Source organism: Coregonus clupeaformis, chromosome 12 (genome assembly GCF_020615455.1).
Source record: "Coregonus clupeaformis isolate EN_2021a chromosome 12, ASM2061545v1, whole genome shotgun sequence".
Classification (NCBI taxonomy): domain Eukaryota; kingdom Metazoa; phylum Chordata; class Actinopteri; order Salmoniformes; family Salmonidae; genus Coregonus; species Coregonus clupeaformis.
Window position 1 is genome coordinate 2,014,461 of NC_059203.1, and position 72,089 is coordinate 2,086,549.

General features: G+C 43.7%; 1 long non-coding RNA gene across 1 annotated transcript; it reads left to right on the top strand.

The window, feature by feature from the left end:
* The first annotated feature begins 21,409 nt into the window (after nt 1–21,409).
* On the top strand, nt 21,410–30,232 carry LOC121578606. Its single transcript, XR_006002789.2, has 3 exons — nt 21,410–21,715; nt 29,138–29,534; nt 29,772–30,232. It is a non-coding gene; the product is annotated as an uncharacterized LOC121578606 (long non-coding RNA).
* The last annotated feature ends 41,857 nt before the right edge of the window (nt 30,233–72,089 follow it).

Consider the following 72,089-nt stretch of genomic DNA (forward strand, 5'->3'; position numbering starts at 1 on the left):
GTTCTGGGCTGATCCCTCACCTTCCTCATGATCATTAATGCCCCACGAGGTGAGATCTTGCATGGAGCCCCAGACCGAGGGTGATTGACCGTCATCTTGAACTTCTTCCATTTTCTAATAATTGCGGCAACAGTTGTTGCCTTCTCATCAAGCTGCTTGCCTATTGTACTGTAGCCCATCCCAGCCTTGTGCAGGTCTACAATTTTATCCCCGATGTCCTTACACAGCTCTCTGGTCTTGGCCATTGTGGAGAGGTTGGAGTCTGTTTGATTGAGTGTGTGGACAGGTGTCTTTTATACAGGTAACGAGTTCAAACAGGTGCAGTTAATACAGGTAATGAGTGGAGAACAGGAGAGCTTCTTAAAGAAAAACTAACAGGTCTGTGAGAGCCGGAATTCTTACTGGTTGGTAGGTGATCAAATACTTCTGTCATGCAATAAAATGCAAATTAATTACTTAAAACTCATACAATGTGATTTTCTGGATTTTTGTTTTAGATTCCGTCTCTCACAGTTGAAGTGTACCCATGATAAAAATTACAGACCTCTACATGCTTTGTAAGTAGGAAAACCTGCAAAATCGGCAGTGTATCAAATACTTGTTCTCCCCACTACATATATACACACATACATACATATATATATATATACAGTGAGGGAAAAAAGTATTTGATCCCCTGCTGATTTTGTACGTTTGCCCACTGAAAAAGAATAGATCAGTCTATAATTTTAATGGTAGGTTTATTTGAACAGTGAGTGACAGAATAACAACAACAAAAAATCCAGAAAAACGCATGTCAAAAATGTTATAAATTGATTTGCATTTTAATGAGGGAAATAAGTTTTTGACCCCCTCTCATTCAGAAGGATTTCTGGCTCCCAGGTGTCTATTATACAGGTAACGAGCTGAGATTAGGAGCACACTCTTAAAGGGAGTGCTCCTAATCTCAGTTTGTTACCTGTATAGAATGGGCTACAAGACCATCGCCAAGCAGCTTGGTGAGAAGGTGACAACAATTGGTGCGATTATTCGCAATTGGAAGAAACACAAAATAACTGTCAATCTCCCTCGGCCTGGGGCTCCATGCAAGATCTCACCTCGTAGAGTTGCAATGATTATGAGAACGGTGAGGAATCAGCCCAGAACTACACGGGGGGATATTGTCAATGATCTCAAGGAAGCTGGGACCATAGTCACCAAGAAAACAATTGGTAACACACTACGCCGTGAAGGACTGAAATCCTGCAGCGTCCGCAAGGTCCCCCTGCTCAAGAAAGCACATATACAGGGCCGTCTGAAGTTTGCCAATGAATATCTGAATGATTCAGAGGAAAACTAGGTGAAAGTGTTGTGGTCAGATGAGACCAAAATTGAATCAAATTTTATTGGTCACATGCGCCGAATACAACAGGTGCAGACATTACAGTGAAATGCTTACTTACAGCCCTTAACCAACAGTGCATTTATTTTTAACAAAAAAATAAAAAATAAAACAACAACAAAAAAAGAGCAGAAGTAAAATAAAATAACAGTGGGGAGGCTATATATACAGGGGGGTACCGGTGCAGAGTCAATGTGCGGGGGCACCGGCTAGTTGAGGTAGTTGAAGTAATATGTACATGTGGGTAGAGTTAAAGTGACTATGCATAAATAATTAACAGAGTAGCAGCAGCGTAAAAAGGATGGGGTGGGGGGGCAGTGCAAATAGTCCGGGTAGCCATGATTAGCTGTTCAGGAGTCTTATGGCTTGGGGGTAGAAGCTGTTAAGAAGTCTTTTGGACCTAGACTTGGCACTCCGGTTCCGCTTGCCGTGCGGTAGCAGAGAAAACAGTCTATGACTAGGGTGGCTGGAGTCTTTGACAATTTTGAGGGCCTTCCTCTGACACCGCCTGGTATAGAGGTCCTGGATGGCAGGAAGCTTGGCCCCAGTGATGTACTGGGCCGTACGCACTACCCTCTGTAGTGCCTTGCGGTCGGAGGCCAAGCAGTTGCCATACCAGGCGATGATGCAACCAGTCAGGATGCTCTCGATGGTGCAGCTGTAGAATTTTTTGAGGATCTGAGGACCCATGCCAAATCTTTTCAGTCTCCTGAGGGGGAATAGGCTTTGTCGTGCCCTCTTCACGACTGTCTTGGTGTGTTTGGACCATGATAGTTCGTTGGTGATGTGGACACCAAGGAACTTGAAGCTCTCAACCTGTTCCACTACAGCCCTGTCGATGAGAATGGGGGCGTGCTCAGTCCTCTTTTTTTTCCTGTAGTCCACAATCATCTCCTTTGTCTTGGTCACGTTGAGGGAGAGGTTGTTGTCCTGGCACCACACGGCCAGGTCTCTGACCTCCTCCCTATAGGCTGTCTCATCGTTGTCGGTGATCAGGCCTACCACTGTTGTGTCGTCGGCAAACTTAATGATGGTGTTGGAGTCGTGCCTGGCCATGCAGTCATGGGTGAACAGAGAGTACAGGAGGGGACTGAGCACGCACCCCTGAGGGGCCCCCGTGTTGAGGATCAGTGTGGCAGATGTGTTGTTAGTCCAGGATCCAGTTGCAGAGGGAGGTGTTTAGTCCCAGGATCCTTAGCTTAGTGATGAGCTTAGAGGGCACTATGGTGTTGAATGCTGAGCTGTAGTCAATGAATAGCATTCTCACGTAGGTGTTCCTCTTGTCCAGGTGGGAAAGGGCAGTGTGGAGTGCAATAGAGATTGCATCTGTTGGGCGGTATGCAAATTGGAGTGGGTCTAGGGTTTCTGGGATAATGCTGTTGATGTGAGCCATGACCAGCCTTTCAAAGCACTTCATGGCTACAGACGTCAGTGCTACAGGTCGGTAGTCATTTAGGCAGGTTATCTTAGAGTCCTTGGGCACGGGGACTATGGTGGTCTGCTTGAAACATGTTGGTATTACAGACTCAGTCAGGGACATGTTGAAAATGTCAGTGAAGACACTTGCCAGTTGGTCAGCACATGCTCGGAGTACACGTCCTGGTAATCTGTCTGGCCCTGCGGCCTTGTGAATGTTGACCTGCTTAAAAGTCTTACTCACATCGGCTACGGAGAGCGTGATCACATAGTCATCCGGAACAGCTGGTGCTCTCATGCATGCTTCAGTGTTGCTTGCCTCGGCGAGCATAGAAGTGGTTTAGCTCGTCTGGTAGGCTTGTGTCACTGGGCAGCTCGCGGCTGTGCTTCCCTTTGTAGTCTGTAATAGTTTTCAAGCCCTGCCACATCCGACGAGCGTCAGAGCCAGTGTAGTACGATTCAATCTTAGTCCTGTATTGACTCTTTGCCTGTTTGATGGTTCGTCGGAGGGCATAGCGGGATTTCTTATAAGCGTCCGGGTTAGAGTCCCGTTCCTTGAAAGCGGCAGCTCTACCCTTTAGCTCAGTGCGGATGTTTCCTGTAATCCATGGCTTCTGGTTGGGGTATGTACGTACGGTCACTGTGGGGGACGACATCATCGATGCACTTATTGATGAAGCCAGTGACTGATGTGGTGTACTCCTCAATGCTGTCTGAAGAATCCCGGAACATGTTCCAGTCTGTGCTAGCAAAACAGTCCTGTAGATTAGCATCTGCGTCATCTGACCACTTTTTTATTAACCGAGTCACTGGTGCTTCCTGCTTTAGTTTTTGCTTATAAGCAGGAATCAGGAGGATAGTGTTATGGTCAGATTTGCCAAATGGAGGGCGAGGGAGAGCTTTGTATGCGTCTCTGTGTGTGGAGTAAAGGTGGTCTAGAGTTTTTTTTCCTCTGGTTGCACATTTAACATGCTGGTAGAAATGAGGTAGAACGGATTTTAGTTTCCCTGCATTAAAGTCCCCGGCCACTAGGAGCGCTGCATCTGGATGAGTGTTTTCCTGTTGATTTATGGCCTTGTACAACTCATTCAGTGCAATCTTACTGCCAGCATTGGTTTGTGGTGGTAAATAGACAGCTATGAAAAATATAGATGAAAACTCTCTTGGTAAATAGTGTGGTCTACAGCTTATCATAAGATACTCTACCTCAGGCGAGCAAAACCTCGAGACTTCCTTAGTATTTGATTTTGTGCACCAGCTGTTGTTTACAAATATACACAGACCGCCGCCCCTTGTCTTACCGGAGTCAGCCGTCCTATCCTGCCGATTTAGCGTATAGCCCACTAGCTGTATGTTATCCATGTCGTCGTTCAGCCACGACTCGGTGAAACATAAGATATTACAGTTTTTAATGTCCCGTTGGTAGGATAACCGTAATCTTAGGTCATCCAATTTGTTATCCAATGATTGAAGATTGGCTAATAGGATTGATGGAAGAGGCAGTTTACTCGCTCGCCGTCGGATCCTTACAAGGCACCCCGATCTACGTCCACGATATCTCCGTCTCTTCCTCACGCGAATGACGGGGATTTGGGCCTTGTCGGGTGTCTGTATGATATCCTTCGCGGCCGCCTCGTTGAAGAAAAAATCTTCGTACAATACGAGGTGAGTAATCGCTGTCCTGATATCCAGAAGCTCTTTTTGGTTATAAGAGACAATGGCAGAAACAATATGTACAAAATAAATTACAAATAACGCGGAAAAACACACATAATAGTACAAATGGTTAGAGGGCTGTAAAACGGCAGCCATCAACTCAACTCGCCGTGTTTGGAGGAGGAGGAATGCTGCCTATGACCCCAAGAACACCATCCCCACCGTCAAACATGGAGGTGGAAACATTATGCTTTGGGGGTGTTTTTCTGCTAAGGGGACAGGACAACTTCACCACATCAAAGGGACGATGGACGGGGCCATGTTCCGTCAAATCTTGGGTGAGAACCTCCTTCCCTCAGCCAGGGCATTGAAAATGGGTCGTGGATGGGTATTCCAGCATGACAATGACCCAAAACACACGGCCAAGGCAACAAAGGAGTGGATCAACAAGAAGCACATTAAGGTCCTGGAGTGGCCTAGCCAGTCTCCAGACCTTAGTCCCATAGAAAATCTGTGGAGGGAGCTGAAGGTTCGAGTTGCCAAACGTCAGCCTCAAACCTTAATGACTTGGAGAAGATCTGCAAAGAGGAGTGGAACAAAATCCCTCCTGAGATGTTTGCAAACCTGGTGGCCAACTACAAGAAACATCTGACCTCTGTGATTGCCAACAAGGGTTTTGCCATCAAGTACTAAGTCATGTTTTGCTGAGGGGTCAAATACTTATTTCCCTCATTAAAATGCAAATCAATTTATAACATTTTTGACATGCGTTTTTCTGGATTTTGTTGTTGTTATTCTTTCTCTCACTGTTCAAATAAACCTACCATTAAAAGTATAGACTGATCATGTCTTTGTCAGTGGGCAAATGTACAAAATCAGCAGGGGATCAAATACTTTTTTCCCTCACTGTATATACAGTGGGGGAAAAAAGTATTTAGTCAGCCACCAATTGTGCAAGTTCTCCCACTTAAAAAGATGAGAGAGGCCTGTAATTTTCATCATTAGTACACGTCAACTATGAGAGACAAATTGAGAGAAAAAAATTCAGAAAATCACATTGTAGGATTTTTAATGAATTTATTTGCAAATTATGGTGGAAAATAAGTATTTGGTCACCTACAAGCAAGCAAGATTTCTGGCTCTCACAGACCTGTAACTTCTTCTTTAAGAGGCTCCTCTGTCCTCCACTCGTTACCTGTATTAATGGCACCTGTTTGAACTTGTTATCAGTATAGAAGACACCTGTCCACAACCTCAAACAGTCACACTCCAAACTCCACTATGGCCAAGCCCAAAGAGCTGTCAAAGGACACCAGAAACAAAATTGTAGACCTGCACCAGGCTGGGAAGACTGAATCTGCAATAGGTAAGCAGCTTGGTTTGAAGAAATCAACTGTGGGAGCAATTATTAGGAAATGGAAGACATACAAGACCACTGATAATCTCCCTCGATCTGGGGCTCCATGCAAGATCTCACCCCGTGGGGTCAAAATGATCACAAGAACGGTGAGCAAAAATCCCAGAACCACACGGGGGACCTAGTGAATGACCTGCAGAGAGCTGGGACCAAAGTAACAAAGCCTACCATCAGTAACACACTACGCCGCCAGGGACTCAAATCCTGCAGTGCCAGACGTGTCCCCCTGCTTAAGCCAGTACATGTCCAGGCCCGTCTGAAGTTTGCTAGAGTGCATTTGGATGATCCAGAAGAGGATTGGGAGAATGTCATATGGTCAGATGAAACCAAAATATAACTTTTTGGTAAAAACTCAACTCGTCGTGTTTGGAGGACAAAGAATGCTGAGTTGCATCCAAAGAACACTCATACCTACTGTGAAGCATGGGGGTGGAAACATCATGCTTTGGGGCTGTTTTTCTGCAAAGGGACCAGGACGACTGATCCGTGTAAAGGAAAGAATGAATGGGGCCATGTATCGTGAGATTTTGAGTGAAAACCTCCTTCCATCAGCAAGGGCATTGAAGATGAAACGTGGCTGGGTCTTTCAGCATAACAATGATCCCAAACACACCGCCCGGGCAACGAAGGAGTGGCTTCGTAAGAAGCATTTCAAGGTCCTGGAGTGGCCTAGCCAGTCTCCAGATCTCAACCCCATATAAAATCTTTGGAGGGAGTTGAAAGTCCGTGTTGCCCAGCGACAGCCCCAAAACATCACTGCTCTAGAGGAGATCTGGATGGAGGAATGGGCCAAAATACCAGCAACAGTGTGTGAAAACCTTGTGAAGACTTACAGAAAACGTTTGACTTGTGTCATTGCAAACAAAGGGTATATAACAAAGTATTGAGAAACTTTTGTTATTGACCAAATACTCATTTTCCACCATAATTTGCAAATAAATTCATTGCCTTTAAATTGTTTAATTTGGGTCAAACGTTTCGGGTAGCCCTCCACAAGCTTCCCACAATAAGTTGGTTGAATTTTGGCCCATTCCTTCTGACAGAGCTGTTGTAACTGAGTCAGGTTTGTAGGCCTCCTTGCTCGCACACGCTTTTTCAGTTCTGCCCACAAACGCTCTATAGGATTGAGGTCAGGGCTTTGTGATGGCCACTCCAATACCTTCACCTTGTTGTCCTTAAGCCATTTTGCCACAAATTTGGAAGGATGCTTGGGGTCATTGTCCATTTGGAAGACCCATTTGCGACCAAGCTTTAACTTCCTGACTGATGTCTTGAGATATTGCTTCAATATATCCACATAATATTCCTTCCTCATGATGCTATCTATTTTGTGAAGTGCACCAGTCCCTCCTGCAGCAAAGCACCCCCACAGCATGATGCTGCCACCCCCGTGCTTCACGGTTGGGATGGTGTTCTTCGGCTTGCAAGCCACCCCCTTTTTCCTCCAAACAAAATAATGGTTATCATGGCCAAACAGTACTATTTTTGTTTCATCAGACCAGAGGACATTTCTCCAAAAAGTACGATCTTTGTCCCCATTTGCAGTTGCAAACCGTAGTCTGGCTTTTTTATGGCAGTTTTGGAGCAGTGGCTTATTCCTTGCTGAGCGGCCTTTCAGGTTTTGTCGATATAGGACTTGTTTTACTGTGGATATAGATAATTTTCCTCCAGCATCTTCACAAGGTCCTTTGCTGTTGTTCTGGGATTGATTTGCACTTTTCACACCAAAGTACGTTCATCTCTAGGAGACAGAACGCATCTCCTTCCTGAGCGGTATGACGGCTGCGTGGTCCCATGGTGTTTATACTTGCATACTATTGTTTGTACAGATGAACGTGTTACCTTCAGGCTTTTGGAAATTGCTCCCAAGAATGAACCAGACTTGTGGAGGTCTAAAAACATTTTTCTGAGGTCTTGGCTGATTTATTTTGATTTTCCATGATGTCAAGCAAAGAGGCACTGAGTTTGAAGGTAGGCCTTGAAATACATCCACAGGTACACCTCCAATTGACTCAAAAGATGTCAATTAGCCTATCAGAACATTCTAAAGCCATGACATCCTTTTCTGGAATTTTCCAAGCTGTTTAAAGGCACAGTCAACTTAGTGTATGTAAACTTCTGACCCACTGGAATTGTGATACAGTGAATTATAAGTGTAATTATTGTCTGTATAAGAATTGTTTGAAAAATTACTTGTGTCATGCACAAAGTAGATGTCCTAACCGACTTGCCAAAACTATAGTTTGTTAACAAGAAATTTGTGGAGTGGTTGAAAAACAAGTTTTAATGACTCCAACCTAAGTGTATGTAAACTTCTGACTTCAACTGTATCTCCCTGGCATATTACATCATTTATGCAGCAGCATTCAATAAATTTTTGGATTCACCTTGTTGTGCTGTGCTCACTTGAACAGGAAGGTGGCACGGCAGTCCTTCGTGGGCAACATTTGTAATCAAACTTTGTGATCAAAGTCTTGCATTCTCTAGATTTATGGTGCTTTCAAGACAACTGGGAACTCGGAAAAAAACAATGTTGAATCATGACGTCAGTGATTTTCAGGTCGGAGTTCTAGAAAGAGGCCCGAGTTCCCGACTTGGAATTCCGAGTTGGATGACCATTCAAATCGTATTTTCCCAGTCGGAGCTAATTTTTTTTCTTCAGATTTCCCAGTTCTCTTGAACTCACTGAAATCTGAGATTTCCCAGTTCCGAGTTTCTAGTTGTTTTGAATGCCGCATAAATCATACTGGATTGACAGCATGGCCAATGTTGAATGTTTCTCCTTTTAAAAACTCCACTGGTTTCTTTGCAAAGCTTGCAGTTAGCCACTGATTCCTTCCAAACCACTCATTGTTGAATTTGTAATTTCCAACTTCTGTGTAATATTCATGTGCAATGGCCGATGAGCACCGATACCTTTTATCTGTAATTTCTCTTCATTTGACAATGATTGAAAAGGATTTACCAGTAGATTGTCAACTTGATTCATGATGATGACTGCTAGCTAAGATTTTGAAAGTATGATGTTGACATGATCAGTCCAATCAAAGCTACTGTAGATATTACGTGATTTGACATCGTTTTATCTGTGGCCAATGACCTTGAGCCTTCTTAGATGGGCACTTCTAATGTAACTCCATGGCAGCACCCAAGGGACTTGAATTTTTGAGCTCTCCCCGTACATTTTGCGGTAACGTAGTGTCCCAATGAGTGACAGAACACTGAGCCAATCACGGCGCAACTAGAGAACATTACCAACCCCTACGATCTGTATTTTCCGCTGGCTGCCCCACCACCACAGCAAACACTGAGCTAGGCTGAAACACCTGCATTTTGGAGCTGCCTTACTCAAGAAAGCACAAAAAGATACCATGTTTGCAATTTTACATTGTTTGCAAACTGATATGTGACACGTATTAATGCCAAAATAACATGCAAAACAGGCAACAACATAATATATGTATATATTTATATATAGTTCTATTTTATTAATTTTTTTGCCCTGAATGACGGGTCGCCACTGGCCTCGACACAATTCTGTCTCAGAGGTCTGCGGACAATTCCTTCGACCTCATGGCTAGGTTTTTGCTCTGACATGCACTGTCAACTGTGGGACCTTATAAAGACAGGTGTGTGCCTTTCCAAATCATGTCCAATCAATTGAATTTACCAACGGTGGACTCCAATCAAGTTGTAGGATAATGTCAAGGATGATCAATGGAAACAGGATGCACCGGAGCTCAATTTCGTTTCTCATAGCAAAGGGTCTGAAAAAGTTTGTAAATAAGGTATTTCTGTTTTTAATTTTAAATTTATTTGGAAAAAAATCTACAAACCTGTTTTCGCTTCGTCATTATTGTGTGTAGATATTTAATCATTATTATTTTAATTTGAGAATAAGCATGTAATGTAACAAAATGTGGAAAAGTGAAGGGGTCTGAATACTTTCCGAATGCACTGTATGTATATAAAAAAGTAGCTAGACATCAGTCAGAGTGCATTCTGCTGATAGAATGCCCGTTTGTGAATTGTCATCCGAGTGGAGAAGAGCAACTGAAGCACAACATTAGTCAGATGCCGAGCAGAAATTACAGCAGAGCAGGCAGGCCTGTTGCCCTAGCGACTCCAGACTCCACACAGACAAAGTGTGTACACGCTTCAGAGCAAGTACTGTTCTTCCTTTAGACAAGCATATGTCAAAACTTTTTTAATTTGTCAATGTCTCTTGTTCACATTCGCTTGTAAATGTCCAAGCTCCTACCTATTTAAAGTGAGGGAAAAAAGTATTTGATCCCCTGCTGATTTTGTACGTTTGCCCACTGACAAATAAATGATCAGTCTATAATTTTAATGGTAGGTTTATTTGAACAGTGAGAGACAGAATAACAACAAATAAATCCAGAAAAACGCATGTCAAAAATGTTATAAATTGATTTGCATTTTAATGAGGGAAATAAGTATTTGACCCCCACTCAATCAGAAAGATTTCTGGCTCCCAGGTGTCTTTTATACAGGTAACGAGCTGAGATTAGGAGCACACTCTTAAAGGGAGTGCTCCTAATCTCAGCTTGTTACCTGTATAAAAGACACCTGTCCACAGAGGCAATCAATCAATCAGATTCCAAACTCTCCACCATGGCCAAGACCAAAGAGCTCTCCAAGGATGTCAGGGACAAGATTGTAGACCTACACAAGGCTGGAATGGGCTACAAGACCATCGTCAAGCAGCTTGGTGAGAAGGTGACAACAGTTGGTGGGATTATTCACAAATGGAAGAAACACAAAAGAACTGTCAATCTCCCTCGGCCTGGGGCTCCATGCAAGATCTCACCTTGTGGAGTTGCAATGATCATGAGAACGGTGAGGAATCAGCCCAGAACTACACGGGAAGATCTTGTCAATGATCTCAAGGCAGCTGGGACCATAGTCACCAAGAAAACAATTGGTAACACACTACGCCGTGAAGGACTGAAATCCTGCAGCGCCCGCAAGGTCCCCCTGCTCAAGAAAGCACATATACAGGGCCGTCTGAAGTTTGCCAATGAACATCTGAATGATTCAGAGGAGAACTGGGTGAAAGTGTTGTGGTCAGATGAGACCAAAATCGAGCTCTTTGCATCAACTCAACTCGCCATGTTTGGAGGAGGAGGAATGCTGCCTATGACCCCAAGAACACCATCCCCACCGTCAAACATGGAGGTGGAAACATTATGCTTTGGGGGTGTTTTTCTGCTAAGGGGCAGGACAACTTCACCGCATCAAAGGGACGATGGACAGGGCCATGTACTGTCAAATCTTGGGTGAGAACCTCAGCCAGGGCATTGAAAATGGGTCGTGGATGGGTATTCCAGCATGACAATGACCCAAAACACACGGCCAAGGCAACAAAGGAGTGGCTCAAGAAGAAGCACATTAAGGTCCTGGAGTGGCCTAGCCAGTCTCCAGACCTTAATCCCATAGAAAATCTGTGGAGGGAGCTGAAGGTTCGAATTGCCAAACGTCAGGCTTGAAACCTTAATGACTTGGAGAAGATCTGCAAAGAAGAGTGGGACAAAATCCCTCCTGAGATTTGTGCAAACCTGGTGGCCAACTAAAAGAAACGTCTGACCTCTGTGATTGCCAACAAGGGTTTTGCCCCTTGTACTAAGTAATGTTTTGCAGAGGGGACAAATACTTATTTCCCTCCATCGTCCCTTTGATGCGGGGAAGTTGTCCTGTCCCCTTAGCAGAAAAACACCCCCAAGGCAAAATGTTTCCACCTCCATGTTTGACGGTGGGGATGGTGTTCTTGGAGTCATAGGCAGCATTCCTCCTCTTCCAAACACGGCGAGTTGAGTTGATGCCACAGAGCTCCATTTTAGTCTCATCTGACCACAACACTTTCACCCAGTTCTCCTCTGAATCATTCAGATGTTCATTGGCAAACTTCAGACGGGCATGTATATGTGCTTTCTTGAGCAGGGGGACCTTGCGGGCGCTGCAGGATTTCAGTCCTTCACGGCGTAGTGTGTTACCAATTGTTTTCTTGGTGACTATGGTCCCAGCTGGCTTGAGATCATTGACAAGATCCTCCCGTGTAGTTCTGGGCTGATTCCTCACCGTTCTCATGATCATTGCAACTCCACGAGGTGATATCATGCATGGAGCCCCAGTGTCACGATTTAACTAGATATGAACCCAAATGCAGACAACTACACTGAGCCAGAGAAGGTTTAACAGGTTTATTTACAAAAGTTCAATTTGTCCAGGTTTCCAATAATAGGGGAAGAGCAAGTCCAGGTTAACAGGGAGGGTAACAGATCCAGGTTCAGAGCAGGAGTGGTACCGTAACGTCCTAGTGTCCGTGGTGAGTCCAAAAGGAAGGTCCGGTAGTGGTAAGCAGGATGGTGGTGGCAGGAGTGAAGCGGAGGCAGGAGTCAGGTTCCAATAATCTGTGGCACAGGAGAAAAGTAACTAGAACAGGCCAAAAACACAAAGGGCGAAAACAAGCAGGTTGAGTCAACAGCGAAACTAACATGGTAGTCTTGACTATGATCTGACGATGAGTGGCAAGTTTGACCGGGTCTTAAAGGCTGAGGTGATTATGGTGAATGAGCTACAGCTGGAACCCTGACTCCCGCACACCAGACTTCACTCCTGCAATCAAGGACAGACAGAGGGGAGGGAGAGAGCTACCTAGCAGCAGTAGGCCTAACAGTACCCCCCCCCCCCCTCTACGGACGCCACCTGGCGGCCGACAGGGTTTATCGGGATGTAACCTATGAAATTCATGGACCAGAGCAGGATCCACAATGAAGCTCCTGGGCACCCAGGAACGTTCTTTAGGACCATAACCCTCCCAATCCACCAGGTACTGGAAACCACGACCCCGGCGGCGAACATCCAGAAGTCGCCGGACAGTGTAGACAGGACCCCCACCCACGATCCTGGGCGGAGGAGGGGGACGAGAGGGCGGGCACAGAGGGCTAACAGACACAGGCTTAATCTGTGAAACATGAAAAGTGGAATGAACCCGTAGGGAGGCAGGAAGCTGTAGCTTAACAGAGCAGGGGTTAACAATAGACAGTATCTTGAACGGTCCTATAAAATGCGGCGCCATCTTCTTAGACTCCACTTTCAATGGAAGATCACGTGACTTAAGCCATACCTCTTGACCAGGAGAGTAACCGGGAGCCTGGGACCGGTGACGTTTGGCTTGCCTCTGCATGTATGATGAAGCTCGGGACAGAGCTACCCTGGCCTTCCTCCAGACCTTGAAGCAGCGGCGCATGTGGGACTGCACCGAGGGTACCGCCAGTTCCCTCTCTTGAGAAGGGAACAGGGGAGGTTGATAACCCAGAGCACACAGAAAGGGAGACAAACCAGAGGAAGCGTTAGTCAAGGTGTTATGAGCATATTCCACCCAGGGGAGCATGGAGCTCCATGAACCAGGGTTAGACCCTGTGACACAGCGGAGAGCGGTCTCCATCTCCTGGTTCGCTCTCTCGGCTTGCCCGTTGGTCTGGGGATGATATCCCGAGGACAGGCTGGATGTGATGCCCAAAGCTTTACAGAACGCCTTCCATACCTGGGAGACAAACTGGGGACCCCTGTCAGAGACAATATCAGAGGGTAAACCATGAGAGCGGAATACATGTTCAACCAAAATATCAGCCGTCTCTCTGGCCGTGGGCAGTTTAGGTAGAGCCAAAAAATGAGCGAACTTAGAAAAACGATCAATCACAGTAAAAATGACAGTCTTTCCGGACGAGGGGGGAAGTCCAGTGACAAAATCCATGGCAATGTGCGACCAGGGCCGGCTGGGTATTGGCAGAGGTCGTAGATGACCAGCGCTGGCCTGGGTGGAGTTTTTACTTCGTGCACATACCGTACAAGCAGCAATGAAGGCTCGAGTGTCCGCCTCCATCCTGGGCAACCAGAACTTCCGTCGCACAAAGTCAAGGGTCCGCGTAACTCCAGGGTGACAGGTAAGGGGAGACGAGTGAGCCCACTGAAGTACCTGGGAGCGAACAGCCTCAGGGACAAACAACCGGTTAGGAGGACCCCTCCCAGGGTCAGCTTGATGATGTTGAGCCTGTCTAACAATCCCCTCGATGTCACATGTGATGGCCGCAATATTGCAGGTAGGAGGCAAGATGGGTTCAGGGTTACTACCAGTATCAACAGCCGAATGAACACGAGACAGGGCGTCAGGGCTTGACGTTGCGTGACCCAGGACGGTAAGACAGAGAAAAAATTGAATCTCCCAAAAAATAGTGCCCACCTGGCTTGACGGGGGTTGAGCTGCTTCGCTGACTGGATGTATGCCAGATTCTTATGATCCGTCCAAACGATGAAGGGTTGTTCCGCCCCCTCCAACCAATGGCGCCACTCCTCGAGAGCCAGCTTAACGGCGAGCAGTTCACGATTGCCAACATCATAATTCCTCTCTGCCTGAGAAAGTTTCCTTGAAAGAAAAGCACAGGGACGCAGTTTGTTATCTTCAGGAGAACGTTGTGACAACACCGCACCTATCCCAGTGTCGGATGCATCCACCTCGACGACAAACTGGCGGTCGGGGTCCGGCTGCATCAGAATGGGAGCCGAGGCGAAGCGATGTTTCAGTTCTTCGAACGCTGATTCGGCCCCTTCATTCCAAGCGAACGGTCGTGAGATGGAGGTGAGAGCGGTGAGTGGCGCCGCAATGCGGCTGTAGTCCTTGATGAACCTCCTGTAGAAGTTCGCAAACCCCAGGAATCGTTGAAGTTGTTTTGCGGGTGGAGGGGCTGGCCAGTCCGTGACAGCAGAGATCTTAGCTGGGTCCATCCGCAACTCCCCCTGAGCTATTATGTAACCCAAAAAAGAGGTCTCAGACACATGAAACTCACATTTCTCCATCTTCACAAATAGCTTGTTCTCCAACAACCTTTGCAACACCTGGCGCACATGCAGTTCATGTTCCTGGGAGGACTCAGAGAAAATCAGGATATCATCCAGATAGACAAAAACAAAACGATTCAACATGTCCCGAAGGACATCGTTCACTAGTGCCTGAAAAACAGCAGGGGCATTAGACAACCCAAAAGGCATGACCAGATACTCAAAATGTCCCAAGGGGTGTGTTGAAGGCAGTCTTCCATTCATCACCTTTACGAATGCGCACCAGGTGATACGCATTTCGTAGATCCAGTTTGGTAAAGATAGTTGCACCATGTAGGAGGGGAAAAGCAGAATTAATTAAAGGCAGAGAATATTTGTTCTTAATGGTGATGTTGTTAAGTCCACGGAAATCAATACAGGGTCTGAGGGTCTTATCCTTCTTTCCAACAAAAAAGAATCCTGCTCCTACAGGTGACGAGGAAGGACGAATAATACCTGCCGCCAAGGAGTCCCGAATGTAGTTCTCCATAGCCTCCGTCTCCGGGCGGGAGAGATTGTACAGGCGACTGCTGGGGGAGAGGGGCTCCTGGCTGGAGGTCAATGGCGCAGTCGTAAGGCCAGTGAGGAGGAAGAGAAGTAGCTCTGTGTTTGCAGAAAACGGATGCCAGGTCATGATACACGTCAGGGACAGCAGAGAGATCCATGGACTCCAGTGGAGGTTGAGGCACAGTGCTGGCAGGGGTCTGAGCAGAACACAAACAATTCACATGACAAAATGTGCTCCATGAAACAATTATACCTGTCACCCAATCAATGTGTGGATTGTGTCTTATGAGCCAGGGGATACCAAGGACCAGGGGAGTCTGAGGGCAGTCAATGATGTGAAACGGAATGTTCTCCTGATGATTACCCGACACTCTGAGACAAACAGGCACAGTCTGATGAGTAATACGGGTCAACAATTGTCCATTTAGACCCTTAGCCTGCAGCGGATGGTCCATAGGTACAGTCTCTAAATCCATTTGTTGAGCCAACTCTCGATCCAAAAAGCTTTCATCGGCACCAGAGTCAACCAGCGCAATAACAGGGAAAACCTGGGACTGCCACTGGAGGGATGCCTGGAGCAGAATGCGGGGAGAAGAGGAAGAATCCGCTGCTCGGCTCACCAAAACTTCTCCCATTAATGATGAGCCGGCCCTTTTCCCGGACGAACTGGGCAGGAAGGAACGAAATGACCAGCTTCTCCACAATACAGGCAGACCCGAGCCTGAATACGACGTGCCCGCTCCTCTGAGGACAACCGGGCACGACCCACCTCCATGGCTTCGGATTCAGTGCTCCTAGTATCGACTCGGGAAGACTCGGCCCTCTCCTTAGGGAAGAGGCGGGGAGGAGTTGGTTGATGACAGACAGGTTGCTTGGAACTACCACTCCTCTCCCGGCGGCGCTCCCGAATCCGATTATCCAACCTGATGTCGAGTGAAATAAGATTATCCAGCGTAGGCGATTCATCATATGACACCAATTCATCCTTCAAGGTCTCAGCCAAAGCATTAATGAACACTCCTTGTAATGCCTCGTCATTCCAACCACTCACTGCCGCTAAAGTTCGAAACTCCACTGCCATCTCCGCCACACTGCGAGACCCCTGCCGAAGAGACAACAAACGTTTAGCAGCCTCCTTGCCCCGTGCACGGGGTGGTCGAAAACCTTCCTCATCTCAGTGGTGAAGGCAACGTAAAGCGTTGCAAATGTCCGACTGGCTCTCCCAGACCGCGGATCCCCAGGAACGAGCGGAACCGCTAGTAGAGTTGATAAGGTAGGCAATACGGGCTCTTTCGGAGGCGTAGGTGAGGGGCTGTTGTTCAAACACCAACGAGCACTGAGTCAAAAAATCACCACAGGTTCCCATGTTCCCGTCATAGCGCTCTGGAGCAGGAACAAAAGGCTCTCTGATCTGGGCTGGAGGGGCAAGAAAAACAGGCGGAGCAGGAGAAGGAGCAGTTTGTATGCCATGCACGAGGGGTGCATTATTAACTTGAGTAGTAAGGGCAGACACTTGATCGGTGAGTAATTGAACCTGATTAAGCAGCACCTGACTGTTCTCAGAAATATTCTTAAACAAGGTATCATGTTGGCCAAGTAAAATGCCCTGATTGGCTATGGCAGTCCGAATCGGAGTGCCCTCTGGGGTGGTATCCGAGCTACTGTCTGCTGGGTTCATGTTGGTCAGATCATACTGTCACGATTTAACTAGATATGAACCCAAATGCAGACAACTACACCGAGCCAGAGAAGGTTTAACAGGTTTATTTACAAAAGTTCAATTTGTCCAGGTTTCCAATAATAGGGGAAGAGCAAGTCCAGGTTAACAGGGAGGGTAACAGATCCAGGTTCAGAGTAGGAGTGGTACCGTAACGTCCTAGTGTCCGTGGTGAGTCCAAAAGGAAGGTCCGGTAGTGGTAAGCAGGATGGTGGTGGCAGGAGTGAAGCGGAGGCAGGAGTCAGGTTCCAATAATCTGTGGCACAGGAGAAAAGTAACTAGAACAGGCCAAAAACACAAAGGGCGAAAACAAGCAGGTTGAGTCAACAGCGAAACTAACATGGTAGTCTTGACTATGATCTGACGATGAGTGGCAAGTTTGACCGGGTCTTAAAGGCTGAGGTGATTATGGTGAATGAGCTGCAGCTGGAACCCTGACTCCCGCACACCAGACTTCACTCCTGCAATCAAGGACAGACAGAGGGGAGGGAGAGAGCAGAGAGAGAGCTACCTAGCAGCAGTAGGCCTAACACCCAGGCCGAGGGAGATTGACAGTTCTTTTGTGTTTCTTCCATTTGCTAATAATCGCACCAACTGTTGTCACCTTCTCACCAAGCTGCTTGGCGATGGTCTTGTAGCCCAATCCAGCCTTGTGTAGGTCTACAATCTTGTCCCTGACATCCTTGGAGAGCTCTTTGGTCTTGGCCATGGTGGAGAGTTTGGAATCTGATTGATTGATTGCTTCTGTGGACAGGTGTCTTTTATACAGGTAACAAACTGAGATTAGGAGCACTCCCTTTAAGAGTGTGCTCCTAATCTCAGCTCGTTACCTGTATAAATGACACCTGGGAGCCAGAAATCTTTCTGATTGAGAGGGGGTCAAATACTTATTTCACTCATTAAAATGCAAATCAATTTATAACATTTTTGACATGCGCTTTTCTGGATTTTTTTGTTGTTATTCTGTCTCTCACTGTTCAAATAAACCTACCATTAAAATTATAGACTGATCATGTCTTTGTCAGTGGGCAAACGTACAAAATCAGCAGGGGATCAAATACTTTTTTCCCTCACTGTACATGTATTATGAACTGAAATGTAAGAATAATATTTCCAGATATTCCTTTACTGGCACCCAAATGGTTCACAGCTAGAGCTTGGCAGGACAGAATGGTTGTCAGTTAGAACAAGGTTCTCAGTAATACTGTAACTACGCTCTGATAGAGGAGAGAAAGTCTGTTTACTGTTTCTTTTCCTGAAGAATGTTACGTTTCATTTCTTGATTTTATTTTGAATTGAATCGGACCAATGACTGTGGAGCTCATGGGCGGGAACAGACAGCTGACTCGACTCGTCCAATGAAGAGGAGCAGAAACAGAGACACACTCAGACATTGGATCAACCCAATCCCGCATCAGCTCCTCCCCCCACACACACCCCACCACCCCACCACCCCCCTTCTTGCCTCAACACGTTATGAAGTCAGATGCTGTAGAGAGAAGCTACACAACATTTATCCTGACTGATAAGCAACAGTTTGATATTCTTCCTGACTGGAAAAACATAAAGACTTAATAAACTGTATTGATCTTCATTCAGTTCCTTCCAGTCGCTAGATTAACATTAAGACTTGATGTTCAGTGATCTGTAGAAGAGAAGCTTCACTGTGTTTCTACAGCCTGAGAAGCTACTGAAGAACATCTAACTGTTATATTATAACAGCAGGAGACTCGTCACAGGTACGTCTTCAATTTGAGGGACTATACTACTGATTTACTGTTTCTACTGTGTTCTATTGTATTCTAGTAGAATCACAGATGTCTATGCTGTCTATCCACAGCAACTGCTCCCCGGCCCCATAGTATGGCAGCCCCCTGCTCCAACCTCTGTTTGTGCATGTGTGTCTGTCGGATGGGTTGAGATAAACGGAAGTCGTATTTCCGTTGGACGTTGTGTACAATTGGACAATAAAGGGGGGGAGAAGGAGGGGGGAAGAGAATGGGGGGGGAGAAGGAGCGGAAGAGGAAAGGGGGGGAGAAGGAGGGGAAGAGGAGGGGAAGAGGACGGGGGGGAGAAGGAGGGGGGAAGAGGAGGGGGGAGAGAAGGAGGGGAGAAGGAGGGGGGGAAGAGGAGGGGGGGAGAAGGAGCGGAAGAGGTGGAGCTTTCCCACCCGGTCCTGATATGCATAAAACATTTTGTTTAATATAGAGACCTGTTCCAAACAGACCCGAGGACAACTAGACCCGTTCCTATAGACATGGGTGGATCCAGACCCAGTCTGATCCGAGTGAGGGAAGAAAGCAGAAAAGTCATTTTTAAGCTACTTAATTAACCAGAGCTGATAAAGCTGGAATTAAAATGGATTTTGGGGGGGTTTGTATCATTTGATTTACACAACATGCCTACCACTTTGAAGATGCAAAATATTTTTTGGGGTGAAACAAACAAGAAATAAGACAAAAAAAACAGAACTTGAGCGTACTTTGTAGAGCCACCTTTTGCAGCAATTACAGCTGCAAGTCTCTTGGGGAATGTCTCTATAATCTTGGCACATCTAGCCACTGGGATTTCTGCCCATTCTTCAAGGCAAAACTGCTTCAGCTCCTTCAAGTTGGATGGGTTCCGCTGGTGTACAGCAATCTTTAAGTCACACCACTGATTCTCAATTGGATTGAGGTCTGGGCTTTGACTAGGTCATTCCAAGACATTTAAATGTTTCCCCTTAAACGTGGTCCTCTGTAGCTCAGCTGGTAGAGCACGGCGCTTGTAACGCCAAGGTAGTGGGTTCGATCCCCGGGACCACCCATACACAAAAAATGTATGCACGCATGACTGTAAGTCGCTTTGGATAAAAACGTCTGCTAAATGGCATATTATTATATTATATTATTAAACCACTTGTGTGTTGTGTGTTGCTTTAGCAGTATGCTTAGGGTCATTGTCCTGCTGGAAGGTGAACCTCCGTCCCAGTCTCAAATTTCTGGAAGACTGAAACAGGTTTCCCTGAAGAATTTCCCTGTATTTAGCAGTATACATAATTCCTTCAATTCTGACCAGTTTCCCAGTCCCTGCCAATGAAAAACATCCCCACAGCATGATGCTGCCACCACCATGCTTCACTGTGGGGATGGTGTTCTCGGGGTGATGAGAGGTGTTGGGTTTGCACCAGACGTAGCATTTTCCTTGATGGCCAAAAAGCTCAATTTTAGTCTCATCTGACCAGAGTACCTTCTTCCATATGTTTGGGGAGTCTCTCACATGCCTTTTGGCGAACACCAAACGTGTTTGCTTATTTTTTTCTTTAAGCAATGGCTTTTTTCTGGCCCCTCTTCTGTAAAGCCCAGCTCTGTGGAGTGTACGGCTTAAAGTGGTCCTATGGACAGATACTCCAATCTCCGCTGTGGAGCTTTGCAGCTCCTTCAGGGTTATCTTTGGTCTCTTTGTTGCCTCTCTGATTAATGCCCTCCTTGGCTGGTCCGTGAGTTTTGGTGGGCGACCTTCTCTTGGCAGGTTTGTTGTGGTGCCATATTCTTTCCATTTTTTATAATGGATTTAATGGTGCTCCGTGGGATTTTCAAAGTTTCTGTTTGTTTTTTATAACCCAACCCTGATCTGTACTTCTCCACAACTTTGTCCCTGACCTGTTTGGAGAGCTCCTTGGTCTTCATGGTGCCGCTTGCTTGGTGGGGCCCCTTGCTTAGTGGTGTTGCAGACTCTGGGGCCTTTCAGAACAGGTGTATATATACTGAGATCATGTGACAGATCATGTGACACTTAGATTGCACACAAGTGGACTTTATCCAACTAATTATGTGACTTCTGAAGATAATTAGTTGCACCAGATCTTATTTAGGGGCTTCATAGCAAAGGGGGTGAATACATATGCACACACCACTTTTCAATTATTTTTTTTTTAGAATTTTTTGAAACAAGTTATTTTTTTCATTTCACTTCACCAATTTGGACACTTTTGTGTATGTCCATTACATGAAATCGAAATAAAAATCCATTTAAATTACAGGTTGTAATGCAACAAAATAGGAAAAACTCCAAGGGGGATGAATACTTTTGCAAGGCACTGTATGTGACATACAAATACGCTCACTCACTCACACCAACAGATGTACACACAAACATGCTGTTGAGCTGTATAATTACTGTCACTTTGTGCATCTCTCTTTCAGATCTGCCATGCTCTCCACAACTGCCTGACAGCCTCACCCAGAAGTGCATACACTGGGTCTATCAAGACTGACAAGCAGAGATGGGTGGCTGAAAAGGAAAAACACAACTCTCTCTCTCTCTCTCTCTCTCTCTCTCTCTCTCTCTCTCTCTCTCTCTCTCTCTCTCTCTCTCTCTCTCTCTCTCTCTCTCTCTCTCTCTCTCTCTCTCTCTCTCTCTCTCTCTCTCTCTCTCTCTCACACACACACACACACACACAGTCTGTAAATATGTAAATACATTCTAAGATATCTAGGCCTACATCTCTCTAGAGTGCAGTAAAAAATGTTTATCATTAATATTATCATCAACAACTGACTCAATTCAGAAACACACACAAACACACACGTATGCACACCCTCTCTCTTTCTCTCCTTTTCTGTAGTCTCTGGTAGCCAAGGCGTTGGGTGGTGGTCAGAGTGAAGAGGATGGGGGGAGGATTCAGAGGAAAGGAGAGCAGGTCCACCACCCTGTCCAGTGTGGTGTCTGTGGCCGCTCAAAAGTAAGAAGACAGACAGACACGCATGCAAGCGCGCACACACACACACACCCAAACACACACACACACACACACATTCTACTGAAACCGTCTATATGTGTGTGTGGGTGGGTATATGAGTTTGTGTGTGTGTGTGTTATGTCAGGTTGAAGAGGCCAGTGAAGGGCTCTATTTTCATATAATCTGATCAAAGCAACAGCTGCGCTAATGCTGTTTAGCAAACTTCAGGCGTTTACATTTGTTGGATGACATGAAAATACATTGTAAAAAGTAATTAGTTGTGCTAAGTAATTTTTTTTGTGGGAAACCTGTTGCCTAAAACCATTTTAGTAACCCAACTCAAAGTATGTCAGTGCCAATACTTACAGTTGAAGTCGGAAGTTTACATACACCTTAGCCAAATACATTTAAACTCCGTTTTTTACAATTCCTGACATTTAATCCTAGTAAAAATTCCCTGTCTTAGGTCAGTTAGGATCACCACTTTATTTTAAGAATGTGAAATGTCAGAATAATAGTAGAGAGAATTATTTATTTAAGCTTTTATTTCTTTCATCACGTTCCCAGTGGGTCAGACGTTTACATACACCCAATTAAGATTTGGTAGCATTGCCTTTAAATTGTTTAACTTGGATCAAACGTTTCGGGTAGCCTTCCACAAGCTTCCCACAATAAGTTGGGTGAATTTTGGCCTATTCCTCCTGACATAGCTGTTGTAACTGAGTCAGGTTTGTAGGCCTCCTTGCTCGCACACGCTTTTTCAGTTCTGCCCACAAATGTTCTATAGGATTGAGGTCAGGGCTTTGCAATGGCCACTCCAATACCTTGACTTTGTCGTCCTTAAGCCATTTTGCCACAACTTTGGAAGGATGCTTGGGGTCATTGTTCATTTGGAAGACCCATTTGCGACCAAGCTTTAACTTCCTGACTGATGTCTTGAGATGTTGGTTCAATATATCCACATAATTTTCCTTCCTCATGATGCCATCTATTTTGTGAAGTGCACCAGTCCCTCCTGCAGCAAAGCACCCCCACAGCATGATGCTGCCACCCCCGTGCTTCACGGTTGGGATGGTGTTCTTCGGCTTGCCCCTTTTCCTCCAAACATAAAGATGGTCATTATGGCCAAACAGTTCTATTTTTGTTTCATCAGACCAGAGGACAGTTCACCAAAAAGTATGATCTCTGTGCAATTGCCAACCATAGTCTGGCTTTTTTATGGCGGTTTTGGAGCAGTGGCTTCTTCCTTGCTGAGCGGCCTTTCAGGTTATGTCGATATAGGACTCGTTTTACTGTGGATATTGACACTTTTGTACCTGTTTCCTCTAGCATCTTCACAAGGTCCTTTGCTGTTGTTCTGGGATTGATTTGCACTTTTCGCACCAAAGTACGTTTATCTCTAGGAGACAGAACGCGTCTCCTTCCTGAGCGGTATGACGGCTGTGTGGTCCCACAGTGTTTATACTTGCGTGCTATTGTTTGTACAGATGAACGTGTTACCTTCAGGCATTTGTAAATTGCCTATCACAAGCTTCTAAAGCCATGACATCATTTTCTGGAATTTCCCAAGCTGTTTAAAGGCACAGTCATCTTAGTGTATGTAAATCTCTGACCCACTGGAATTGTGATACAGTGAATTATAAGTGAAATAATCTGTCTGTAGATGTCCTAACCGACTTGCCAAAACTATAGTTTGTTAACAAGAAATTTGTGGAGTGGTTGAAAAACTAGTTTTAATGACGCCAACCTAAGTGTATGTAAACTTCCGACTTCAACTGTATGTTAATAAAGTGACATCACTGCCCATATGGTTGTCTTTCTAAGTTGCAAATATTTAACTGTTCTGTGTTTATTAACTTGTTGACACTAAATTTAGTGTCACTACACTTAGACTACAGTATGTGGACATGTACAGTGCCTTGCAAAAGTATTCATCCCCCTTGGAGTTTTTCCTATTTTGTTGCATTACAACCTGTAATTTAAATTGATTTTTACTTGGATTTCATGTAATGGACATACACAGAATCGTCAAAATTGGTGAAGTGAAATTAAAAAAATTACTTGTTTAAAAATATTCTAAAAAAGAAATAACGGAAAAGTGGTGTGTGCTCATGTATTCACCCCCTTTGCTATGAAGCCCCTAAATAAGATCTGGTGCAACCAATTACCTTCAAAAGTCACATAATTAGTTAAATAAAGTCCACCTTTGTGCAATCTAAGTGTCACATGATCTCAGTATATATACACCTGTTCTGAAAGGCCCCAGAGTCTGCAACACCACTAAGCAAGGGGTACCACCAAGCAAGCGGCACCATGAAGACCAAGGAGCTCTCCAAACAGGTCAGGGACAAAGTTGTGGAGAAGTACAGATCAGGGTTGGGTTATAAAAAAATATCCGAAACTTTGAACATCCCACGGAGCACCATTAAATCCATTAATAAAAAATTGAAAGAATATGGCACCACAACAAACCTGCCAAGAGAGGGCCGCCCACCAAAACTCACGGACCAGCCAAGGAGGGCATTAATCAGAGAGGCAACAAAGAGACCAAAGATAACCCTGAAGGAGCTGAAAAGCTCCACAGCGGAGATTGGAGTATCTGTTCATAGGACCACTTTAAGACATACACTCCACAGAGCTGGGCTTTACGGAAGAGGGGCCAGAAAAAAGCCATTGCTTAAAGAAAAAAATAAGCAAACACGTTTGGTGTTCGCCAAAAGGCATGTGGGAGACTCCCCAAACATATGGAAGAAGGTACTCTGGTCAGATGAGACTAAAATTGAGCTTTTTGGCCATCAAGGAAAATGCTATGTCTGGGGCAAACCCAACACCTCTCATCACCCCGAGAACACCATCCCCACAGTGAAGCACGGTGGTGGCAGCATTATGCTGTGGGGATGTTTTTCTTCGGCAGGGACTGGGAAACTGGTCAGTATTGAAGAAATGGTGGATGGCGCTAAATACAGGGAAATTCTTGAGGGAAACCTGTTTCAGTCCTCCTAGAGATTTGAGACTGGGACGGAGGTTCACCTTCCAGCCGGACAATGACCCTTTTATTTCATAGATTTTTTTTATTTAACCTTTATTTAACCAGGTAAGCCAGTTGAGATCAAGTTCTCATTTACAACTGCGACCTGGCCAAGATAAAGCAAAGCAGTGCGATAAAAACAACAACACAGAGTTACATATGGAATAAACAAAACGTCCCCTCAACGTGACCAAGACAAAGGAGATGATTGTGGACTACAGGTAAAAAAAGAGGACTGAGCACGCCCCCATTCTCATCGACGGGGCTGTAGTGGAACAGGTTGAGAGCTTCAAGTTCCTTGGTGTCCACATCACCAACGAACTATCATGGTCCAAACACACCAAGACAGTCGTGAAGAGGGCACGACAAAGCCTATTCCCCCTCAGGAGACTGAAAAGATTTGGCATGGGTCCTCAGATCCTCAAAAAATTCTACAGCTGCACCATTGAGAGCATCCTGACTGGTTGCATCACCACCTGGTATGGCAACTGCTTGGCCTCCGACCGCAAGGCAATACAGAGGGTAGTGCGTATGGCCCAGTACATCACTGGGGCCAAGCTTCCTGCCATCCAGGACCTCTATACCAGGCGGTGTCAGAGGAAGGCCCTCAACATTGTCAAAGACTCCAGCCACACTAGTCATAGACTGTTCTCCCTGCTACCGCACGGCAAGCGGTACCGGAGTGCCAAGTCTAGGTCCAAAAGACGTCTCAGCAGCTTCTACCCCCAAGCCATAAGACTCCTGAACAGCTAATCATGGCTACCCGGACTATTTGCACTGCCCCCCCCACCCCATCCTTTTTACGCTGCTGCTACTCTGTTAAGTATTTATGCATAGTCACTTTAACTCTACCCACATGTACATATTACTTCAACTATCTCAACTAGCCGGTGCCCCCGCACATTGACTCTGCACCGGTACCCCCCTGTATATATAGCCTCCCTACTGTTATTTTATTTTACTTCTGCTCTTTTTTCTCAACACTTTTTTTGTTGTTGTTTTATTTTTACTTTTTTTGTTTAAAATAAATGCACTGTTGGTTAAGGGCTGTAAGTAAGCATTTCACTGTAATGTCTGCACCTGTTGTATTCGGCGCATGTGACCAATAAAATTTCATTTGATTTGATTTGATTTGATTTGATTTGCATAACCAGAGTGCATAGCGGAGAAGGTACGGTGGGATTCAAAATGGTCGGTGATCTGTTTGTTAACTTGGCTTTCAAATACTTTCGAAAGGCAGGGCAGGATGGATATAGGTCTGTAACAGTTTGGATCTAGAGTGTCACCCCCTTTGAAGAGGGGGATGACCGCGGCAGCTTTCCTATCTCTGGGGATCTCAGACGATACGAAAGAGAGGGGGGGGGGGGCATGGGCAAGTTGCAGCGGAAGGTGCAGAGCTGGTGGCTGGGGTAGGGGTAGCCAGGTGGAAAGCATAGCCAGCTGTAGCAAAATGCTTATTGAATGCTTATTGAACCCTAAGCATACTGCTATCATTTCATTTTCATTTCAGTCATTTAGCAGACGCTCTTATCCAGAGCGACTTGCAATTAGTGAGTGCATACATTTTTCATACTGGCCCCCCGTGCTAAAGCAACACTCGAGTGGTTTAAGGGGAAACATTTAAATGTCTTGGAATGGCCTTGTCAAAGCCCAGACCTCAATCCAATTGAGAATCTGTGGTGTGACTTAAAGATTGCTGTACACCAGCGGAACCCATCCAACTTGAAGGAGCTGGAGCAGTTTTGCCTTGAAGAATGGGCAAAAATCTCAGTGGCTAGATATAGAGACATACCCCAAGAGACTTGCAGCTGTAATTGCTGCAAAAGGTGGCTCTACAAAGTATTGACTTTGGGGGGGTGAATAGTTATGCACGCTCAAGTTTTCTGTTTTTTTGTCTTATTTCTTGTTTGTTTCACCCAAAGATATTTTGCATCTTCAAAGTGGTAGGCATGTTGTGTAAATCAAATGATACAAACCCCCAAAAAATCTATTTTAATTCCAGGTTGTAAGGCAACAAAATAGGAGACATGCCAAGAGGGGTGAATACTTTCGCAAGCCATTGTAGTTATGAACGCAGCATAACAATGTGAGTGTGGGGTAGATGGGTGCTGAAAAGATGTGGGATATTAATTGGTAATCTAAATGTGATCCTTTAACTTCTTCTTGAACAGGAAACCACTCACAGTATAGTAAACCACTGAATATCATTAAATTATGTGTTTTGTTGGATTGTTCTTTTGTTTGTTTGTTCTCTTCTGGATTGATTTAATAATGCTGCTCAAATCAAAGTGTTTTCTTCATATGCACAGGATGCAGCGGGATGTAAATGGTACAATGACATTATTATTTCACCCTGGAGCAAAGACTAGAACTTATAACCTTCAATAAATATATATTTAATACATATTAAATACAAGTATAGTATACAGTACACCCCCCTGTGTGGTTCCTATCTCTCTCTGTGTGTGTGTGTGTGTCTGTGTCTGTGTGTGTAGGTGTGTATGTGTGTGTGTGTGTGTGTGTGTGTGTGTGTGTGTGTGTGTGTGTGTGTGTGTTTGACACAGCGTGTCACTGCCAACTCTTATTAGCAGCTAGGCACCGAGAAACAGTGGTTTAACTGTGAGAAGTGTTGTTCACAGAGACACAGTGGTTTAACTGTGCACAGTATTGTTCACAGAGACACAGTGGCTTAACTGTGAGCAGTGTGGTTCACATAAACACAGTGGTTTTAACTGTGAGAAGTGTTGTTGACCGAGAAATAGTGGTTTTAACTGTGAGAGGAGGTTTAACTGTGAGAAGTGTTGTTGACAGAGAATCAATGGTTTTAACTGTGAGAAGTGTTGTCCACAGAGACACAGTGGTTTCATAAAAAAACAGTTGAGCTGACAGTTTTGCGCTGTGGTTTAACCTATTCCACATCCCGTAACTGATGCAAGCAGTAGAATCAGATTTAAAAAATAGATTAAAATACACCTTATGGAACAGCGGGACTGTGAAAAGACACACAGGCACAGACAGACGCTTACACATACACATGATAAGACACACACTCTACACACACGTACACATGGCTGTTGTATTGTAGATATGTGGTAGTAGAGTAATGGCCTGAGGGAACACACTTAATGTGTTATGAAAAGTGTTATGAAATGTAATGTCATGTATTATTTGAAATTGTATATAACTGCCTTAACGTTGCTGGACCCCAGGAAGAGTAGCTGCTGCCTTGGCAGCAGCTAATGGGGATCGTTAATAAATACAAATACAAATAAATACAAATTAGTGATAGTCAAAATCGGTTAAATTTGTCAGCATCTAAATCAACATTTGGGCCATTTAAACAGCGTGCATCCCTCCTATAGACAAGGGGAGACGGGCTTTGTAAAGGGCTCAATTTTGTCGTTCTGCGCATATACAATGTGTCTGCCTCCAACGTAAAACAAATGTTTAACTTCCACACAAAATTACTTCTTTACTTATTTTAGGTTTAAGGAAGTGTGTAGGTTGCATTCTTTATCATAGAGCTATGTAAGTTATGTATTTAGATCCGCCTGCTCGAGACAAATTCAGCGATTGCTTTGCCATGTCTGTGCCGTGAAGCAGTTGCGCTGGATAAATGTTTTTCTAAGGACCGCCCCTTTGACGTAACGTTGCAGTGAAGTGATATAAATGGATGTCATGATGCAGGTCACCACCAGAGGGAGGCAAATACAAGTGTATTCGACAGAGGACGTTTAAATGGTCCTAGGAAGCTCTGGATGGCTGTCTTCTGACTTAAGGCGGCCGCATGCTTCCCAACCGAAACAGTTTGGTACAGTTTGTGCATATATTATGACAACATTTTGTTCGTTTTTGTTCGTTTTTGAGTTTGGCTATGGTTTTGTTGGCAGTTCGGGCACACAAAATGTTTTCTCACCGACGTTCGGAAGCCGAAATCTATCTGTGATTGGTCAACTGTAGGGGTGACGCTGTAAGGATGGGGTATGCTGTTGTATTTTCTATTGTAGTTGATGAGTAGCCATGTTTTGCTAACAAGAGCTAGCACTAGCTACTTGGCTGGCTAGTGGCTAGCTAACCTAGCAGCATTCTTGTGCAAGGAAAGCAAGCCAACCAAGTAAACTAAAGATCTTTACAATTGTTTTATCAAACAATTTTGTCATAGAAAGAAAATCATAAGCTTCCCACATCGGTAACACCAAAGTCAAAGTTTGGTAGCAAGGTCCAGCTAGTCAAAATGTTGCAAACGTTTGTGCAGAGTTGAGTAGCTAGGCCAGGCCTACTCAACTCTGCTAAAATGTTTGCAACATTATATACTGTAGTCTCGGTTAATGATAATTGATGTTCGTTAATGTTTTGGATATGTGTTCTAAATAGCCCTCTACTATTTTCTTTTCAAGGCACAAACACCAGTGAATGGAGACAGCACCTGGTTTTGTTCTCTGCGCCCCAGCACTGCCTGTTCACCGGCCCCAAGCACTGCCTCTGCCCCCAGTATTGACTGGTGATCGGCCCCCAGCCCATCTCCCGTACCGAGATGCAGTGCAGAATTAGAAACAATCTCCATGCAGGACCTGGGAAGCTCTATCCTGTGCCCACCTCTAAGACCTACTCCACTGGCTTGTTCCTCAGCGATGCCACAGAGCAGCAGCAGTAGTGGCAGGGGTGTGAGGAGAAGGGAGAAAAGAGCTGCAGACTCAGCCCTTGACACATCACTCACAAAGGCATTGCAAATGATTGAAGCCATATCTCAAGATCTGGGGAACGTCATGCACCGACCACCAGCTTGTCCCGGACGTAAATAAATACAAATATTTTCAGACTCTCCTCCTTTACTCTGATCCCCATTTTCCTCTCTTCTGTTGGCCTTTCTCCACCTCTCCTCACCATGCACACTGCTCTCCAGACTCTCCTAATGTCCCCCCTCCTCTCCTCACCATGCACACTGCTCTCCAGACTCTCCTAATGTCCCCCCTCCTCTCCTCACCATGCACACTGCTCTCCAGACTCTCCTAATGTCCCCCCTCTTCACAGGGTCCTGGCACCTATAGCTGATTTCATGGATGAACTCTTGCCAAAACTCCGGGAGGAATTCGATCACCAGCTGCATGAGTTCATGCATGACTTCACGAAGAGGACATGGACCGAACGACTGGGACCACAGTGAAATTAACTTGTTCTGTTGTTGTTCAGACATCTCAGGAGTCAGACACTAGACACTTTCATTTTAGTCCATTGACACTTTTGTTATCTACATGTCTGTTCATAAGACATGGTTCTACTATTGATCAGTAATATTTATATTGCTCATAAATATTTGTATCTACACTCTTGACATTTTATTTTTGAACCTTTTGTTTACATGTCTGTTCATAGCAGACACTGTTGTACTATTGTTCAGAAATATTTGTAACTACACTCTGACACTTACATTTTATTCCATAGAAACTTGTTTACATGTCAGTTCTCAGCAGACACTTTTGTATTGTGGTTTATTTTCAGAAGCAAAAATAAAAGGTTTATTTGTGTGCTGAAAAAGCTCTGTTGGCATTTCTTCATGTCAATACAAGGTGTTTCAATGCATTCTATTTGAACATCAAGTGCTGACAATGTAGAGAAGAGCTGTGTGCCACAGACTGACAATGTAGAGAAGAGCTGTGTGCCACAGACTTTCTTCTACTGGTGGTGTACGTAGTTCAGTCTAATCTAAATTACTGCACACTGAGACGTCGCAGAATCAGGTTTTATTTTAGTAACAAGATTAAAACTCTACTGGTTCACAGTGCACAAAGAACTGAGTCTTTGCGTCCATCAATAATTCTCATCCTTGCAGCCATGAGGCTGAATGCATTCTCTGACAATGAGAGAGGCAGTTCCAGGTACGCCCAGGTTTATTGAGATGGACCCCTGTGAATGAGAGGTAACAAGAGAATTCCAGATACACACACATATATATAGTACCAGTCAAAAGTTTGGACACACCTACTCATTCAAGGGTTTTTATTTGTACTATTTTCTACGTTGTAGAATAATAGTGAAGACATCAAAACTATGAAATAACACATATGCAATCATGTAGTTACCAAAGTAGTGTTAAACAAATCAAATATATTTTAGACTTTAAATTCTTCAAAGCAGCCACCCTTTGCCTTTTACATTTTAGTCATTTAGCAGATGCTCTTATCCAGAGCGACTTACAATTAGTGAGTGTATACATTTTCATACTTTTACATAAGTAATCAGACCTTTTACTCAGTACTTTGTTGAAGCACCTATGGCAGGTTGTGGTTGTCCTTCTGGAAGGTTCTCCCATCTCCACAGAGGAACTGTGGAGTTCTGTCAGAGTGACCATCGGGTTCTTGGTCACCTCCCTGACCAAGGCCCTTCTCCACCGATTCTCAGTTTGGCCGGGTGGCCACCTCTAGGAAGAGTCTTGGTGGTTCCAAACGTCTTCCATTTAAGAATGATGGAAGCCACTGTGTTCTTGGGGACCTTCAACGCTGCAGAAATGTTTTGGTACCCTTTCCCAGATCTGTGCCTCGACACAATCCTGTCTCTGAGCTCTATGGACAATTCCTTCGACCTCATGGCTTGGTTTTTGCTCTGACATGCACTGTCAACTGTGGGACCTTATATAGACAGGTGTGTGCCTTTCCAAATAATGTCCAATCAATTGAATGTACCACAGGTGGACTCCAATCAAGTTGTAGAAACATCTCAAGGAGGATCAATGGAAACATGATGCACCTGAGCTCAATTTCGAGTCTCATAGCAAAGGCTCTGAATAACAGTTCACAATATTATATTTCTAGCAACCACAGCTAAAAAACCCTTAGAGGTAATGTGCTGAAACGCGTTGGTTTTAAAGCTACAAATCTCAAATGAAACAATAACAAAGCGGTCACCCCACCTCTGTTTTGGTAAAAAGCTGATGGATGGGCCTGGAGAAATGTAACCACTCTCAAATTCATAGACAGAGCTATGGATGCAAGGACTGACCATGTATGATATCAAAATGATAGTTTTAACCATGTTTTGTGGCTATACAATGTTTGTTTGTTCTGATGGGGTACGACAGTTGAACTAAGCTCATGAGGCATTTATACATTTAAGTCCAAAAATGGGATGTAGCAACTAAGGATTCCAGCTTTAATAAAAATAAAAATGCATTTCTGATATCTACTTCCGTTGTCTTCTAAGAGTGTCTGAATAAGCTCATGTCTGCAGCTTGCTCCTCTATTCATGCACCTTGGATGGAGAGCGAGGTCATGACAGTCTTTTTCCTAGGCACTGCAGCCAGTTTTGTAAAATACGTAGGTTTTCTTTTGTGCAGCATTTCAATCAATGTAGAGGTATCTGGCAGAGTGAGCTCTCTTTCTTTTACTCTTTAGTGACACAGACTGTCGTAAGATGAACTTGCCACTTGGTGGGAGCATTGGCACAGCAAATAGGCTTTTAAGAGTTCCAACAGAGAGTTCCACAAGCAGAGTCAGTACAAAAAAAAGTATGACTATTGGAAAGTTCCTTCATATGAAATTACTCTTTATTTACAACATTTTCAGATAATGACCCAATGTCCATTGAATACAGGATATTCATACTTACATGAAACAGGTATTGGAAAATTCAGGAGTGGGTTTAATTAATTATGGCAGGGAAACTAGAGTGAAAGAGGGGATAAGAGCTAGGGTTAGCATCAGAAAGATAGGTTTAGCATCAGAGAGATAGGGTTAGCATCAGAGAGATAGGGTTAGCATCAGAGAGATAGGGTTAGCATCAGAGAAATAGGGTTAGCATCAGAGAGATAGGGTTAGCATCAGAGAGATAGAGTTAGCATCAGAGAGATAGGGTTAGCATCAGAGAGATAGGGTTAGCATCAGAGAGATAGGGTTAGCATCAGAGAGATAGGGTTAGCATCAGAGAGATAGGGTTAGCATCAGAGAGATAGGGTTAGCATCAGAGAGCTAGGGTTAGCATCAGAGAGATAGGGTTAGCATCAGAGAGATAGAGTTAGCATCAGAGAGATAGGGTTAGCATCAGAGAGATAGAGTTAGCATCAGAGAGATAAGGATAGTATCAGAGAGATAGTGTTAGCTTCTGAGGTTTTTGTGATATAGCTAGAATGTTTGACTAAAGATACATAGGTCATAGGCTAATGCGATGGTTAAGGCCATAGTCACATCTCTGTCTAAGATTTATGGTTGGCTTAAGGGTTGTATTGAACCTTTATAACAGGCTTAAGGATAAGCATTATGCTACGCGTTACGGTTCACACTAAACAAACAACAGCTTTTTAGGCTGTATCAAACCTTCATGAAATCTTTCGTAAAGCTTATGCTTATCTTATGCTCATATTCTTGTCATATGTTTTATGAAGGCCTATCTGGTTCAGAAAACATTAATAATAAATGTCATTTTATTTATTTATTGAACTTTTCTTTTTACACACATCAAAATATAAATACAAAATGCAAGCAGAAAGAAAGAAAAACACAGTCATAAAAAACAAACACATTCATCAGTAATAAGATCCTCAATCAGCTTTCTGAATTACCCTAGAGGCACCAGAACATCACATGTAAGAACATTTTGAAGATTGTTCCACAAATAAGGTGCAAGAAAACAAAAAGCTGATTTACCTAACTCAGTAGAGACCGTTCACATAGATGATGTCGCCATAGTCTATGACCGATAGGAACATCGACTGAATAATCTGCTTTCTACTATTTAGCAAGAGGCAGAAGAAACCCATTTTTATTCTCAGCTTCTGAACTAACTCATCAATATGCTTTTTAAAAGACAGATTTGTATAAATGCAGATGCCCAGATATTTGTAAGCAGGGACACGATCAATATTGACACCATCCAAAGTACATATGTTTAAATCATCAGTTATTTGTATGCGCTGTAGAGAACAACATATACTTAGTTTTACCTGTATTCAATACTAATTTCAGGTCAATAAAGTTTTTCTGTAACACCATGAAGGCAGACTGTAGTTCAGATAGAGCCTGGCCAACTGTGGGGGCATTAGCATACACAACAGCATCATCGGCATATACTGCGCAGGTTCCAATTTTTTACAGACAAGTCAATATTATTAATGTAAACACTAAAAAGTACAGGACCCAAAATCGACTCCTGCGGGACACCTTTCGCAATATCCAGGAAACCTGATTTAACACCATCAGTATATACACATTGAGTTCTATCTGTCTAGTAATTTGTAAACCAGTTACATGCAACCTGGTCTATGCCAATTGATGAAAGCCTCTGAATTGACAGGTCAATGAAGAGGGCAGCACAATGTTGCCTTTTATCCATACTGTTAACCACATCATTTATAACTAGGGATGCAGCAGAGATAGTGCTATGACTTGGTCTAAAACCCAACTGATGTACATTTACAATACATTTAAAAGATAAGAAAGATCTTAGCTGAAAATAAAGAACGATTCAAATATTTTAGCTAAGCAAGAAAGTTTAGAAATAGGGCGAGGATTATTTAGGTCAAAAGGGTCATCACCTTTGTGAAGGGGAAGTACATGGGACGCCTTCCAAACCTTTGGGATAGTACACGATATAATCGTCAGGTAAAAAATATGGGTCAATCATTCAGCAATCGGGGGGCAGAGAGATGCAGCAAAAATGGATCAAACACATCAGCCCCAGTGGATTTTTTTTTTTTTACATCAATCAAGGTGTCTAGCACATCACAGATAGCCAATTGTTGAAATGAAAACAAAGATTCACTAAAAGTTGACGGGTTAACTGTCGAGTCAGCTAGAGGCTGGCAGAGGCAAGAGCAGTCGATTGACTGACCAGGGTCAGCTACACCATCGTTTCTCTCAAATGAAAAGCCTGCTGAGATAAATGATTATTAAAGCATCACTTATCCCATTCTTCTCAGTTATGATGCCAGAGTCAGACAGAACTTGCTTAGGCAGGGAAGAAGACGAATTAGTGCGCTTCAGTGCATTTACTGTTTTCCAAAATGTAGTCATGCTATATAAAGAATGACAAAAGGGTTATGGCACATCTTGGCAAAGCACCAGATGTAAGGACCATTACTCTTTATGTAGTATGGTATACATTATTTTAAAAGTATTTATGTAGTGTTTATGAAGATTTTATAAATGCTGTATAAAGCCTTTATAAATTGTAGTTCCGACCAAGTTCTGAATGGGATTTACACATCTGTGGGTCCTACTGATCTATTCTACCACCTCATTACATACATCTGATATGTTATTGTACTGACACACCAGCATTTGAAAATGAACCAGCACAAATATATATATATACGTGGTCCTCTGTAGCTCAGCTGGTAGAGTACGGCGCTTGTAACGCCAAGGTAGTGGGTTCGATCCCCGGGACCACCCATACACAAAAATGTATGCACGCACGACTGTAAGTCGCTTTGGATAAAAGCGTCTGCTAAATGGCATATTATTATTATTATTATTATATATTTTTTTGGGGGGGGGGCAGAACGAACTGTTTTTCATTTCTTTTAGGTCCCTTGTCAAGCTGGAGGCACATAATATGGTTGAAAGTGATGGTATTTGTAGCCAGAGGAGTTTTCTTATAACAAAGACATAAAACACTTGGATGTCTGAGTATTGCTATTTCGAGACAGGGGAAGTTAGTGAATAACTATTGTTGGTTATAGTAATGGCCAGAAAATACATCCTTCCATCACACACACACAATCTCAAACATGCATTCACACACACACACACACACTCGCGCACACACACACACACACGCACATTTCCAAGACTCTCATATGAAAGGCACTATAACATTTATTTATTTGTTCTTTCCAATTTTCAAAAAGCCACAACACCTGCGTCCAGATGGCAGTTTCTTTCCATCTGTGAGGGAAGGAGTAAAGGATGATCGATATCAGCAGCTACAACAGCACCCACTTCCAGATGGCATGATCGTTAAGTTCTGAGACGCCTGTTGTCGGGAGTCCAATCAATTCAGCTCCAAAATGAAAAGCATACTTTTCTCTGTCAGTAAATCTACATTAGAATAACCTATATAGTATTTAGATTGTATCTGCGGCGGATACAAGTCATCCCATGACGTCTCTAGCAGCCTAAACACAAAAACAGTGACGTTTCCACCTATCCCTCTGAGATTATGACTAATTAACCTCTAAAAGTCTACTACGCTAACATATGGAATTGTTTTAAGATGGTCACACCATGGATCATTTAGCTATTAGATTTTGAATTTTAGGACCCCTTTAGGTATCCCCAATTTGTTGTTTTTTAACAACTGGTTATCAATGTGGATTCTAGGAGCTGGAGCTGTCCACACCTGGTCTAAAATCAGAGAACGTAGCCTCCAATCTTAGCTAAATAATCTATGGAACTTTATGAAGTCATCTAAAATAAAAACAAAAAGTCCTCATGAGACCTCGTAGCAGTTGAATCTTGTCTACTATCTGTGACACCTAAATTGCGTATCTTCATAAATTACACATTACTTTTCCAAACTTAAAATTTGACTGGTGACAAAAAGAACTGACGAATGGTTTGATGAATAAATTATGTTTCTATTTGTTGATTTCACATGTAGTGAGATGTCATTCTGCTCCGTCTCTCTAGGTCTTCCTCCTGTCAAGCCAAGACAAATTCTCAAAGAGCCCTGTCATAATTTCCGCCATCTTGGAGACAGACAGGAAAAGCAACCAGGTGGGACGTTGTCTGCATCTCAGGGATCTGCTAAACGTTTGCTCCAATTAACAAACACTCAGCCCGTCATCTTCTCAGCGACCCTTCTCCACAGTGGTCGTTGGCTAGAGCAAAGCAGCTTACATCTGTGGCACTGTGACTGACAACACTACATTTCAGGATACACTTTTAACCAGAGAGACTTTCAGAAGCAATTAGGGTTAAGTGCCTTGCTCAAGAGCACATCAACAGATGTTTTACCTAGTTGACTCTGGGATTTGAACCAGTAACATTTCATTTACTAGCCCAACACTCTTAACCACTAGACTACCTTCCACCATTAGCTCGCTAGGTGACAAGGCGGTGTTCACCCGCCGCAATACTTATTTGGAGTCTCAGTGGATCAGTTATGAGTAGGTAAATGTTGGTGTCAGTGGATCAGTTAGGAGTAGGTAAATGTTGGGGTCTCATTTAGGATCAGTTAGGAGTAGGTAAATGTTGGTGTCTCAGTTATGATCAGTTAGGAGTAGGTAAATGTCTCAGTGGATCGGTAAGGAGTAGGTAAATGTTGCCCCCTAATCACTGATAATGGTGTCAGATATTATTTCATCTTCGTAATAGTTGAGGTTGGTTTAGAGGGAAGAATAATCTGATCCCAGATCTATGGTAGCTAAAGGGTGATTTCTACCTCAGCACATATTTACACTTGCTACTTCCAATTGAGTCAACGGTTGTTTATCTCTTGATGATATTCTGTCTCACCTTTACTTCAGGGAAAAAGACACATACTATTTGACCGAGCTGCAGACTGACGGGATCATAATCTCGATTTGAACAGACGCCTCTCCGACAAAGGATTATTTCTGTCAAATGGCACCCTGTTCTCTACCCACTGGTTAAATCAATGTTGTTTCCACGTCATTTCAATGAACGTGAACCAACGTGGAATAGATGTTGAATTCTTGTCTGTTCCCAGTAAGTATATAGTGCACTACTTTTGACCAGGGCCTATAGGACCTATAAACATAGGGCTCTGGTCAAAAGTAGTGCACTATATAATGATTAGGGAAGCATTTAGGACTTAGCCCTTGCGATTCTTTTGCACTCAGCCCTTGCTATTATTCTTATTTCTATTTTTTTTCATCTAGGCTTGTCTGGGTTTTGACATTTATCTGCAATCCTAAAAGCTTTGTTTCAGTTGCCTTTAAAATCTGGGCTCCTGTAATTGATATGCGCTGTGACAAAACTGTCAAGCTTTTCTGGATTCAAATCCTAGAATGTAACGAGATAATAGCCCTGTTTGATGTTAGATCTCTTGTCTGTTACCAGTGAGGTGTCTCAGTCCATATCTTATTCATGCAGCCTAACACCTCAGAGAGCCCTACAAGAATAACATATCTGATTCTCCCTAACTCCCAGGTATAATGTAGCTTTTCAATCACAAAGTAGGTCTTTGAGAGTGCACCGTAGGCCTTATACGTCTCCAATCCACTCAGTGGTAACGCAAATCCATTGTGTCAAGTCCTTAAGCAAGATGTTTTCCACTGCGCACCACAACCCCTAACCAGTGAGAGATTTCCCCCTCAGATTATATTCAGCGGTTCTTGCTGGGCACAGAGTCACTCAGGCAACGGTACACTCCTTCTTCTGCTGTTGTTCTGTGAACAGGAAAAGTGAACTGACATTTGTAACCGACCACCTGGATTCGGTCCTATGTAGCAACATTTGAAATTTGATAAAAGTAGAGACTCAGAGCTAGAAAATTGTATATCATACACTACAGTTGAGGAACAATGGGAAAGTAATTATGCTTTGAACATTAATAAACTGGTACACCTACTGGAGAGCTCTTCTTTGTCTACACCCATTCAGCATCATTCACACCCTCTTAAGCCTCAGCCCCACCCAACTCTTTAAGGATTCACATGTGAGGCCATGTGCTAAACAACCAAAGATTTCAAGACTAAGGGCTGGTTTATACTACGTCTATTGACATGTCTGTAGACAGTTGTCACAATGACATCATGAACATTCTATTGTCGTCCGACATCAAAATTGTCGTTGTCGCTATGAAAAAGTATAAACACAAAAATGACATGCTGCATGACATCAGCAGCATGGTGGTCCAAAATAGCATAACTGGTGTATTTTAACACCAATAAACCCATCCATTTCAAAATGAATTGAGGATATGTCAATCTAGCAAACCAGGCAACTAAAAGCAACTTTCTAAACAATGTTTTGGTTTGTTTCTAGCTTGTTAGCTAGCTGGCTAACTTTAAGTTAGCTGGCTCGCCAGTTCAAATAATGACCATATCATAGCTGACAACGTCTTAACTTTAGCTAATTTTATTCATTATTACAGGAAAATAAACTCACAACAAGATAATTATTTACATTTTAATGGCGAGCTAATTACAGAAAATAGCTTACGATTGTGATGAAATAAAAGCAGGGCATTCTACCGGAGAATTTTAGAACTTGGACACTGTCTCGTTGGCCTAACGTTATATCCTAATTTGACTTTGGTCATGTTGATCTTCACATTACCGGCTCTGGTAAACACAAACAATATCAAATAAAATCAATGTTTATTTGTCACATGCACAGGATACAGAAGGTGTAAACAGTACAGTGAAATGGTTACTTGCTTAGTGGAGTCTTTTGTTTAGACGTGTAGCTAGCTAGCTAGCTAATCAGCTAGATAGCTAGCTAAACAATGAACCATAATCCCAACTCAAAATGTTACTACCATGAATTAATCTGCAGATAACTAAAGTTAACCAACTAGGTTCAATGTTAGCTAGCTAGCTAACATTAGGCTATAACTAGCAATGCAAATCTCTTTCTGAGATACAAAAAAATGTTTATTACACAGATCATACATGTAACATTAGCTAGCGAGCTAGCCAGCTAATGTTCGCTAGCTAGCTAACAGTACACTTTAACTTGAAATGAAAATGACTTTCTGACTAAATTAGAAACATATAATATCTGAAAATGTAGCTAGCCAGACTCTCTTACCCGTATACATGGAGAACGCTTCTCTCTCTCTGTCACGGATGCCATGGTTGCCCTTAGTTTGAAGATGTAATCCGGAGAAAGGTGTTTTATACAACAGTTTTCTGTGTTTTCTCTTTTCGACTCCCTCTGCATTTGCAATCAAATACCAGAATTTTCTCCATCTCCTTAGCTATCATACTCTGCTTCCACCAGGCATTCCACTGATTTCAAAACTTGTCAACTTCTTCATTGCAGTTCTTCGTGATATCTTTCAAAAAAGTAGCATTAGAAAGGATTACTTACACATACTGCTCATGTTATAGACAGAAGCATGCTACATGGCAGACCAATCCGAAACTCATCTCTCGACATGTCCACCCCATATCTCAGCCAATCATGGCTAGCGGGAAGGTTCCTGTCAAAACCAACTAGGCTCGTAATTTAAAAATGTTATTCGTATTTACAAATGGCATACAAGTTCGTTATTATAGCACATGAAAGTTCACATGTTCCAGAAGGCATTTCTGCACAAAAACGAATTTTGATAAAAAATAAATGTTTATGTTCAAATGCCTCTCCTGTGAAGTAGTGACGTGCGGCATACGCCCAGTTTCCTGAAACGATTCACATTTGTCGATTCTGGTGTGGATTGTTATGTTTAAATATTGGCTAAAAGTAGTGTTGAGAATACTCCTGGAAGTCCTTTGTTATGTAAAAAGATCGTCTATCTGGATGCTTCGAGGGGTAATATGACAGGAATAGCGTTTGAAAAGGGTCCTGCACCAGCCCGTACCCAGCCCATTGCCTAGTGTGTGGAGTAATTGGATCTGTCTTTCATGGTTTATTATTTTGGCTGATACCACAGGAGACACCCAATGATACACGGCCCGCTGAGATTTCCAATGTTAGTCCACACGGTGGTACATGTTAAACACTATTATTGTACACAGAGTGAGTCCATGCAACTTATTATGTGACTTGTTAAGCATATTTTTACTCCTGAACTTATTTAGGCTTGCCATTAAAAAAAGGGATGAAAACTTATTGACTCAAGACATTTCAGCTTTTCATTTTCAATGAATTTGTAAAAAATTCTAAAAATAGAATTCCACTTTGACATTATGGGGTATTGTGTGTGAGATTTCCAATGTTAGTCCATGAAATAAAGAAAAATACACAATGCGAGAAAAGTCTCAGTAGAAGAAAGTCTGTGTAAATGACAAAGATAGGGCACTGACTCAATTGACAGTCAATTTGTGAAGTTAGTCTTGATGATTTTGTCACAATTGTTGTGTTTTAATTAATGTGACCTGCCAAATTCCTGATTATACTATAATTCATGGATTTCAATGTATGGTTTGTTTAAAACACTTCAAAGCTTGATACGTTAGTGAATGGAACAAATTGATTAGAAAATCCTAACAATGACTCATCTCTCTGTAACGAGATGAAATATTAAAATATCAAAAGAAAACATAAAGGGCAGGTTTCCTGGACATAGACTAAGTCTTGGACTAAAAAGCACTTTCAATGGAGATTCTCCTTTGACAGTCTATGGAGATTCTCCTTTGATAGTCTATGGAGATTCTCCTTTGATAGTCTATGGAGATTCTCCTTTGAGATTCTCCTTTGAGATTCTCCTTTGAGCACGCTTTTTAGTCCTGGAATAGGTTAAATCTGGGTGGGGGAAACTAGTCTCTCTAGACAGACGGGTTGCCACCGACAACGTACCAATGTTCCAGCTTACACATCTGTAGAAGTTACACCGTCAGTTGGGACAGAGAGGACGAGTCTGAAATGGGTTGTCTGCCTGAAGAGGACCCTCCCGGAACAATATGTTTACCCTTTTGATTTTTGACATCCTCCCCAGACCTAGTGATCTGGCTCCTAGGTCTGGGTTTCCTAGACGAGGGGGCATCCTGTTGAAACAGTCTGGTACCTGACTGACTTTGTGCCAGTCTTTGTGACAGTGTAGATGGCCTGGCTAGGTGAATAATGATCATCGCACTCTCTGCCTTGCCTCACAGTAATAGGGATCATTTGGAGAAGGATTAGACTCCATCTTGGATGGGGACATATTACCAGGAAATTTAAAAAAAGATAATCGAAGTGGATACGACCAGTAGTCTCTTTAGGTACTTTGTGAAATATTCACGAGGATGTGGAGAAGGAGAGGGAGAGAGATAGGGGAAGGAGGAGGCACGATCAGCTTCAGTGGAATAAAAAGAAAATGAAATGTGCCATGCCATTATTTCTTCAGATCGAGCATGAACTGCCAAATAATAGTGTAATATCTCAAGCAAGCATATCTTGGACACTCCTTTTCAGTGACATCAATAGATACACTAAATGACCAAAAGTATGTGGACACCACCTCGTCAAACATCTCATTCCAAAATCATGGGCATTAATATGGAGTTGGTCCCCCCTTTGCTGCTATAACTTCTGGGAAGGCTTTCCACTAGATGTTGGAACATTGCTGCGGGGACTTGCTTCCATTCAGCCACAAGAGCATTAGTGAGGTCAGGCACTGATGTTGGGAGATTAGGACTGGCTCGCAGTAGTCGTTCCAATTTATCTCGAAGGTGTTTGATCAGGTTGAGGTCAGGGCTCTGTGCAGGCCAGTCAAGTTCTTCCACACTGATATCGACAAATCATTTCTGTATGGACCTCGCTTTGTGCACGGGGGCATTGTCATGCTGAAACAGGAAAGGGCCTTCCCCAAACTGTTGCCACAAAGTTGGAAGCACAGAATCGTCTAGAATGTAATTGTATGCTGTAGCCTTAAGATTTCCCTTCACTGAAACTAAGAGGACTAGCCCAAACCATGAAAAACAGCCGCATACCATTATTCCTCCTCCACCAAACTTTACAGTTGGCACTATGCATTCGGGCAGGTAGCGTTCTCCTGGCATCCGCCAAACCCAGATTTGTCCGTCTGACTGCCAGATGGTGAAGCGGGATTCATCACTCCTGAGAAAGCGTTTCCACTGCTCCAGAGTCCAATGGCGGCGAGCTTAACACCACTCCAGCCGACTCTTGGCATTGCGTATGGTGATCTTAGGCTTGTGTGCGGCTGCTCGGCCATGAAAACCCATTTCATTAAGCTCCCAACAAACAGTTATTGTGCTGACGTTGCTTCCAGAGGCAGTCTGGAACTCGGTAGTGAATGTTGCAACCGAGGACAGACGGTTTTTACGCGCTATGCGTTTCAGAACTTGCCGGTCCCGTTCTGTGAACTTGTGTGGCCTACCACTTCGCGGCTGAGACGTTGTTGCTCTTAGACGTTTCCACTTCACAATAACAGCACTTACAGTTGACCGGGGCAGCTCTAACAGGGTGAGAAATTTGACAAACTGACTTGTTGGAAAGGTGGCATCCTATGACGGTGCCACCTTGAAAGTCACTGAGATCTTCAGTAAGGCCATTCTCCTATCAATGTTTGGCTATGGAGATTGCATGGCCATGTGCTCGATTTTATACACCTGTCAGCAACGGGTGTGGCGGAAATAGCCGAATCCACTCATTTGAAGGGGCGTCCACATACTTTTGTATATATAGTATATATTAAGGCATAAAAACTGGTGCCAGACTGTATGTCAGTATAACAGCCCCCCCTATTTGTACCTCTCTGTTGGATACCTCGTTCACCCAGAACATGAATGAAAAAACCCTCTATTGTGTATGCATAGGACCTATACACAGCAGAGATCACCTCATATCAATAATTCAACACGCTGTTGAATAAGGGAACATGCATAAGCTCTTAACAAGAAAGATATATATGAGCCTTCGCCAGGTCAACAGCACGTGTGTGCTCTGTATCACAGGAGCCTTTAGAAAATATTACAACGAATCAGGATCCTGAAGCCCCTAGTGTGTTTGATTGGAGTTTGATATGGAGGCTTTCCCTATCGTGCACCGCGACAGAGGCACGAAAACAAACACAGTTTGTGAAAGCTGCTCTTTTGAACCGTCTTTGACAGTGTAGATCAATTCCTGTGATATGCAAATTTGAGACATGTTTGAGGCTTCGCTTTGAACGGTTATTGAAATATGGGACAGTGGCGCTATGGCTCACTGCACATGTAAGCAGCGTTAAATCAACCACATTTAAATTGAGTTTCTGAGGAGCATAGGGCAGAATTCTGATCAGTGTACTTCCAAGGACAGTATTGTTACATCTACAGCTAAGTAAATGCGGTACTAACAGCAAAAGGACTGATTCAATTTAGCATGAAGTACATCTTTAAAGGTGAAATTACATTCTGGTTGAGCCACTGGTATAGTGGTCGCCAGTGCTTAATTTGTAAATCGGGAGGTGCCGGAACAAAAAGTGAGCACGAGAAGGGAGCTCTGAGGTACCGGAACGCATGAGAAAGAAAATCACCTTTATAATAAAGCATTGCATGCATATCATTACATTTGTGTAGTGGCATAGAGCAGTAGAGTAGAGGCACTTACAGAAGTTGCACACATTGGAAACTGTTTGTGGTCTAGGGTTTTGGAAATGTTTGGCCTTTTATGAACGCATTTCATGCAATTCTACATCATTTTACATGACTGGAGACTTTGGCATAATCTTTTTTGATGCCGCGTTCAAACCAACTGGGAACTCAGAGCTGGGAAATCTCAGACTTCCGACTTCAATGCGTTCAAGACAACTGGGAAATCGGGAAAAAACTAGTTCCGACTGGGAAAATTCATTTTGAACGGTCATCCAATTCGGAATTCCAAGTGGGGAACTCTGGCCTCTTTCTAGAGCTCCGACCCCAGTTGTCTTGAAAGCACCATAATACCGCACAAATGATCTAAATGACAGGCTACTTTGACACTGAAAAACTGAGAATCTGAGATCAATAAAAAATACCTTGTCTTGAATCCTTCAATAGCCTAGGCCTAGGTGTGTGGAGACCTATTGTATGCTACAATATGAAGAGGAAATTATAGTCCTAAAAATGATTTCCAGTTTCACTGACTCACCCAATGATGCGCAGCTCACTCGCTGGTGATGGCATATGCGCTCGTGTCAAAAGCCTCTCTCTCTCTCTCTCTCTCTCTCTCTCTCTCTCTCTCGTTTTACTTTGTAAAACAATATTTGGAAGTTCATCAAATATTTGGGTAGCCTACTGCTGACAGATTAGAGTCTTCTATTTTCAGCAGGAGCCATTTGCTTTCCAACCTGTGTTAATGAAGAGGCAACTCGAATGAACTTTGATCGCGTTTATTCGAATTATTACATTGCAAATAGTGACAATTCGTTTTCATACCACGAGAGGTATCGGATCCGGCCAAATACAGTAGGTTCCGGAACTAAACAGTCCAAAACGGAGAGGTGCCGGATCCTGTTCAAAAGAAGCACAGGTGATCGCCATTAAACAGGTATCAACAACCCAGGTGGGGTTGCGTTCAGCCAAATCCTTGGTACCCTCATGGACGTAGGCATGCAAGCTAAGTGGTCCCGATGGGACCAGAGAAGCCACAGCGTGATAGTGTCTGTCTAGCTTTACACACAGGCTATGGGGCCATAGCAGAAGGGCCAGGCACAATGCAAGGCAGCCTTGGGGATCACCAGTCTCCCTGATTGATGAGTTACCAGGTGCCACCACCAGTGTTCTTTAAAGCTCTACCGCTTCATAGTGTTTTAATGTGTTTCCCCAACATACAGTAGTACCCAAGGACTGAACCTAAAGCAGAAACTGGATCAGGTTCCAGTGGGTTTGATGCAATATCTATGGCGAGGGAAAGGCCCAGACTTTCTTGCAGGGGGTCTTCCTTCCCCATTGGAACCAATTTCTCACTTACTTCCCAAGGAGAGAGCTCAGGGAACACATTTTCCCTTGTTAGGCTGTGCACAGTTTCACACCAAAAGGATGGGGGACTGGGGACGGGGTCATGGTCTAACTTGATGACAGCCACATCACACATTACTTACAGTCAGTGAGCTGATTCCACGTGGAAAAAGGTTTTACCCTATGTTCTTGTTTTTATTTTCTTTGTTTATTTGCATGAAAGAGCGCAGACAGACATTATTTTCCCAGTTCTGTCAGTGAACCAATCAATGAATACGTATGGACTAGCCCAGACAACACTAAGTGATGAAGACAGTCAATAACAAAAATGGTGTGGTACTGTATGAAGTCATCGTTGTTGTATTTGTATCAGGAAGCAACATACAGTAGATATGCTATATATTCTAGATACATTACGAAGCCTGAGGAGATTCCTCCTGATGCTCTCGTCTCAGATAACTTTGCAGTCTGGTCATCCTTTCCATACTTTTTGTCCTGTGGTCAATGCACAGAAGAAGAAGAAGAAGAAGAAGAAGAAGAAGAAGAAGAAGAAGAAGAAGAAGAAGAAGAAGAAGAAGAAGAAGAAGAAGAAGAAGAAGAAGAAGAAGAAGAAGAAGAAGAAGAAGAAGAAGAAGAAGAAGAAGAAGAAGAAGTTCTGTATTTGATGTCGAAATAATAACATTTGCTCACCTTGTTCACGGACTAACCTTCTTCAGTAGAGTGTAATAATATTGCGGTTGTGATAGATCTGTATTAGAGTGCAGGCAATGGAAGGTGTTGCAAATCAAGTAAGAGGTAGAATGTATATTATATGAAAAATATACTTTCCTTCAACCCAATCTCACTCTGTGCTTTTCTCCATTAATATTAGTGAAGCAGTGAAGATTGAGATGCAAATTTGGCTAACCCCTATCTAATTCCCTATATGCTCCTGGATACTAAACTACAAACGGAAAGGATTCCCCCCTGCTGCACACTCTCACATAATAGTTACAGAGTTGACGTTTTAGCTGGATGGATAACTTACAAAGGCACTTAGGAATTCATTATAAAACTAACGCTGCCTGCACACGCAGGCACTCCCACCTGTAAGGGGAGTCTATCCAGTAGAAGCAGGTATTTACAGTATCCAAAACCATTATGTAATATTATTTCACAGTTGGAAAAATAACTATCGTGTAACACAATATAACTTCAATGTGGATTTGTTTGAATTGAGTTTGAAAGGTACAGTAAATGATCAATAATTTTACACTAGTTGTACGGCAGTTTACACTGTATGACTCGGTTGTTAGAGCATGGTGCTTGCAACGCCAGGGTTCTGGGTTCGATTCCCACGGGGGACCAGTATGAAAAAGGTATAAAAATGTATGCACTCACTACTGTAAGTTGCTCTGGATAAGAGTGTCTGCTAAATTACATAAATGTAAAATATAGATATTATCTGAGATACAAAACATGTCCATATTAGGACAGTCACAAGTTCTACTCTTCTATGGACGTCCGCTTTCATGGACTTTCCTAATATGGACACCATACATGTGGCTTTTGAGGGCAAGGCTGCTTTTACTGCACCAGTAGGGAACAGTAGGGGTGCGTGGGTAAAATCACTGGGGAAGCCAAACCAGAGGAAAAAAAGCCATATTACAATCTATTTGTTGTGATAATTGCGTTGTTTGCTCTATAACCTTTTAGTTAATATGCCTTGACACCATGATACATAGGCCTAAGGCCGAGACAATAAGAAGACACAGTGGCAGAATGAATTCAACCACACCTTTATTTCATCACAAAACCAGAGAGCAACATCTGTCTGGTGAAGTCCACAAAGCATATTGCATGTAACAAACAGTTACATGACCTACAGCATGGTCAAGCAAGTTAATGTTTTACGACATTTTCGGAGTACTAAAGAACCATTGATTTAGAACCATGAAGAGTTTCCGCAAGTGGAAAAGAAAACAAGAGCTGTCTCCACTATTCCAACACCATTTCAACTTCAACATCATCAAATCACCTATGCTTAGTTTAATACAGTGACAACTAAAAGATACCAAAAACTATTCAATCCAATCAAACAAAGCTAAATATGATGTGCCTGTACATGGTAATGATTTGTGTGTGTGTGTGTGTGTGTGTGTGTGTGTGTGTGTGTGTGTGTGTGTGTGTGTGTGTGTGTGTGTGTGCGTGTGCGTGCGTGCAAGTAGAAAAAACATGTTGACTCACCCGACTTGTAAAGAAATGTCAATGACATCCTCCTCTCTTTCATGTTGCCGAAACAGTCTATGACTCTGTCATACAGTGCACACTTTTATTTTTTGTTGTCCTACGCAACCTGGCTAAAATCCCTATCTCCATCCGAGGACAACAACACAACGAGATGCAACAATTCAAGTTTTTTCTGTAAATTTTGTTCTGCTTTTGATGTGATGCGATTGGTGTGAAGCCAAATCCAAGTTGGCTTCCCTTGACACTTTATTTTTTTGGTGTGCCAGGACCATTCACAGTTGAGCTCAATCAGTTTAGCTCAATGCTGAATGGCTTTAATTGTATAAATGTTTTTGTTCAAGGGAGGCTAAATGCTCGCTGGCTTCCCTTGCATTCAACGCTACAGGCGGCAACAATGTCATACTCTTTTTGACCAGACAGCATCAGATAGATGGGCTACACATAATGAGACAGAGGGGCGCTGTTTCCCTCACTCCGATGCTTTCTTCGGTGAGATACTGTACATTCAGCCTCTTGTGAATTTAAGGAAAATAATGAAACACAGAGAGATCGCAAAATGTTTTGCTAAATCAACAATTCCCCGCATATTATGCGACATTTATAGCATAATATATGGTTAAATCAAGCCACTCATCAACAAACCTTTTCCCTCGTCAGCGCATTTTCGTGACAAATAGGACAAAAATATTGCATATTGCAAATTCTCACAACTGACGTAGCAAAATCAAGCATTTTTGCCCGCAAACATCTAAAAAAAAATCCCTGTGAAATCCTGGAGGGACTAATTATAGCAGTTTTATATCTGTTTTCATATCATTTAAATTAGGTTTCTTACTTTTTAGTTGGTGTTGTGAATTGTCATGGCTTTTTATGTTCAGGCTGTATGCAACCACATTTAAGTTGTTCCTATATTTGTGTGTGTTAAGGAGATTTATATATTTTTAATTCAAACACAGTACTGTAAGTGTCTGAGAGGACGGCAAAACAGCCTTATCCTAATAGCGAGGCTGCGAGTCGACTTGACTGGAAGGGAAAATGAAAATCATACTCCAAATGTCAGGAGACTCAAATTTACATCAGAAGAGGTGAATTATGCATTTAAAATAAGCAGCATAACTTATTTATATGTAGATAGAGACCTTGGGGGGAAATGAATGGTTCAGTGCTATCTCTTAAGTGTTGCTCAAGTGGCTTTTTATGTAATTTAGAAATCACATTAGTTTCCTATTGCTTGTGTTTGCCGTGATGGAAACAATGTCATTCTTATGACAGTGTTATGTATGCTACAGTGCCTTGCAAAAGTATTCATCGCCCTTGGCATTTTTCCTATTTTGTTGCATTACAACCTGTAATTTCAATGGATTTTATTTGGATTTCATGTAATGGACATACATAAAATAGTCTAAATTGGTGAAGTGAAATGAAAAAAATAACTTTAAAAAAAAAAATCAAAAAAATACATCACGGAAAAGTGGTGCGTGCGTATGTATTCACCCCCTTTGCTATGAAGCCCCTAAATAAGATCTGGTGCAACCAATTACCTTCAGAAGTCACATAATTAGTTAAATAAAGTCCACATGTGTGCAATTTAAGTGTCACATGATCTGTCACATGATCTCAGTATATATACACCTGTTCTGAAAGGCCCCAGAGTCTGCAACACCACCAAGCAAGCGGCGCCATGAAGACCAAGGAGCTCTCCAAACAGGTCAGGGACAAAGTTGTGGAGAAGTACAGATCAGGGTTGGGTTATAAAAAAAGATCTGAAACTTTGAACATCCCACGGAACACCATTCAATTCATTATTATAAAATTGAAATAATATGGCACCACAACAACCCTGCCAAGAGAGGGCCGCCCACCAAAACGTACGGACCAGGCAAGGAGGGCATTAATCAGAGAGGCAACAAAGAGACCAAAGACAACCCTGAAGGAGCTGCAAAGCTCCACAGCGGAGATTGGAGTATCTGTCCATAGGACCACTTTAAGCTATACACTCCACAGATAGTTCTGCACGCTCAAGTTTTCAGTTTTTTTGTCTTATTTCTTGTTTGTTTCACAATAAAAAATATGTTGCATCTTCAAAGTGGTAGGCATGTTGTAAATAAAATAATTCAAACCCCCCCCAAAAAATCTATTTTATTTCCAGGTTGTAAGGCAACAAAATAGGAAAAATGCCAAGGTGTCACGACTTCGGCCGAGGCTGCCTCCCCTCCTTGTTTGGGCAGGCTTCGGCGTTCGTCGTCACGGGAGTACTAACCACTGCCGCCCCAATCATCATCACAATTGTCTTGTCTCGTTATCACACACACCTGTTTCTAATCCCCTAATTAGTCTGTGCATAAGTGTTCCCTCTGCCCCCTTGTCCTTGTGGGTGATTGTTTATTGTGAAGGTTAGTGAAGCTCGGTGGAGCTTGTGTATTTTGTTCGACGGGAGTATTTTCCCGTGTGCCTTGTATTTTCCAGTGCGCCTGTTTTGTGCCCTGTAGTGTGTTTGACGCAGTTCTGCGTAAACCTGCATTTTGCAGATTAAAGCCTGTTTTTCTGTGATTTACCCTCCTGCGCCTGACTCCTTCAACACCACCACATCACAGAATCACCCACCCGAAATATGGAGTCAGCGGGAGAAGAGCGCATGCCTGGAGTCGTGGCACGGGTACAGGAGCATTCCACGATGCTCCTGGACCCGTGCCATGGGGGAAGCGATGGATCGGGTTCTTCAGGTCATGCAACGCCTGGAGAGGAGAGAACCCGATCTGTCGAGACCAGCTGGCCAACCGGATCCAGCCACCTACACCCCAGCACCCGGAGGGATCCAGATATCCCAACCACGGGCGTTTGATGGGACGACGGCGCTGTGCCAGGGATTCCTCCTTCAATTGGAGCTTTACTTCGCCAGCATCAGGCCGGAACCATCGGAGCGGGAGAAGGTGTCCGTCCTCGTTTCCTGCCTCTGTGGGAAAGCCCTGGAGTGGGCCAACGCGGTGTGGAATGAGGGAGGAGCCGCGTTGGAGGACTACAGGGAGTTCGCTCACCTCTTCCGGGCGGTCTTCGATCACCCACCCGAGGGTAGAGAGGCGGGTGAGCGACTGGTTCATCTAAGGCAGGGGACGAGGACCGCGCAGGACTTCGCGTTGGAGTTCCGGACGCTGGCAACGGGGTCTGGGTGGAACGAGCGGGCCCTGATCGACCATTTCCGGTGCCATCTGCGGGAGGACGTCCGACGGGAGCTAGCCTGCCAAGACACCATGTTGTCCTTCTACAAACTGGTGGACATGGCCATTCGTTTGGACAACCTGCTGGCAACCAGAGAACGTCCTGGTAGGGGTCTGCCCGTTTCCACTCTGGACGACTCGGATCCCGAGCGGATGGAGCTGGGTGGAGCCGCCGGCTGAGAGAGCGGAGGAGGACAGCGACAGTGCCACTCTGGTGGCACGAAGGGACCATCCACCACACGTCGTAGTCAACGTTCTTTTGGGCCGGGAGGTGGCAGGCAGGGCATTCACGCATCACCCCAGGTATCGAACACCCACACTTGTTCAGAGCCCTCTGCTGCGCACTGTACCCTACCTATCCACTTTCCCGATCTCATGGTAGTTCCCCAGTGTAAGGCGCTAGTCGATTCAGGCACAGCTGGGAACTTTATGGACAGGGCATTTGCACGCCGTCAAGGCATAACATTGGTTCCCCTATCCATTCCACTCCCCATCAGAGCACTCGATAGTCGACCTATAGGGTCCGGGTTTGTTACGGAAGTCACGATACCAGTCACCATGATCACCCAGGAGACTCATTTTGAGCAGGTAATTTTTTCGATTATTGAATCTCCTGCTTTCCCTGTGGTATTAGGTATCCCTTGGCTAGCACTCCACAACCCCACCTTCTCATGGCCGCAGAGGGCTCTCACGGGGTGGTCGCGAGAGTGTCAGGGTAGGTGTCTAGATGTTTCCGTTGGTGCAACCACGGTGGAAAGTCCAGACAGTACCGCCACCGTGCGCATTACCCCTGAATACCTTGATCTGGCGCAAGCATTCTCTAAAACGCAGGTGATTAAATTACCACCTCATCGGGCGGGGGATTGCGCGATAAACCTCCGGGTAGATGCTGTACCTCCCAGGAGTCATATATACCCCCGTCACAGGCTGAAACGGTGGCTATGGAAACCTATGTCACCGAGTCCCTGCGTCAGGGGTATATACGTCCCTCCACTTCACCCGCCTCTTCGAGTTTCTTCTTTGTGAAGAAGAAGGACGGAGGTCTGCGCCCGTGCATTGATTATCGACCACTGAACAGGGAGACGATAAGATTTAGTTATCCTCTCCCCCTCATTCCGTCGGTGATTGAATCAATGCATGGGGCGCACTTCTTCAACAAATTAGATCTCAGGAGTGCGTACAACCTGGTGCGTATCCGAGAGGGAGATGAGTGGAAGACAGCATTCAGCACAACCACGGGGCATTATGAATACCTGGTGATGCACTATGGTTTGATGAATGCTCCCTCAGTGTTCCAGTCCTTTGTGAACGAGGTGTTTCGGGACATGCTTGGTCGCGGTGTAGTGGTCTACATCGATGACATCCCAGTGTATTCCGCCACACGCGCCGAGCATGTGTCCCTGGTTCGCAAGGTGCTGGCCCGACTGTTGGAAAATGACCTTTATGCTAAGGCAGAGAAGTGTATGTTTTTCCAGCAGTCTGTCTCCTTCCTTGGATACCACATTTCCACCTCAGGTGTGGAGATGGAGGGAGATCGCATTTCAGCATTGCGTAATTGGCCGACTCCAACCACGGTTAAGGAGATGCAGCACTTCCTTGGCTTTGCCAACTACTATCGGAGGTTTATCCGGGGCTTTGGCAAGGTCGCAGCTCCCATTACCTCCCTGTTGAAGGGTGGGCTGTCCCAGCTCCGCTGGTCTGCTGAGGCTGACCTGGCCTTCAGCAAACTGCGGGGTCTGTTCACCTCAGCCCCAGTACTGGCCAACCCCGATTCATCACTACCATTCGTAGTGGAGGTGGATGCATCCAAGGTTGGGATAGGAGCTGTCCTGTCTCAAAGCTCGGGTACGCCACCCAAGCTCCGCCCCTGTGCGTTCTTCTCTAAGAAGCTCAGCCCGGCGGAGCAGAACTACGACGTTGGTGATCGGGAGCTGTTGGCTGTTGTCCGAGCCTTGACCGTGTGGAGGCATTGGCTCGAAGGGGCGAAACACCCTTTCCTCGTCTGGACGGACCACCGTAACCTGGAGTACATACGGGCAGCGAGGAGGCTGAATCCTCGCCAGGCCAGGTGGGCCCTATTCTTCACTTGGTTTGATTTTACACTAGCATACATTCCGGGTACGAAGAACGTGAAGGCAGACGCACTGTCCCGGCTGTATGACACAGAGGAGAGGCCCAGAGACAACACCCCCATGCTCCCGGCCTCCAGCATTGTGGCCCCGGTAGTATGGGTGATGGACACGGATATAGAGCAGGCATTACGCACAGATCCATCTCCACCGCAGTGTCCAGCTGGGCTGAGGTACGTGCCTGCTCTTATCCGTGATCGTCTGATCTTCTGGGCTTGGCTAAGGCCGTGAGGGTGTACGTCTCCTCCTGCTCGGTTTGCGCCCAGAGTAAGGCATCTAGGCACCTCCCAACGGGTAAGCTACAACCATTACCAGTTCCACAACGATCATGGTCTCATGTTAGTATTGATTTTCTGACTGATCTTCCCCTCTCCCAAGGTAACACCAACATCCTGGTCGTTGTGGACTGCTTCTCCAAGTCCTGCCGCCTCCTCCCTCTGCCCGGTCTCCCCACCGCCCTGCAGACTGCGGAGGGCCTGTTTACTCAAGTATTCCGGCACTACGGGGTGCCAGAGGATATCGTGTCCGACCGAGGTCCCGTTCACGTCCAAGGTTTGGAAGGCGTTCATGGAACGTCTGGGGGCCTCGGTCAGCCTGACCTCTGGGTTCCACCCCGAGTCAAATGGGCAGGTGGAACGAGTAAATCAGGATGTGGGTAGGTTCCTGTGGTCCTACTGCCAGGACCAGCCGGGGTAGTGGTCGGTGTTCTTGCCATGGGAAGAATATGCCCAGAACTCTCTCCGCCACTCCTCTACTAACCTAACACCATTCCAATGTGTTTTAGGTTACCAACCGGTTCTGGCACCATGGCACCAGAGCCAGAGCGAGGCTCCTGCAGTGGATGACTGGTTTCGGCGCGCGGAGGAGACGTGGGATGCTGCCCACGTTCACCTCCAGCGCACCGTGCATCGTCAGAAGGCCAATGCTGACCGTCACCGCAGTGAAGCCCCGGTTTCCGTACCGGGGGATCGGGTCTGGCTCTCGACCCAGAATCTGCCCCTCCGCCTGCCCTGCCGGAAGCTGAGCCCGCAGTTTGTGGGGCCGTTCAAAGTCCTGAGGAGAATCAACGAGGTTACGTATGGGTTGTTACTTCCCCCTGATTACCGTATTAACCCCTCGTTTCATGTGTCTCTCCTCAGGCCGGTGGTGGTTGGTTCCTCCACCTCTTCTGGACATCGAGGGGGCCCCCCGTACTCTGTCCGGGCCATCCTGGATTCGAGGCATCGGGTGGGGGGCCTTCAGTACCTCGTGGAGTGGGAGGGGTACGGTCCGGAGGAACGGTGCTGGGTCCCGGTGAGGGATATCCTAAATCCCTCCCTGTTGCGGGATTTCCATCGTCGCCATCCGGCTCGCCCTGCTCCGCTTCCTCCTGGCCGTCCCCGAGGCCGGGGTCGGCGTGCTGCTGGAGCTGCGCGTCGGGGGGGGGGGGGGTACTGTCACGACTTCGTCCGAGGCTGCCTCCCCTCCTTGTTCGGGCAGGCTTCGGCGTTCGTCGTCACGGGAGTACTAACCACTGCCGCCCCAATCATCATCACAATTGTCTTGTCTCGTTATCACACAAACCTGGTTCTAATCCCCTAATTAGTCAGTGTATAATTGTTCCCTCTGCCCCCTTGTCCTTGTGGGTGATTGTTTATTGTGAAGGTTAGTGAAGCTCGGTGGAGCTTGTGTATTTTGTTCGACTGGAGTATTTTCCTGTGTGCCTTGTATTTTCCAGTGCACCTGTTTTGTGCCCTGGAGTGTGTTTGATGCAGTTCTGCGTAAACCTGTATTTTGCGGATTAAAGCCTGTTTTTCTGTGATTTACCCTCCTGTGCCTGACTCCTTCAACACCACCACATCACACAAGGGGGGTGAATACTTTCGCAAGCCACTCTATATATCAGGCGCCCAGTTAAGTGATACAAACGGTTGTTACAGCAATATGCTAGAGCAATTGCTGGCATGCACTGGCACAAATCAGACAGTCAAATTAATGCTTATCCATACTGGATTACTTGATTGCAATGTGGGAGTAGTAAACGTTACTTTGATAATGGTCATATAGATATTTAATGGTAATAAGATTGTAACCAACCATACCCTTGAAAAAATGGCTTTCAACAAACTTACTACAAGGAGATCATATTGCTAGTCCTTAAAAATCTAATCAGAGCTTGGCAGTGTCGGCCCAAAATAACCTAAGAGGTAATTCATTAAAGTCACTGACCCAAATAAATTAACCACTGTCCCAGAGTAACCAAGTATGCGTGAACCTTCAAATATTTGCAAGGTTCATACTGCATTAAATGAGGAGAAAGGTAGACAACAGCATCACCGTGCTTCAGTTCATTAATCAAAAGGATACTGTTTACTTACTATGACTATGAAGTAAACTTCAGACATGATTTTACAAAATGAAACAAATAAATACTGCCAACAGAGAACCAATAGTCAGTCATCCCAATTCTGATATTCTTCTCGCTAATTGGTCTTTTGACCAATCAGATAAAAAAAAAAGAAATCTGATGTGACAAGATGTGATTGGTCAAAAGACCAATTAGTGAAAATAAGATCAGGGGTGTAATCATTAGTCCAAACGGAACGTTTTGCAACTAAAACAAGAGTTTCTATTTGACAAATTCAGGTAGGTCCCTCCCCATTTCATTACACTTGCTTCCATTTAAGAAACGTTTTACAAGAGAATCGGCGTAACGAATATGCCCCAGAATTGTGCTGCCTGTCTAAACGCAGTCTTAGAGGCATATAATCAAACAGTGTTATACATCGTAAAGTAATAGTATATGAGTCTAGACCACCGCATAAATCTTCACTCAACACACATGAGGGATCAAGTAATTGTCAGTAATTTATTTATTTACATATCCAACCATTAATAATAAATAAAATTCCATCAGCTCCTACATCAATATATACACAGGAGAAAATCTTGCTGAGATTGAGGATGTCCTAATGTGGACTCCATACAAGAGGGTTCCGAATAAAACTTGACATCAAGATATATACAATACCGTTCAAAAGTTTGGGTCACTTAAAAATATCCTTGTTTTCGAAAGAAAAGCAATTTTTTTGTTCATTAAAATAAGATCAAATTGATCAGAAAAACAGTGTAGACATTTTTAATGTTGTAAATGGCTATTGTAACTGGAAACGGCTGATTTTTAATGGAATATCTACATAGGCGTACAGAGGCCCATTATCATCAACCATCGGTCCTGTGTTCCAATTAACTTTCTATTTGACTATTCATTGATCCCTCGTGTATTGAGTGAAGATTCATGCGGTGGTCTAGACCTAGGCAGAGTTGCAAAGAAAAAGTCCAGTGTCTGTGTTCTTTTGCATTCTTAATCTTTTATATTTATTGGCCAGTCTGAGATATGGCTTTTTCTTTGCAACTCTGCCTAGGTCAGCATCCCGGAGTCGCCTCTTCACTGTTGACGTTGAGTCTGATGTTTTGCGGGTACTATTTAAAGAAGCTGCCAGTTGGGGACCTGTGAGGCGTCTGTTTCTCAAACTAGACACTCTAATGTATTTGTCCTCTTGCTCAGTTGTGCACCGGGGCCTCCCACTCCTCTTTCTATTCTGGTTAGAGCCAGTTTGCGCTGTTCTGTGAAGGGGGTAGTACACAGCGTTGTACGAGATCTTCAGTTTATTGACAATTTCTCGCGTGGAATAGCCTTCATTTCTCAGAACAAGAATAGACTGACGAGTTTCAGAAGAAAGTTATTTGTTTCTGGCCATTTTGAGCCTGTAATCGAACCCACAATTGCTGATGCTCCAGATATTCAACTAGTCTCAAGAAGGCCAGTTTTATTGCTTCTTTAATCAGCACAACAGTTTTCAACTGTGCTAACATAATTGCAAAAGGGTTTTCTAATGATCAATTAGCCTTTTAAAATGATAAACTTGGATTAGCAAACACAACGTGCCATTGTGATGGTTGCTGATAATGGGCCTCTGTACGTCTATGTAGATATTCCATTAAAAATCAGCCGTTTCCAGCTACAACAGCCATTTACAACATTAACAATGTCTACACTGTATTTCTGATCAATTCTATGTTATTTTAATGGCTTTTCTTTCGAAAACAAGGACATTTCTAAGTGACCCCAAACTTTTGAACGGTAGTGTATGGCACAGAATACTAAAACATCCTCAAATTGTGATTTCATCCAAATGAGGAGGCTCAGTCTTCACAAAATAATAATCTTGGTGTGTCTATCTCCTGAGCCCCGACTGATTTGTGTAATCTGACACGTCATTATTAGAGAGATCAGTAGCTCCTCCGTTCCTCTACCACACAATCCATCACACTGAGACTTAATTGCATTGCTAATTGATGTGTAAAGAAAAAAAGTAACTGCACTAAAAGGCACTTTCTGGTAGCTTGGCAAGGAGTTGGGAGTGAGGAGTTAGTCAGGGCACATTCAAACTGACTGGCCTTGTTCCAGACAGACTACATTGCAGACATTGCATTTGCATTGACAAATGGTTGAGTGCCACATCATCAACAGCGCAGTTGGGATTGATATATCATATGATGTGGTAAGATAATATGTTAAAAACCTATCCAAGCGTTGTGAGATCTGCCAGTCGTCTGCAATGTAATCCACCTGCAACGCAGCCACTATCAGACGTTCAAGTCGGTCAAACTTGCCCTTTTAGTAAACATGGTAAATATTGAACTCCAAAGAGAAACCTTTACATTGGCTTGGCAATGTACCTTGTGACATAGAAAGACCTTAAGAAAACATGTCTAGGCGATTTCAACTCTGCCAAAATGACTTTTTAATTTAGCCACTTTTGATAAGATGTTTCTCAATGTTTCTGTTTCAGAAAGGATTAAATGTAATGGTCACCTACGGAAAGTATTCAGACCCCTTGACTTTCTCCACATTTTGTTATGTTACAGCCTTATTCTAAAATGGATTAAATAGTTTTTCCCTCATCAATCTACACACAATAACCCATAATGAAAAAGCAAAAACAGGTTTTTAGATTTTTTTGCAAATTGATAAAAAATATATATATATATATATATCACATTTACATAAGTATTCAGACCCTTTGCTATGAGACTCAAATTGAGCTCAGGTGCATCCTGTTTCCATGATAATCCTTAAGATGTTTCTACAACTTGATTGGAGTCCACCTGTGGACACATTTTTACTCCTGAACTTTAGGCTTGCCATAACAAAGGGGTTGAATATTTAATGACGCAGCTTTTAATATTTTATTAATTTGTAAAGATTTCTAAAAACATAATTCCACTTTGACATTATGGGGTATTGTTTGTAGGCCAGTGACACAAAATCTAAATTAAATGTTTTATTTATTTAGGCTGTAACACAACAAAATGTGGAAAAAGTCAAGGGGTGTGAATACATTTTGAAGTCACTGTACATACTGTCTATCTGTCGTCTATCTGTCCAGTTACTGACTAGAGGTAGAGATCAGTGGCGTGTATTCATGGATGCCAAGGGAAGCCAGACTTCCCCAAAAAAATTACCAATATCTTTTTTGCAAGAGGCTGAATGTATCTCACCAGAGAAAGCATCTGAGCGAGCGAAACAGCGCCTCTCTGTCTCTCTACGTGTAGGCCATCTATCTGATGCTGTCTGGTCCAAACGAGTATGACATTGTTGCCACCCGTAGCATTGAATGGAATGCAAGGGAAGCCAGCGAGCATTTGGCCTCCCTTGATTAAAAAAAGTATAAGAAATGTGCCAATCAGCGTTGAGCTAAACTGAGTGAGCTCAACTGTGAATGGTCCTCCTGGCTCACCAAATAAAAGTGTCAAGGGAAGTCAGGTTGGATTTTGGCGTCACTCCTATCACATTGCATTGAGATCATATGTCATTGACAGAAACAACTTGAATTGTTGCATCTCTTTGTGTTGTTGTCCTCCGGTGGCTAGCTATCTAGCTAAAATTGTCCCTTTCCTAAATTAGCCATGGATGGAGATAGGGATTTGGACTTGTGGTTTTACTTAATTCTCCTGTACTGGCCAATGATTATAACGGCGATTCTGATCCAACCATTAATTCATACCTTGTTGTGCCACTGGCCTGAGAGTATGTTCAATATGTAGCTAGATGTAGAAGGCTAATGTTAACTAGCTAATGTTGCCCATGAATGGAAGTTAGGCTAGCGAGCAAGTATTTTAGCCAGGTAGCCTAGGACAACAAAAAATAAAAGTGTCAACATGAAAGAGAGGAGGATGGCATTGGCATTTCTCTACAAGTAGGTTGAGTCAACATATTTTTCTACTAGCATGATTGCTCACGCACACACACACACACACACACACGCACACAGAAATCAGAACCATGGACAGCCATATCATATTTAGCTTACATTGATTGGACTAAATTGTTTTTGGTATCTTTTAGTTGTCACTGTATTAGACTAAGCAGAGGTGATTTGATGATGTTGAAATGTTGAAGTTGAAATGGTGCAGGAATAGTGGAGGCAGCTCCTGATTTCTTTGTGACTTGCGGTAACTCTCTGGGGTTCTAAATCAATAATTTAGTTGTTTAGTGATCCGAAAATGTCTGAAACTGTAACTTGCTTGACCATGCTGTAGGTTATGTAACTGTTTGTTACATGCAATATGCTTTGTGGACTTCACCAGACAGATGTTGCTCTCTGGTTTTGTGATGAAACGGTGTGGTTGAATTTATTCTGCCACTGTGTATTCTTATTGTCTCGGCCATAGACCTATATACAGTGAGGGCATAAAGTATTTGATCCCCTGCTGATTTTGTACGTTTGCCCACTGACAAAGACATGATCAGTCTATAATTTTAATGGTAGGTTTATTTGAACAGTGAGAGACAGAATAACAACAACAAAAAATCCAGAAAAACGCATGTAAAAAATGTTATCAATTGATTTGCATTTTAATGAGGGAAATAAGTATTTGACCCCTCTGCAAAACATGACTTAGTACTTGGTGGCAAAACCCTTGTTGGCAATCACAGAGGACAGACGTTTCTTGTAGTTGGCCACCAGGTTTGCACACATCTCAGGAGGGATTTTGTCCCACTCCTCTTTGCAGATCTTCTCCAATTCATTAAGGTTTCGAGGCTGACGTTTGGCAACTCGAACCTTCAGCTCCCTCCACAGATTTTCTATGGGATTAAGGTCTGGAGACTGGCTAGGCCACTCCAGGACCTTAATGTGCTTCTTCTTGAGCCACTCCTTTGTTGCCTTGGCCATGTGTTTTGGGTCATTGTCATGCTGGAATACCCATCCACGACCCATTTTCAATGCCCTGGCTGAGGGAAGGAGGTTCTCACCCAAGATTTGACGGTACATGGCCCCGTCCATCGTCCCTTTGATGCGGTGAAGTTGTCCTGTCCCCTTAGCAGAAAAACACCCCCAAAGCATAATGTTTCCACCTCCATGTTTGACGGTGGGGATGGTGTTCTTGGGGTCATAGGCAGCATTCCTCCTCCTCCAAACACAGCGAGTTGAGTTGATGCCAAAGAGCTCAATTTTCGTGTCATCTGACCACAACACTTTCACCCAGTTCTCCTCTGAATCATTCAGATGTTCATTGGCAAACTTCAGACGGGCCTGTATATGTGCTTTCTTGAGCAGGGGGACCTTGTGGGCGCTGCAGGATTTCAGTCCTTCACGGCGTATTGTGTTACCAATTGTTTTCTTGGTGACTATGGTCCCAGCTGCCTTGAGATCATTGACAAGATCCTCCTGTGTAGTTCTGGGCTGATTCCTCACCGTTCTCATGATCATTGCAACTCCACGAGGGGAGATCTTGCATGGAGCCCCAGGTCGAGGGAGATTGACAGGTATTTTGTGTTTCTTCCATTTGCGAATAATCACACCAACTGTTGTCACCTTCTCACCAAGCTGCTTGGCGATGGTCTTGTAGCCTATTCCAGCCTTGTGTAGGTCTACAATCTTGTCCCTGACATCCTTGGAGAGCTCTTTGGTCTTGGCCATGGTGGAGAGTTTGGAATCTGATTGATTGATTGCTTCTGTGGACAGGTGTCTTTTATACAGGTAACAAGCTGAGATTAGGAGCACTCCCTTTAAGAATGTGCTCCTAATCTCAGCTCGTTACCTGTATGAAAGACACCTGGGAGCCAGAAATCTTTCTGATTAAGAGGGGGTCAAATACTTATTTCCCTCATTAAAATGCAAATCAATTTATAAAAATTTTGACATGCGTTTTTCTTGATTTTTTTGTTGTTATTCTGTCTCTCACTGTTCAAATAAACCTACCATTAAAATTACAGACTGATCATTTCTTTGTCAGTGGGCAAACTTACAAAATCAGCAGGGGATCAAATACTTTTTTCCCTCACCGTATCACGGTCGCAAGGCATATGAATTAACATGTTATAGAGCAAACAAATCAATTATCACAACACATAGGTTGTAATTTGGCTTTTCTTCTGGCTTCCCCAGGGATTTTACCCACTTACAGCTACTGGTAGAGATGAAGATGAATCACTGTCCTCTTCCTCAGAGTCCAGTGGAGGAGTCGCTACAATAGATTCCAATCCCCTTCATCATGCCTAAGTATGGAAAGTGACAGTGTTTGTGAATGTGTAAGTGTGTATGTGAGAGAGAGAGCTTGTGACAATGTGTGTGTGTGTGTATGCGAGAGTGAGTGAGAGTGTGTGTCAGAGTGTGGGTGTGTCAGCGTGAGTGTCATAGTATGGGTGAGTGTCAGTGTCTAGTGAGTGTCAGAGTGTGGGTGAGTGTCAGTGTCTAGTGATTGTCAGAGTGTGGGTGAGCGTCAGTGTCTAGTGAGTGTCAGAGTGTGGGTGAGTGTCAGTGTCTAGTGAGTGTCAGAGTGTGGGTGAGCGTCAGTGTCTAGTGAGTGTCAGAGTGTGGGTGAGTGTCAGTGTCTAGTGAGTGTCAGAGTGTGGGTGAGTGTCAGTGTCTAGTGAGTGTCAGAGTGTGGGTGAGTGTCAGTGTCTAGTGAGTGTCAGAGTGTGGGTGAGCGTCAGTGTCTAGTGAGTGTCAGAGTGTGGGTGAGTGTCAGTGTCTAGTGAGTGTCAGAGTGTGGGTGAGTGTCAGTGTCTAGTGAGTGTCAGAGTGTGGGTGAAAGTGTGTGTCGCTTCTGTCTCTTTGCACTTGCATGTGTACGTGTTTGCATATGTGTTTTAGCTAGGGTTGGGCAGTATACCGTATATACTATATACCGGGGTATTTGGAAATAGCCATGGGATGGTTTTTCAATACTGTCAATACCATTGAAACTATTTATTTGAAGTTTTTCAATACATTTTTATATTTGTAGCTACTTTAAGTAAATACCTGCAGTCAACTTGTGCAATACGTTAGGAGATAAAGCAGATCACGTTCTTCATGTCACCTGTCACATTATTTTCCATTATGAAGCTTACCGTAGTTCCCCAGAACAGTTGAGCCAGTCACGTGTTTGTTTGTAAATAGTACAACAGGAGAAAGCGGGAGCAGGTGAGTCCAGCTGTGTATTGACAGGGGTTGCATTTTATATTTTTTTTATTTAACTAGGCAAGTCAGTTAAGAACAATTCTTATTTACAATGACGGCCTACACCGGCCAAACCCGGACGATGCTGGTCCAATTGTGTGCTGCCCTATGGGACTCCCAATCACGGCCGGTTGTGATACAGCCTGGAATAGAACCAGGGGGTTTGTAGTGACGCCTCAAGCACTGAGATGCAGTGCCTTAGACCGCTGTGCCACTCGGGAGCCCATATTGAAAGTCAACAGTGTTTTTTTTACTTCAATAGAGTGATCAGGGATGTGCAATTATATTTTTCCTTCACAGAAAATACATTAGTCCAACTCATTCAGCAGAAAATAGCTTCATTTTCATCAGATGACAACAGAAGTGCAATGCTTTTTGGCTGGCAGCCACACAAATAAATGAGCTTACAATGAAAAAGCAAGGTCTTTTTTACTAGAATGATGCATGACCATCATATTTCTAATGTTTATCATAGAAAGAATGTAGTCAGCTACATTTCCTAATGTTTTGCTTAAAGTTCATCTTGAATTTTACAGAGAAAAGTAATGGAGAAAAGAAGCTCCACATCAGTCAGAGTGCTGTCTGCTGATAGATGCCCATTCGTGAATTCTCATCCGAGTGGAGAAGTGCAACTGAAGCACAAAGTTTGTCTGACGCCGACCAGAAATTACAATAACAAGCATTTTAGATCTGTGTTTATAAAACGCAGCAAGATATTTCTTATGCATTTTATCTTTGTTTACAGCATAAAAAATTACGAATTCTGTGTTAACGCGACCCCTACGTTTAATTTGCTAGTTTTCTAAGTAAGTTACTGAATTAATAAGGTTACGGGGCATCATATTGTGTAAGCTTTCTGATACGTTTGAGAATTCAAAGCCCTTTGGATGAGTTATCTGTACAGCTGCCACTGCTATCTTTTGATTTCCTTGCATTTTTTCTCCTCTCCGTTCTCAGCCCGCCTGCTCCTCCCCCATCTTCTCAGAGCAGAGCAGGCAGGCCCGTTGCCCTAGCGATTCCAGACTCCACACAGACACAGCGTGTATACATGGTGGTCCAGAGCCACTACTTTTCTTTCTTCAGACAAGCATGCATCAAAACTTTGTTAATTTGCACAATGGCTCTTGTTAATATTCGCTTGTAAATGTCCAAACTCACCAAAAATGACATTCAGTAGCTCCTACCTATATGTGTATAACTTCATGAGCTGGATTGCTGTTTTTGCGCTTGTTAACATATTTAGATAGCAGCCTTCATGGAAATTCACTATTACTTGTGCTAATTTTGTTAGCATTCTGGTAACAGATGCCAAATGGTATTTTTTGCATTTCTGGCGCCCCCTTGTGTAATAAGCTGGTAATACCGTAAATCCTGGGATGAGAGAAGGACGATATGACGATATGAAAATTAGGAAACTGCACAACCGTAGTGTTAGTACTCCATCCCGCTCTCGCTCTGTCCTATATTCCAGTACATCACTGGGCCAAGCTTCCTGCCATCCAGGACCTCTATACCAGGCGGTGTCAGAGGAAGGCCCTCAAAATTGTCAAAGACTCCAGCCATACTAGTCATAGACTGTTCCCTCTGCTACCGCACGGCAGGCGGTACCGGAGCGCCAAGTCTAGGTCCAAAAAGCTTCTCAACAGCTTCTACCCCCAAGCCATAAGACTCCTGAACAGCTAATCATTGCTACCCAGACTATTTGCACTGCCCCTCCACCCACACCCCCCTCTTTTATGCTGCTGCTACTATGTCTATTAGTTATGCATAATCACTTTAACTCTACCCACATGTACAGTGAGGGAAAAAAGTATTTGATCCCCTGCTGATTTTGTACGTTTGCCCACTGACAAAGACATGATCAGTCTATAATTTTAATGGTAGGTTTATTTGAACAGTGAGAGACAGAATAACAACAAAAAAATCCAGAAAAACGCATGTAAAATTTTTTATCAATTGATTTGCATTTTAATGAGGGAAATAAGTATTTGACCACTCTGCAAAACATTACTTAATACTGGGTGGCAAAACCGTTGTTGGCAATCACAGAGGTTAGACGTTTCTTGTAGTTGGCCACTAGGTTTGCACACATCTCAGGAGGGATTTTGTCCGACTCCTCTTTGCAGATCTTCTCCAAGTCATTAAGGTTTCAAGGCTGACGTTTGGCAACTCGAACCTTCAGCTCCCTCCACAGATTTTCTATGGGATTAAGGTCTGAAGACTGGCTAGGCCACTCCAGGGCCTTAATGTGCTTCTTCTTGAGCCACTCCTTTGTTGCCTTGGCCGTGTGTTTTGGGTCATTGTCATGCTGGAATACCCATCCACGACCAATTTTCAATGCCCTGGCTGAGGGAAGGAGGCTCTCACCCAAGATTTGACGGTACGTGGTCACGTCCATCGTCCCTTTGATGCAGTGAAGTTGTCCTGTCCCCTTAGCAGAAAAACACCCTCAAAGCATAATGTTTCCACCTCCATGTTTGACGGTGGGGATGGTGTTCTTGGGGTCATAGGCAGCATTCCTCCTCCTCCAACCACGGCGAGTTGAGTTGATGCCAAAGAGCTCCATTTTGGTCTCATCTGACCACAACACATTCACCCAGTTCTCCTCTGAATCATTCAGATGTTCATTGGCAAACTTCAGACGGGCCTGTATATGTGCTTTCTTGAGCAGGGGGACATTGCGGGCGCTGCAGGATTTCAGTCCTTCACGGCGTATTGTGTTACCAATTGTTTTCTTGGTGACTATGGTCCCAGCTGCCTTGAGATCATTGACAAGATCCTCCCGTGTAGTTATGGGCTGATTCCTCACCGTTCTCATGATCATTGCAACTCCACGAGGGGAGATCTTGCATGGAGCCCCAGGCCCGAGGGAGATTGACAGTTATTTTGTGTTTCTTCCATTTGCGAATAATCGCACCAACTGTTGTCATCTGTGGACAGGTGTCTTTTATACAGGTAACAAACTGAGATTAGGAGCACTCCCTTTAAGAGTGTGCTCCTAATCTCAGCTTGTTACCTGTATAAAAGACACCTGGGAGCCAGAAATCTTTCTGATTGAGAGGGGGTCAAATACTTATTTCCCTCATTAAAATTCAAATCAATTTATAACATTTTTGACATGCGTTTATCTGTTTTTTTGTTGTTGTTATTCTTTGTCTCACTGTTCAAATAAACCTACCATTAAAATTATAGACTGATCATTTCTTTGTCAGTGGGCAAACGTACAAAATCAGCAGGGGATCAAATACTTTTTTCCCTCACTGTACATATTACCTCAATTACCTCGACTAGCCGGTGCCCCCGCACATTGACTCTGCACCGGTACCCCCCTGTATATAGCCTCCCAATAAAAATGCATTGTTGGTTAAGGGCTTGTAAGTAAGCATTTGACTGTAATGTCTACACCTGTTGTATTCGGCACATGTGGCAAATAACATTTGATTTTATTTTATTTGATCCCCCCATTTCTCCCTGTTGTGTAAACTGTTTTCTTCCATTCAATCGCTCCCTGAGCCCTCCCTCCCTCTCTCTCTCCACCCCTCTCTCCCGCCATCCATCCCTCATTAGTAAATTCTTGACACACACACACACACACACACACACACACACACACACACACACACACACACACACACACACACACACACACACACACACACACACACACACACACACTTAAACTATCTAGTGTGTGTAAAACATTTTATCCTGTGTTACAATGTTCTTTGCTAAAACTATATTTTACTAAATTATTATTATTATTATGAACTGACACCCAAATGGTTCACAGCTAGAGCTTGGCAGGACAGAATGTTTGTCAGTTAGAACAAGGTTCTCAGTAATACTGTAACTACGCTCTGATAGAGGAGAGAAAGTCTATCTGTTTGCTGTTTTGTACTGAAGAATGTTAAGTGTCATTTCCTGATTTAATTTTAATTGAATAGGACCAATGACTGTGGAGCTCATGGGCGTGAACAGACAGCTGACTCGACTCGTCCAATGAAGGAACAGAGCCACTGAGAGTGAAGAGGAGCAGAAACAGAGACAGACCCAGACATTGGATCAACCCAATCCCGCATCAGCTCCTACCCCCACACACATATCTTCCCCCCACACCAATTGATTAATGGACTGCTGAATGTATATTTATTTCTCTTGCTTTGTTTGCTCTTTCCAGTATTATGTCTATCTCTGATAAGCTACCCAGGAAAGTGCTGAAAATAGCCCATATTAATATATGTAGCCTTAGAAATAAGGTTCATGAAATCAATAACTTGCTAACATCAGATAACATTCAAATATTAGCCATTTCTGAGACTCACCTAGATAATTCATTTGATGATACAGCAGTAGCAATACAAGAATATAACATCTATAGAAGAGACAGAAATGCTTATGGGGGAGGAGTTGCTGTATATATTCAGAGCCATATCCCTGTAATGCTTAGAGAAGATCTTATGTCAAGTGTTAGTGAAGTGTTGTGGTTGCAAGTTCACTTGGCACATCTAAAGCTTTTTCTTTTAGGGTGTTGCTAACCAAGTGTGAACAGTCAGTATTTAAATAATATGTGTGAAATGCTTGATAGTGTACGTGATGTAAACAGAGAGGTCTACTTTCTTGGGGACCTGAATATTGACTGGTTTTCATCAAGCTGTCCGCTCAAGAGGAAGCTTCTTACTGTAACCTGGGCCTTTAATCTGGTTCAGGTTATTAATCAACCTACTAGGGTGTTGACAAACACTACAGGAACAAGATCATCCACATGTATCGATCACATTTTTACTAATACTGTAGAACATTGTTCTAAAGCTGTATCCGTACCCATTGGATGCAGTGATCACAATATAGTGGCTATAGGAAAGCCAAAGTTCCAACACCTGGGCCTAAAATAGTGTATAAGAGATCATACAAAAGAGTTTGCTTTGACTCATTTGTGGATGATGTAAAAAATATTTGTTGGTCTGATGTGATTAATAAGGAGCATCCAGATGCTGCACTTGATGAATTTATGAAATTACTTCTTCCAATTATTGATAAACATGCACCTGTTAGGAAACTGACTGCTAGAACTGTTAAGGCTACATGGATTGATGAGGAATTTAAAAACTGTATGGTTGAAAGAGATGGGGCAAAAGGAGTGGCTAATAAGTCTGGCTACACATCTGACTGGTTGACTTACTGCAAATTGAGAAATGATGTGACTAAACTGAACAAAAAGAAGAAGAAACTGTTTACGAAGCCAAGATCAATGATATAAAGAAAAAAGCTTTGGAATACTTTAAATGAAATTATGGGTAGAAAGACTAATTCAACTCCGTCTTTCATCGAATCAGATGGCTTATTCATCACAAAACCATTTGATGTTGCCAATTATTTTAATGATTACTTCATTGACAAAGTAGGCAAACTTAGGCAGGAAATGCCAACAATGAACAGTGAGCCATCGTACTCATGCATAAGAAAACAAATAATGAAAGACAAGCATTGCAAGTTTGAATTTTGTAAAGTTAATGTGGGAGAGGTGGAAAAATTATTGTTATCGATCAATAATGACAAACCTCCTGGCATTGACAACTTAGATGGAAAGCTACTGAGGATGTTAGCTGACTCTATAGCCAACCCTATCTATCATATCTTTAATCTGAGCCTAGAGGAAAGTATTTGTCCTCAGGCCTGGAGGGAAGCCAAAGTAATTCTGCAACCCAAGAATGGTAAAGCGGCCTTTACTGGTTCTAACAGTAAACCTATAAGCTTGCTGCCAGCTCTTAGTAAACTGTTGGAAAAAATGGTGTTTGACCAAATACAATACTATTTCTCTGTAAACAAATTAACAACGGACTTTCAACATGCTTATAGGGAAGGGCACTCAACATGTACTGCACTGACACAAATGACTGATGATTGGTTGAAATAAATTGATAATAAGAAGATTATGGGAGTTGTACTGTTAGATTTCAGTGCAGCCTTTGATATTATTGACCATAACCTGTTGTTGAAAAAACGTATGTGTTATGGCTTTTCAACCTCTGCCATATCGTGGATTCAGAGCTATCTATCTAATAGAAGAGTTTCTTTAATGCAAGCTTCTCTAATGTCAAACATGAAAAATGTGGTGTACCACAGGGCAGCTCTCTAGGCCCTCTACTCTTTTCTATTTTTATCAATGACCTGCCACTGGCATTAAACAAAGCATGTGTGTCCATGTATGCTGATAATTCAACCATATACACATCAGCAACTACAGCTAATGAAGTCACCAAAACCCTTAACAAAGAGTTGCAGTCTGTTTTGGAAAGGGTTGACACAAATAAATTGGTTCTGAACATCTCTAAAACTAAGAGCATTGTTTTTGGTACAAATCATTCCCTAAGTTCTAGACCTCAGCTGAATCTGGTAATGAATGGTGTGGCTGTTGAACAAGTTGAGGAGACTAAATTACTTGGCGTTACCTTAGATTGTAAACTATCATGGTCAAAACATATAGATTCAATGGTTGTAAAGATGGGGAGAGGTCTGTCCATAATAAAGAGATGCTCTGCTTTTTTGACAGCACACTCCAAAAAGTAAGTTCTGCAGGCTCTAGTTTTGTCTAATGATTATTGTCCAGTCTAGTGGTCCAGTGCTGCAAGAAAATACCTAGTTAAGCTGCAGCTGGCCCAAAACAGAGCGGCACGTCTTGCTCTTCATTGTAATCAGAGGGCTGATATAAATACTATGCATGCCAGTCTCTCTTGGCTAAGAGTTGAGGAGAGACTGACTGCGTCACTTCTTCTTTTCATAAGATACATTGTGTTGAAAATCCCAAATTGTTTGCATAGTCAACTTACACACAGCTCTGACACACACACTTACCCCACCAGACATGCCACCAGGGGTCTTTTCACAGTCCCCAAATCCAGAACAAATTCAAGAAAGCGTACAGTATTATATAGAGCCATTATTGCATGGAACTCTGTTCCATCTCATATTGCTCAAATATACAGCAAACCTGGTTTCAAAAAACAGATAAAGCAACACCTCACGGAGCAACGCCTCTCCCCTATTTGACCTACATAGTTTGTGTGTATATATTATATAGGCCCTCCTGTAGCGCAGTTGGTAGAGCATGGCGCTTGCAACGCCAGGGTTGTGGGTTCGATTCTAACGGGGGGCCAGTATGAAAAATGCTCTGGATAAGAGTGTCTGCTAAATGACTTAAATGTAAATGTATTGATATGTAGGCTATGTGTGCCTTTATAACATTTTTATGTAGTTCTGTCCTTGAGCTGTTCTTGTCTATTAATGTTCTGTATTATGTCATGTTTCATGTTTTGTGTGGACCCCAGGAAGAGTAGCTGCTGCTTTTGCAACAGCTAATGGGGATCCTAATAAAATACCAAACACCCCACCACCCCCCTTCTTGCCTTAACACATTAGCACTCTGGAGCAGGTTTTCATCAAAGATCTTTCTGTACTTTGCTCCGTTCATCTTTCCCTCGATCCTGACTAGTCACCCACTCCATGCCACTGAAAAACATTCCCACAGCATGATGCTGCCACCACCATGTTTCACCGTGGGGATTGTCATGACTCTCCCTGGGTGGGTGGGGGGGCTGTGCCAGTCTTGACACCTTAATACTGCCATAAATTAGAGATAGGAGAAGCTATGCATTTACATTTTAGTCATTTAGCAGACACTCTTATCCAGAGCGACTTACAGTTAGTGAGTGCAAAACATTTTTTCATACTGGCCCCCCGTGGGAAACGAACCCACAACCCTGGCGTTGCAAACGCCATGCTCTACCAACTGAGTTACACGGGGCCACATCTCTGGCCCTCTAGTATGGTGAAAGGAATGTCCTTTGTTTCAGAGTTTTTTGCCACCCAAAAACTTCAACATCCAACAATGAACATTGGGACAATATATTTCAACATCCAAACGTTAGCAATGATGAGAAATTGAATATTTAATTAATTATCATTACAAATTATATAAAGGTGTTATAACGAAACCATTGTGACTTGAAAAGCTTTTACACTGTGTATATCAGGGATACATCCTTTACCTTGTGTAGAAAATATCAAGGAGGAAGACAATGTTTTCGTGAAGACAGGAATGTGTTTTTAGCTTTCTATCAAAATCATAGTGATAATAATACTTTTCCCTCGTAACTAGCCACGCCTGAGGGAGCTCAGAGAGCGTGTCAGTATGACGGAAACGCCCCTCTTTACCAGAGTACATAAAAGACTGAGATAAGAATTATCAGATCAGACTAGACGGACCTCAAGCTGCAGCTGTTGTCCATATTGGTCCCGACCCTGAAAATCAACACGAGGTGAAGACGACAAAGTTGCCTCCACTAACAATCACATTTTTTTCTATTGATAATGTCAAATTAACAGCCACACAGAAAGACTCATGTGAAGGTGAAATTACAGAGGAGGAACTTCTGGTTGCAATTAAAGACTTTAAGTCCGGGAAAACTCCAGGGTTGGATGGCATACCAGTCGAGGTATACTAAACCTTTTTTGATATACTAAGAGGACCGTTATTAGCATGTTTTAACCACTCCTATGTAAATGGTAGATTATCTGACACTCAAGAAGAAGGTCTGATCTCATTATTACTGAAACAGGATACAAGTGGAAAATATAAAGATCCAGTCCATTTACAAACTTGGAGGCCCCTTACACTTCAGTGTTGTGATGCAAAAATCCTAGCAAAATGTATAGCGCATAGAATTAAAAAGGTATTGTCGGATATTATTCATTCTAATCAGACAGGTTTTTTACATGGAAGATACATTGGAGATAATATAAGGCAAGTATTGGAAACAATAGAACTGTAACGATCCCGGCAGTCTGAGTCGGGTCCGGTCTGTGTACTAGTTTTTCTGCTCGTGATCTCCAGTTTCCCGAGGGTTCTGGAACGCTCCCTGCCTGGTTGCCGGGCAACGTTGCTAGGCGGGAGCTCTCTTGATTTCCGCACCTGCATCCCATCAGCAATCTGCACACCTGGTCCTGATCATCACCCTTCTTAGGCTCTGGCCTAACATCCATTCCCTGCCGGATCGTTAGCCATGAACAGTATGTTTATCAGCGGATCAGTCTTAGAGCTTAGAGCATTAGTTTTGTTGTTTTGCACCTTGTTTGCTTGTTGTATGCTTACCTCCGTTTTGTTCTCCCTGCAGTCACTCGTCCGGAACCTTCACCCAACCTCTGCCTGATGGTCGGCGGCTGCCGAGCCCTCATTGGACCAACTACTGCACCCTCAACAACTCATCCACGCCGCCCGCTCTGTTCCCTGGATTATTCAGCAGCACTCGTGGATCAGTTAAATAAACACTCACCTTTGACACCACTTACCTTGTCCTGGTCTGCTTCTGGGTTCTGGCTTAGTAAACCGTGACAGAACGATCCGGCCAGTAATGAACCCAGCGGACCTGGACTCTGTTCGCCATGCCATTACCCATCAGGAGAAGATGTTGGGTCATCATAGCACGGTACTACAGGAGATCGCGTTGTCAGTTCGGAACCTTTCTACCGGTCTGACGGAGGTCCAGAACCAGCGCAAGTTTCCGGTGGAGGATCCACTACCGGTTTCACCCATCTCGCCTGCCGCTTCTGGAGCTGTGTCCTTCCGTGAGCCCAAGGTTCCGACGCCGGATAAATATGAGGGGGAGCTGGGAAGATGCCGTTCCTTCCTTATGCAGTGTGGATTAGTGTTCGATCTACAGCCCTACTCTTATGCCACAGACAAAGCTAGGATAGCCTTTGTGATTGAGTTGCTGCGTGGTCGAGCGCTGGAGTGGGCTTCAGCCGTTTGG